General features: G+C 43.4%; 1 protein-coding gene and 1 pseudogene across 2 annotated transcripts; one reads left to right on the top strand and one right to left on the bottom strand.

The window, feature by feature from the left end:
• Nucleotides 1-19,448: 19,448 nt before the first annotated feature.
• POU2AF1 (POU class 2 homeobox associating factor 1) lies at nt 19,449-43,734 on the bottom strand (the record flags this gene model as incomplete). Its single annotated transcript, XM_079788819.1, is given in 7 exon segments — nt 19,449-19,763; nt 22,514-22,779; nt 22,862-22,904; nt 23,417-23,547; nt 43,563-43,683; nt 43,685-43,707; nt 43,710-43,734. Coding segments are annotated over 7 exon segments (924 nt in total).
• A 9,600-nt stretch (nt 43,735-53,334) lies between these two features.
• Nucleotides 53,335-54,274, top strand: LOC307110188 (protein Mis18-beta-like; annotated as a pseudogene). The gene is made up of 2 exons: nt 53,335-53,798; nt 54,164-54,274. The product of its transcript is annotated as a protein Mis18-beta-like (transcript).
• Nucleotides 54,275-72,089: the final 17,815 nt, after the last annotated feature.

Genomic DNA, 72,089 nt, shown 5'->3' with positions numbered 1-72,089 from the left:
CTTTGTTACTTTCCTGGCATTGCCTTGATGACCTAGACTCCGGCACATTTCCACACAGGATGTTGAAGAAGTTAGGGTTTAAAAGTTAGGCCATATCAAGGTGAAGACATCCAGAGAATTTGTTGTGAATTTGTAATTTCACAGGCACACTGTGAAGGGAAGGAGGCGGCTCCGGAATGACGCTGACAGCTGGTCCATATATAATGGAGCACGTGATGCTGGTGTTTCCTGTGCATGTATTTACATGTATGTGACTACATAGGAAAATATCTAAGATTATATTAATGGAACTCAGAATAATTACCCATTGAGTGGGGAAGAGCGACTGGGAATAGGGATGCTCATCGGAGGGAATTCAAGCTGTATCTGAGCAGATTTAATTTTTCAAAGAATCATGCATTCATGTGCTGCTTGTCCAATTTTAAATTTACAATAAAGTTGTTTTAATTGTTTACATTAGAGAAATGGTAGCCATGGTAGTGAAGGGTGGGTGTAGTGTAAACTCAAAACTTGGCTTTCATCCTGGCTTGACCAATCAATAGCTATGTAGCTTTGTAACCTCAAATAAGTTACTTAACTTCTCGGTGTGTCTTTAGCCCCACCTATAAAATGAACTTGCTAAAAACACTCAGCTCAGAAAGTATAGTGGGTAATTAAATTAGGTAATGGATAAAGCTCTTAACCCTGCACCTACAGCATAAATAGTGATCAATAATGGTTGGCAACTTTTATTGTTCCTAAAAACCTCTGAGGAACTGGGATTTATGCCCTGGAACTGGCAGAGATCTTGTGGGGATCCTAAATATCCATCACACTCCAAGCTTTCTATTAGGAAAATACCGAGGGCTTGTGCCCTGCCATCCCTCCATCCCTACACACACACACACACACACACACACACACACACCACAGGAGAAGAAATGAAAGGGCAAGTGATATCCAAGAGGAGAGCTGGGTGGAGAAAAGGATGAAAAGACCAGTCTGTTGAGCTCAGAGAAGCAGGGCCTGGACCCAGGACTCAGCCTCAGAGCCTCTAATGTCCTACTCCCAACCTGGCAGAACCCTCAGCCCTGAGAGCAGGAGTTCACCCCCAGAGAAATCAAATCCCTGGAAAGAGTCATTTGGAAATAGAAAGAAGCAAATATGAGAACCTTAAGAGACCATCCTCCCTATAAGGCCCCTACTCCGTGCTGGCTGAGCGGAGAAAGTGCGCAGAGCAGATTCATCCACTTCCTTCTATCGCTGGGGCAATAAGGGGGCCCTCGGAAGGTCCAGTTAACACAGGGAGAAAAGCTGGATCCAGGCTCTGCCCCTCCCATCCCAGCCCAGACACAGAACCCCAGCTTGGCTCTTGGACCTGTGCGGGTCTCAGGGGCGCTATAGCATGGAGCATTCATCTGAATTCCTGACTTTCGGGAAAAGAACTCTGTAATCTTGCTCTTAAAACGTGGGAGGGATGAATACTTTCCTTGGCGCTGAGCCAGAGTCTGCAAAATGGCTCCTGAGCACTGCCTTTACAGAGGCAGATCCCGCGTCTCCAGATTAAATATTGACAGGAGCTCTCCCTGCCTTATCTTGATTCCACGGAAACCCCTTCCCTGGGGAGCTGCGCAGGGCAGAATTTCCCTCCCACACCATACACCTCAGAGTTCCCTCAGGAGCCATCACTGCAAAGAAACTGCTCTAAGGTACACAGTAAGTTTTCCGAATCCCATCCCGAAAATGAGATTCTCCATCAGCCACCTGGGCCTGGGGGGCAAAGAGCAGGAATATTACCTGTTGGACTTAATAAATCACTCATTATCTTTCTACATTGCAGATGCAGGGGAGTGGGACTTGGAAGGAGTGAAGGGCTGGGAACTGCTCCCTATATCTGAGGCTGCTCACCAAATCCAGGTCCTTCTAACCCAGGGGTCAGTGGGGCCTGCTGGCCTAAGTCTAAGAGTGCCAGGCCTAAAGGAAAGGACAAGCCTGAAGTGAAGTTTTGAAGGGAAGGAGGTTATCCTCAGTGCCGACTTGCCCAATTGGCATCACACTGGGCCTCCAGACTGTCTCTGCCATCCAGGACCCAGGCCTCTTGCTGTGTCTTCACTGGGAGCAGCCCAGGTCCCTGCTCAAGACCCCTGTCCTAACCCTTACCTTCTGCTAAAAGGGGCGGGATTAGAATGCAATTATCTCCCTGGAGATGGAGGAGGTTGATCCCCAACCTAGGTCTCCTTGTGGACAGAGGTCATGAGGGTCTTCCCCTTGAGGATGGGTGAGAGGGGCCTGCTCTGCAGGTGTGAGCTAGAGGTTTCTTCTCCCTTACCCTCCGGAAGAGAAGTCTGATCAGAAGACAATTGCACATGACTGGGTTTTCTATTTGCACAGTGTCTTAGACTTTTCTGGTAGGATCTCTGATCCATTGTCATCATCCCTTGTTCCCTTCTATTCCTCAAAAGTCAGCAAATTATCTAAGGAGATGGGGATTCCCATGCAGGTGGGACCCCTGGTGAACCCCTGGTGGAGTTCCAGAGCTCAGTGAGAGGAGCCACGTGTTCTTCTGTTGAGGGGAGAACGTTTTGGCACAGGCTTCAGAGAGGAGTCTCTGAGAAAACAGGCTTCTTTCTCTTCGTCATCCCAGCCACAATCACTCAAGATGCCCGGCCTCAGGCTAAGTGCTTTACATACATTATCTCATCTAATCTTTATGGCAATCCTTTGAAGGCCTATTTTACAGATGGAGAAACTAGAGCAGACTAGAGCAGAGGGGCACCAAGCCAGTTGCCCATAGTCACTTGGCTCCTGAGTGATAGAATCAGAATTTGAAACCAGATCTGTCTGACCCATAGGTCATGCTCTCAGAGTCACTGACTGAGTCAGACTCCTGAGGTTACTGTAAGGTGAAATAAGTTAATACTGTGAAGTACTTGGAGCAGTGCCTAGCACATAAAAAGCAATATATGAGTGTCTATTGAATAATAAAAAGCCTTGCCCTGGCTGGTGTTGTTCAATAGTTAGAGCATTGGCCTGTGCACCCATGTGTTCAATTCCCTGTCAAGGGCACATACCTCAGTCTTGGGTTCACTCTCTGCCCACTTTGGCGTGCATGCTGGAGGCAACCAGAAAATGTGTCTCCTCGCATGGATGTTTCTCTCATTCTCTCTCTCTCTCTCTCTCTCTCTCTCTCTCTCTCTCTCTCTCTCTCTCTCTCTCTCCCTTCCTTCCCTCCCTAGTAGTCTTTCTGAAAAAGCAATGGAAAAAATATCCTCAGATGATGATTAACAAAACAACAACAACAATAATAATAAGCCTGTGGAACCACAGGAGAAGATGACCTTGAACATCTGTGTGGCCACGATGAAGCCTACAAATGAAGGAGTGGAGTGGGGCTAGTCTGAAGAGCCCCTCAGCTCCTTTCAAACTCCTGACCTTACTCCTAACCCCTGTGGTCAGAAGGTGGTAAAAGTCACCTCTAGCATAATTCTAACCCCAGACATAAGAAGTTCTGTCTGTACTTTTGCTGTTCTTAGGGTCAAAGAGGGGAAGGTTGACCTTCTGCAAGGGCTCCCAGAAATAGGCCAATAAGCTCATTAGCCTAAGAGGTATTACAGCTGAAGTTCGTTGTTTTAGGGGTTGCAGGTCACTGCATCCTTCAGGAAATAAGTGTGTATTATGCAAATCACTCATGCCAGTATTCTCCAGAAATTACCAAGCTACAGGGGATTGTCTAACTGCTTGACTTTCCATCCAGCTATAGAGCAAAATCAGACATTGCTAACCAATGCAAAGAGGTTGCCAGGCCCTAGCCTGTTTGGCTCAGTGGATAGAGCATTGACCTGCCGACTAAAGGGTCCCAGGTTCAATTCCGGCCAAGGGAACATGCCTGGAACATGCCCTGGGTTGCAGGCTTGATCTTCCCCAGTAGGGGGCGTGCAGGAGGCAGACAATCAATGATTCTCATCATTGATGTTTCTATCTATCTCCCTTCCTCTCTGGAAAAAAAAAAAAAAAAAAAAAGAGGTTTCCAGGACATGACAACCTGATAAATAGAGGGTAAGACTGCTTGGGACTCATCGGTGTGTTTGTCCTTACAGTGGGTTTGTGGGTTTGAAGCCCAAGGCCTGTCTATCCATCCTCTTAACAGGGAATAAATGCCTTTCAGAGGATCCTTGAGGCTCACTGAAGGTGAGAGGATTCCTTCCATGGGCCTTGGGAGCTCATTTACTCTGACTGACCAGATTGTGGGTGTTTCTCAGAGAAAGCGATATTTGAATTGGGTATTGGAGGTGAGTCCACAAGGAAGGAAGGGCAGGTCAAGGACACAGAGGCAGAAAGGTGAGATCCACAGACAAGGTGGCAAATAAAGGCTAATTTTTTCCCCAAAAAATCACTGTAACAAAAGTAAGACTATTTAATAAAATCATAAATTTATGTCCACAAGTTATAAAATTCACCACTTGAACAACAAAGAAGAAAGAAGTTCCCTAGACAGATTCCATTCTGATGGGCATTGGAGGTTTAAAACCAGAAGGTGAGGTCTGCACAAATACAAACTTGCAATTGATATTTGCATAGTTGAGCTCCTGGGTCCAGCTGGAGCAGCCATGCCAAGGAGGACCAACAGCTTTGCCACCTGGAGCTTAGACTACCAGGTGAGAAGCAAAGGTCATTTTCTCCAGGTAAGTAGCAGCTTGAGACATCAGCTTTTCTTATGGCTTCTGTAAGAAGGAGTCATGGAATCTTAGGGCAGGCAGCCAACCAGAGATCATCTTATCATTCCCTCTGCCTCTAGGCCAAACTGTACTACATTCAACCTAATGAAGATAAATAGCTGGCTGATGCTCATCTAATGTGTGTTTTTGTCGCTGATGTTCACATACCAGGCCCTCCTTTGACATTCAGAGCTCTTGATGATTTTATTCACATTCTGGTGAATGTCTTACCACCTTTATAATGAAAAGCTTTTTCTATAAAGTCAACCTAGAGCCCTGGAGTAGAATTGTGAGCATTCACGTCTTTAGATGATAGAAACTCAACCACTTTCTCCACATGCACTTCCTATGTTTGCCCTCATTTATCATTTAACATGTCAAACAGAATTTCTCAAATTCTCCTTTCACTTAATCTGTGAAGAAAGCATATCATAATAGTCGAAAGCCAGGCATTGAAGTAAGACAGAAACCAGGCTCTGGAACTCACAAACTACTGTGTTCTTGGTAAAGTCATTTAATTCCTGTGGATTCAGTTTTATCTCTGTAAAATGGAGATAACAGCATCGTTTTTTTTTTTCTGTAAGATTGCTATGAAGATCAAAGGAGAGCATAAAAGCTAAATCTCTTCATAATTATGCACTAAAAATATAAAATATTTAGGTATTATTTCTACTCACAAAGGAATACCAATACATTGAGCAAACAGTAAGCATAATGAGCCTAAAGCTACATTAACATCAAATAAACTAGACTTCAAAACAAACATTATGACTAGAGATAAAGAGGTTCATTGCATAATGATAAAAGGATCTATTGATAAAAAGAAGGCATAACAACTATAAATGTGTATTTACCTAATAACAGAGATTCAACATACACGTGTCAAGAGTCTTGGAGTGGGGTGGGGCAGAAGAGGAGCAGTGGAGAGGGACAATGGGGGAAAAGGAGGGGACATCTGTAATACTCCCAACAATAAAGATTTTTTTTAAAAAAAGACATATTGTGGTAGTCATAATAATGAACAGAAATTCAACAGAATTAAATGAAGAAATAAACTCACAATCGTAATTAGAGATTTTAAGACTCTTTACTGGTACTTAATAGAATAACGAGGCAAAAAAACATTAGTAAATACATAGAAGATCTAAACCACACTATCAACCTTCGTAAGTGAATTAACATTTGTAGCATTCCTCATCTAACAAGTAAAGAATTTGCTTTTTTAAAGAGAACATATTATGCTCACCAAGAAATATCAAATGTTGGTTCATAAAACATGTCTTAACATATTTAAAAAGATTGTCATCTTGTTAGAGTATTTTCTCTCAAAATTAAATTAACTATATCGATATAGATATATATGGTAGAAAAGGTATTAAAGAAAAATCAATGATCTTAGGATAGATTTTTAAAATATAAATCAAATATAATCCTCAACCCGGTGTGATTTTGCTCTTCAGGGGACATTTGACAACGCCTAGAGGCATTTTTGATGTCACGACTGGGTGAGGGAGAACAACTAGCATCCGGTGGGTAGAGACCAAGGTTGGTCCTAAACATTCTCTGTAGTGCATAGGACAGCCTCCCAAAACAAAGAATCATCCAGTCAGAAATGTCAATAGTGAGGGTTCAGAACCCTAATAAAATATGTCACCAAAAACATTCCCATAGGACCAGATAATTCCACCAGTAGATTAAATCAAACATTTCAGGGAAAAAATTAACACCATCTTATACAAACTGTTGGAGAAAATGGAGAAAAAACACTTCACAGATCATTTTTGTGAGGCTAGCATAACCTGATAACAAACCTAACAAAGACATTACATAAAAAGAAAATTATAGACCAATAGCCCCCATGAATATAGACAAAACATTACCCAAAGGAATTACATTGTATCCAAGTGAGATTTATTCTAGGAATACAAGGGTGATTTAACTTTCAAATAAAACCTGCCAATGTAATTCACTATATTGACAGAATGAAGGGAAAAACTGCATGATTATCTTAATGTCCAATATCATTAGTCACCAAAGAAATGCAAATTCAAACCAAATTGAGATAAACCAAATGTTGGCAAGGATGTAGACTAATACGAACTCTCATATGTTATTGGTAGGAATGTAAAATGGCATAACCACTTTGGAAAAAGGTCTGGCAGTTTTCTCATGAAACTAAACATGCACCTACTATGTGATCCAGTAATTTCATCCTATCTCAGAAAAGAGAAACATGCAAATTGACTGCATCTCCGCCATGCCCACCAGCCAATCAGGAGCGAGTATGCAAATTAGCCCAACCAAGATGGTGGTTAATTTGCATATCCAGGTGCAGAGCGAAGACTGAAGACAGCATAGAAGGAAGCCAAGTGCTGCAGAAGGGAGCAAAGCTGCAGAGAAGCAAGGGGGTGGCAGAGAAGGGAGGAAAGCAAGCGGGGCAACAAAGACAGCCACAGGAAGCCCTATTTTTGCAGGAATCTTCCTGCAATGGGCCTCTAGTTATTATATATTTACTCAAAAAAATAAAAACATATGTACACACACACACACACATATATAAAGTAAACCAACTTATACAATAATTTTTTAGCAACTGTATTTATAATAGCCCAAAACTGGAAACAGCCTGGTATCAATCAATAAGAAAGAAAATGGATAAGCAAATTGTGGTATATTTATGCAATAAACACTACTCAGCAATAAAAAACAATAAACTACTTATATGTGCAATAACATGGATGAATACAAAACATTATGAAAGAAGAGCTACACAAGAGAGTGCATACTGTATGATTCCACTCATGTTAACTCTACAACAGGTATAACACTATGTAAAAAAGAAAAATTGGTGGTTGCCTCTAAAGACGTGGAGGTAGAAATTGACTGATAAGGGGTGTGAGGGAATTTGGGGTTTGATGCTAATGTTTTGTATCTTGATAGAGATTTAGGTTACACAGGTGGATTCGTTGAATTTATATGTTACACCATATGTAAATTGATCCTCACAATAAAAACAAGAACCCTAATCTAATATCAGTTTAATATATACATCCTAAAGTATTTAGGAGTAAGTGTGCTGATGTCTGCAACTCTGAAATACATCTAAACATGAGAGAGATTAACGAAGAAATAGAGGATAGATAGATAAATTGGACAGATTTTTGATAAAAACAAATAAATGTTTACTAGAGAATCTCGGTGAGTAGATGAGTGTTCACTGTATAATTTCTTAAATTTTTGTGCATGTTTGAAATTTTTCATAATAAAAAAATGGGTAGAAAAAGAAGTAATACTGGTGTGAAATACCAAAACTCTCCCTGCTAACCTCACAGCATCACCCTGAGGAATGGAGCTGAAGAATTGAGAGATAGGCTCCACCTCTCCCCATGGCACAGCACAGGTATCATAGGACAGGCTTCTGATAGACACACATCATTGCCCTGAATTTTCCCAGCAGAAAAACATACAGGGTTTTCAGTAAGTCTGAGTGTACATTCTAAGTTTAATAACTGTGGTTACTGGCATGATAAAGTTTATGACAACCACGTTATTTCAGTACATAAAAGTTACTCTTATATCAGACCTAGAGCTGGTAAAAAATGGTTGCTGCAAACAGGAAGAAAAATTATTTTCCAGCCAGGAGATTCTATTTCAATATCAGCTATAAGACTAATCTGTGTTTAAATTTTGTTTATAAAATATTTGTAGCATACCTGTGAGCTGTTTTTAAATTTTAAAAACTTAAGATACAAGAAGACCTTCTAACTGTCTACTTAAGAGGAACTAACATTTATGGAAGACATGATATGTCCAACATCACAGTGGGCACTTTCATTATATTACCACATATATTTTCTCTATTCAAACCTAGTTTTGTCTGCACCAAACTGCTCTTCTTTCCACTACGCTTCATTGCCTTGGGTGAGGTACCAAGGATTTTAACACATGGAAGAACCTGTTGCTTAATATATAGAGCAAGAGCAGAACAGTTTTTGGACATCTTTAACAATCCAATTTAGAGTCACTGCCAGCCACGACTGAAGTAATCTATATATATAAAACCATAATATGCAAATAGACCAACAGCGAACAACCAAACAGCCGAACAACCGGTCGCTATGATGTACGCTGACCACCAGGGGGTATGCGCGGAACATGGCAGACGTCAGCAGCAGGTGGCAGAGCGTGGAACATGGCGGGCATCGGTCATGGCGGGATGGTGGAGCAGGTGAGCGGGGGTGCTGTTATCAGAGCGAGTCTCTGGTGGTTACTGAAAATTCTTTGCTCCCATGAGCCATGGTCCCACCCAGCACTTGCACCTGCTGCCGGTGCCAGCCCCGCTCGCACCCACTTCTGGCACCTGGCACCAGCCCCTCTTGCTCGACGCCATCAGCAGGTGCAAGCAGCGGCTGCCGGCCCCAATCGCCTCTCAGGGCTTCTCCACTTCCCCCTGCTCCTGAGGGGTGATCAGGGCCAGCAGCCGACACTTGCATCTGCTGCTGGTGACGGCCCCACTGGCACCCGCTGCCAACGCCAGAGCCGCCACTCGCACCTACTGCTGGCACCAGCTTCTCCCCCTGCTCCTTGAGGAGCAATTGGGGCTGGCAACCACCGCTCGCACCTGCTGATGGTGCTGGCCCCAATCGCTTTGTGCCATCAGCGGGTGTGAGCAGGGCCAGCGCCAGCAGCACATGGGAGCGACGGCAGCAGGAGTGGGGCTGCCAGCACACAGGGGACTGTGGCAAGAGGGGCGGAGGTGCAGAGGATGGGCCTGGACCTTCCCCTCTTCCCACTGCAACCCCGCAGCTCACAGTTCCTTCCAAGGTGCACACATTTGTGCATTGGGCCCCTAGTCCTATATAATAAAAGGCTAATATGCAAGTCGACCAAACGGTACAATGACCAGTCACTATGATGCACACTGACCACCAGGGGGCAGACGATCAACACAGGAGCTGACCCCTGGTGGTCAGTGTGCTCCCACAGGGGGAGTGCTGCTCAGCCAGAAGCCGGGCTCACAGCTGGTGAGCACAGCGGCAGTGGCGGGAGCCTCTCTTACCTCTGCAGCAGCACTAAGGATGTCTGACTGCCAGCTTAGGTCCGCTCTCCATGGGGAGCGGGCCTAAGCTGTCAGTTGGACATCCCCCAAAGGCTCCCAGACTGTGAGTGCACAAATTTCATGCACCGGGCATCTAGTGGGATATAACGGGAAAGGCCTTGTCAAGGGCCCAGGACTCCCCAAATCACAAGTCTGGACACTGGGATAAGGACTCAACTGGACACATATAAGTGAGATTTCCACCCATTGTGGACTCTGAGCATGGCTGTACATAGGTCATTCTCAGAGCCCTGCTAGACTTCCATTCCACTGGACAGGTGCCACCACTGCAGTGCCTGGCTGAGGACTGATGCCTGCTTCTCCACAGGGGGATGCCAGACTTCGAGAAGGATGTTCACTCTGCTCTCCTGTGTGTTTCCTGTGTGTGACTCTATTTGTTTATCGGGGTGGTCTCCCCTAATAAACCCTGCATTGTGGAAACTCACACACCTGTGTGAGTGATTCCTTTCAGAGGTGCTCCCTTGCTGAAGATGCTCCATTGCAAACACACATGCAATCAGGACTTTGGACATGGAACACAGCAGCAAGTCACAGCACTCTGAACTCGTCCAGAGCTTGGCAGTGAGCTGGAAGGTCTGCTCAAAAGTCCATTCAGCATTGAGGATCCCCTGTCTGCCTCCTTGTCTTCAAGAACATAGAGCAGCCCAGCAAGCATGGCTCAGTGATTGAGCATCAACCTACGAACCAGGAGGACATGGTTCGATTTCTGGTCAGGGTACATGCCCAGATGGCGTGCTCAATCCCCAGTAGGGGGCGTGCAGAGGCAGCAGATCAATGATTCTCTCTAGTCATTGATGTTTCTCTCTCTTTCTCTCTGAAATCAATAAAAATATATTTAAGAAAAAAAAATGTTTTTAAGAACATAGAACAGAATCACTATTCCCTGGAGGTGAACAGGGCCAAGTGCTGCAACTCTGAACAATCTTTATCCTGACTTACTTCCCTAGGCAGAAAGAAGGCATGCCTCTAGAAGTCCAGGTTGGCCATGGCATTTAGGCACTTTTTTGTGCCTCTTTTCCCCTTGGACTCTATGGGCTATGCAGAGGGATTATGCTATTTCCTTTTTGTAAGATGACTTGGAGATTTCTGTTTAGCGGGGAGAAGGGGGAGGGACATGGCCATGTGAATCTAAGTCGTTTGAAAAAAAGAAGACAATCCCTTTCAGAATAGAGAAAAATGCCTATTTCGAATTAACTCTGTAAAAACTTCATATTGATTACATTTTTTCCTTCCCTTAAAAGGCATTTTGATGCCCTAACAGGTTTGGCTCAGTGGATAGAGCATTGGCCTGCGGACTCAAGGGTTTCAGGTTCGATTCAGGTCAAGGGCATGTACCTTGGTTGCAGGCACATCCCCAGTAGGGGGTGTGCAGGAGGCAGCTGATTGATGTTTCTCGCTCATTGATGTTTCTAACTCTCTATCCCTCTCCCTTCCTCTCTGTAAAAAATCAATTAAAAATATATTAAAAAATAAAAAAATAATAAAAAGTAAAAGACATTTTGAAACAAAAGTACAGATTTGGAGACTCTAATGATTAATTTACCAGAACTAAATCTTGTGTTGAAATTGACCAAAGTGTTTAATGCATTTTATTTTAACCTATTATATATTCCGGTTAGTGTTAAATATTTTAGGGTACAAAGAAGCAAGGCAACAAATTCTTGATTTGGAAAGAGTCCCATCACCAGGGCTGGCATAGTAGCTGCTCACTCTGATACTGTGATTAATAATAGGAAAAACATATATTTGGTCATCCTCCCATTACTGGCAAGGAGCTCCTAGAACCCTTGGAATTTCCCAAGAAAAGATAGGTTAGAGTGGAAAGATATCTTTTGTTATGCTAATGAGGTGACTCTGGAAAGCCCCAGGTAACCAGGTGACAGGGGCTGGTTGCCAGGGCAATCAGCCAAATGATTAGAGGATTGGAACTTTCAGTCCCAACTTTCACCCCACCCCCAACCTTGGGGGAAGGGGAGGGGCTGGAGGTTGAATCTATCACCAACAGAAATGATTTAATTAATCACACAGAGGTAATGGAGCCTTCATAAAAACCCAAAAAGGGTTCTACCATAGCTTCTGTCCATGATCTTTTCAGCTGGCCCAACCTGCTCCATGTTTGAATACATCAATTCATTACTAAAGTTTAGATGTTCTTAGGTGAGACAAGGGTTAGGGGCTCCAACATCCTGCTGTTTCCTTTATATTTTATTCTTGCATTTGCTTGTGAGTACACACGCATTAAAAGTCTCATGCTGCCAGATAAATATTTAAAATACCTTTAACTGCTATCTCTCAAATGAGTGCATCTACTCTAGAGGCTGCCTCTGTCTGCTGAGATTACTGGGCTTCCACTTTCCAATGAAGAGATTATGCAATACTACAACTCTGCCTGGTTTGGTGGGAAAACAACCATAATTAAATAGAACAGCATCAGTTCTCTGTGCCACACCCAAGTGGTATCTAAGATCTCTTTTTCAGCATTCAGACCCCACAACGATCCAATACCGCTGGAGGGAGAGGGGAAATGAGCAGCGGTTTTCAGCTTCGGCTGCACTTTGGAATCACTCGGAGAGCTTTACACGCTCCTGATGCCTGGTTGCCACTTCCAGCAATTCTGTTTTCATTGGTCTGAGGCATGATCTGGACACAGGATTCTTAAAGCTCCCCAAGTGATTTTAATGTGCAGTCCAGGTTCAGAACTGTTCTTACAGTTCCCACCGAATTGAATCAGGTATGAGAAGACAGCACCTTTACCTGATGAAAGAAGTTTGAATACTGTAGGCTATCACTTATATCTGGAACCTTAAAAAAACCAAGCCCATAGAAACAGAGACCAGGGTGGTGGTTACCAGTGGCAGGAGTTTGGGGGGAAAAGGAAGATGTTGGTCAAAGTGCTCAAACTTCCAGTTATGAGACGAATGAGTTCTGGGGAATCTAACGCACAGCATGGTGATTATAGTTAATAACACTTGAAAGTTGCTAAAAGAGTAGCCCACCACAGAGAAAATAAATGCTATTTATTTGATGTGGTGGAGGTGTTAGCTAGCTATGGCAGTAATCATTTTGCCATATATAAATGTATCAAATCAACACATTGTACCCCTTACGTTTATACAATAATATGTCAATTATATCTCAGTAAATCTAAATGTGTATACACACACACACACACACACACACACACACACACACACACACACACTAGAGGCCCAGTGCATGAAATCCGTGCACTTTGGGGGAGGGGAATCCCTCAGCCTGAATTGCGAGAGGGTGCAGGCCAGGATGCAGGAGGGTGGCCAGCTGGGGAGGGACCATGGGAGGGCTCCATGGTGGGTCCAGCCTGCCTCGCACAGTCGCAAACAGCCAGACCCCAGCAGCAAGCTAACCTACTGGTCAGAGTGTCTGCCCCCTGGTGGTCACATCAGTGCACATCATAGCAAGCAGTTGAGTGGCTTTAGCATAATTAGCATATTATACTTTGATTGGTTGAATGGCTGACTGAATGACTGGACACAACATATTAGGCTTTTATTATATAGGATATGATAAAAACTGTATTTTCTTCCTCTTAAGATGTTCCCAGATTAGTTGACATTATCATATTAATATAGGTGTTGCTTTCCAACCAGGCTAGAGAAAGAAAACCATTTGTGAGAACTTGATTTAGCTCTAAGGAAGCAAGTAAGGATTGCATATCCCATGCTGCTACTACTCGTTGTCTTAAATGAAAAATGCCAAGATCACACCTTGGCAGAGCCTAGACCTGGTGCTGCCTTAGAATCCATTGTACAGGGTCCTTCAGACCAGAGCCAACTTCCTGTCTGAGGTCCCAGAGGAGCTTTTAGTAATTTTCCTGGCAATCAAGTTTCTCTAACACAAGCTCAAAACAGGGTGTATGTATTCTAGGGATCACAGGACATGATCCATTGAGGTGCAAAAAGAAACTCCTTTACAAGGGGAAAAAAAAAAGGTCTGCTTGTATTTAATGTGGACTGAGGTGACCAAATGTCCCAGTTGGCCCCTGAATGAAGGATCGCCTGGAACGTAGAACTTTTAATGCCAAATCCAGGAAAGTCCAGGGCAATCAGAACTAATTGGTCACTCTAATGTGGACTAATTTGGTCATGTACGACCCACAGCTTCAAGAGTGTCCGCAGGGACAAGTGAAAAGTTATTCACAGACAGAGGGGTGATGTTGGTGATGCCCTCTCTCAGTTCATGGACTTCCAACATACTGAGGTTTAGAGAGGATTATCAGTGTGATTCACTTTATGAGCACGATACCTTTAAGTGATACAACTTTTATAATGGCAAGAGATTCTTTTGCACCACAAAGAGAATCACTGACTTTTTTATGGTAAAGACCCCAAAGAACTATCAAACTTAAATATAAATTATATATTTGATTAAAATGCAAATATAACATACTAAATCATACTGATCTCTTTTGGTTGATAGGTTGATTATCCAAAATATGTAACCTCCAGATATTTTTAAAATAATAAACATAATTTGCATTTAATCTGGTTCATCAAGGTAATGATAACATTTAAATGATGCTTTTAGAAACCCATGGAAGAAACATTTAGAAAGTGGAAGTTTAGTGGATGTTTGGGAACATTTCCGTCATTATTTTTGCTGAAAACAGCAAAAATGTCATCTATAAAAACTCAAATTTTCACACTGTGTTTTTAAAAAGTAGTAGCAGACATTTTTAGCTTGTTTAAAAATTTTCTATATAAAAACTTAAGTGGCTTTAACTCAATGTGTTAAAAATATAAAAAGGCAACACATTCAATCAGTTGCAAGAATAGTTGACATCAGCTAAGATGGAAATATACTAGCCAAGTTTTAAAATACAACCTTTGAATAATTGATGGATGGAATTTTAAAATGATTTTTATAGTATTTAGCACAACCAATGATACACTATTTTTATTTGGATCTAAATGGCTTTGTGTTACATCTTTTTCAGTTATGACAACCATTCAAAGTACTAATATCAATTGAACTTAGACCCAGATCTTCAAATTGGAATATCACAAAGATTTTTTAAAGCAATTATATATATATGATAACATTCTTCCTTCTAAATATTATTTATAGTTAATAAGTCAAAGAATTTTTCTACCATTAATAAATGAAATAGTTAAATATTATCTATTTTTAAATTTATATTATTATGACTGTTTTATAATGGATATTATATTAATAGAATAGTTCAGAGATACAATTTATAAGTAAATTAATATATATATACTATAAGAATGGGCACATATCAAAAATAAGGTCACTAAGATAGAAAATTATTTCAAAGTAGCAATCTGTAATAATTCATGATGCCTACCTAGCCCCAGAGTTGGTGCTCAATAGTATATGTTCAATGAATGAATAAACCTCTTTTCAAGGTTCATAGATGTTGTCACATATTGCAGAATTTCCTGTTTTAAGGTTGAATAATTTTTCATTATATGTGTATACCACATTTTTCTTTATGCATTGAGGACATTATTCTGTGAAATAAGCTATTCACAGAAGGACAAAAAGTACATGATTCTAATTATGTGATGTATCTAAAATAGTCAAACTCAGAGAAGCAAAGAATAGAATTGTCATTTTTAGGTGCTGAAATTAAGGGGTGACGGGCAACAGGTATAAAATTTCAGTTATGCAAGATGAGTAAGTTCTTGTGATCTGACAGACAACGTTGTGCCTATACATAACAATACTATATTGTACACTTAAAATGTATTACTAAAATAAATCTCTTAAGTGTTCTTATCAACATTAAAAAAAGTAATTAAAAAAATGGAAAGCCCTTCTACAGAAACCACAGCTATAAATGGAAGAACTGATGAGTAGATTAAGAGCATCCGTTATGAAAAATTTCTACCCAAGCAAAAACTCAGAAAAAAAATCTGAGAAGCATCATGTATCTATAAGTCTAGCAAAGGAGACATCACTGTAATCAATTGCAGTCATCCACATGAGCATTTCCTAAAAATAATGTAATAGAGAACCTCCCAAATTAATTCAATTCAATGAGGAATTATTGAGTGCCTCATATTTGACTCACAAATGAAGTACGTTAATATGAAGTAAGTTATCTATGATTTATGATTTCTAAAAATTTATGTTTAGCTTTAGTGCATATCTTCAAACTTCCACATGGAGATGGGTGCAGACTCATGTTCAGAGAATCTGAGCCACTTGATGTGATTTCATTCTTCAGTAGGTGTCAGTTCTTCATCACACCACATGCTCATCTCCTTCCTGCTCCTCTAGGCCATGCTGGAACTAGACAGACTCAGGGATCAGCACTTGTAAAGCACCAATCTACACCCTCTTCACCTTGCTGATCAAGTGGTTCACACTTCTTTCACATTTTTAAAAGATCTTCCCCTGTAGTTGAGCCCCAATAAAGGTAGGGAGGCCACAGCCAAGTGGCTCAGTTGGTTGGAGCATCATCCCATACACCAAAAGTTTGAGGGTTCGATTTCTAGGTAGGGCACATACCTAGGTCAGGGCACATATGAGAGGCAATTGATTGATGTTTCTCTCTTTTCCTCTTTCTCTCTCAAATCAATAAATATATTCTCAATGAGGACTTTTTAAAAAATAGCTAAGGGGAAAAAATATCTCAAATCCCTTTTCTTCCATGCATTTTTTCTGGATCATGAACAACATGGAGAATAATAATAATAAAAAAAAAAAACAATAAAAAAATCTGAAAAAAGAGATATGGAAAAATTAGGTGGATTATTAAAAATAATAATTATTACTCAGTAAAGATTAACAATGAAGGCAGTGAGCTAAGAAGCTCTTAGTGAACTCAGAAAATCACCAGGAAAAGGAAACCCCCTCCCTCCAAACCGTTATTCAGTCCTCGGATTGGGGTTAGAGGGGACCGGCTGGCTTAAATTTCCATTCCATTGTGATGTCTGGCTCTATGAGCTGGCTCCCTTCAGGCATAGCATTCTGCATCATGTCACATGCCTTTGGGTTCTGACTGATGGACTTTAAGAGCCTGCTGTGGAAATGCCACTGGCTGAACGTATTCCTGGACACCCAGGGTCATGAGAAGTTACTCATGTAATGTGACCGACAGGAAGAGCAAGAGGGTTAAAGATTTCCTTCCTCTCCTCAGATCCCTGCTCTCCTGGAGACCCACCTACAGGCCTCCAGTATTCTGCTTGGGAGAACTTTGCAGCAGATCAAGTTGCAAAATCAACAAGACCAGTGAGGATACTTGCTAGGAAAGCTGAGTTCTTATAAACAGGAAGATGAGTGTCCATCAGACCCTCTGTGGGGCTCCTTCCTATAATGACACCACCAGACAGGGGCTGCACGCTAAAGGGGGATTCATTTGATAAGAAATAAAACACTTCAGCACAGAAAAGTCTGAGCAAGTCTTTATTGCAAATGTTTCCATTTTAGCAGAAAACAACCAGGAAGAAACCTGGATGGGCTACTGCAATCAAAAGGTTTTACCTCATGATAACAAGAAAAAGGACACCATTTAAATACGGGAAATACTTTATTTCTTTGCCAGTTTTTGCCAATTTATACTCCCTTATGGAGTTTGCTTCTGCACCCCCTCAAATTCTCAAACAGTGAGCTAAAAAATCTTGCATAATGTTTTTTTATAAGAAACCAAGGCACTTAATTATCGCCAGGCCCTACATCACTAGCGACAAAGATGGAATTTTGTCATCTAAAATGCTACCTTAAGCTTCTACATCTAAAAATTAGGTCTGAATAAAAATAACTCAAGATATTTGTATTGGGATTTTAGTCAATACTGAAAAATGTGGGTCATAATAAACCCAAAGCAGAAAAAAAAATTTTTTTTAAAGGCAACTTTCTCCAGTTTTCATTTTAAATGAGGGTGTCAAACTGTCATTTCCCAGAAAAGTCCATTATTTCTACATGGATTCCACCAACTGATGTGTCTGCCTAACAGTGACAATGATGTCATTAGCGGACAGATGTGCCAGTTCCCCAAGCACACAGCCCCTGTCGGGAGCTGAGCACTCCCAGTGACAACTGTTCCTAGGCCCCAGCGAATCTGATGTTTCTCCAGCCAAAACAAAACAAAACAAAACAAAACAACGAAAATGAAATCTAACGGTCCTCTGGCTGAGGCTCCAGAGGCTCCCAGGAAGCATGGTGCTCCGGGAAGAGGACTTGGCTCCACATGTTGGTGGCTTCTGGAGGCTTTTAGGACACTACAGAAGCACATGTGACAGCACTAAACCAGGACGCAGTCGCCACTGAGCTTCAGCGGGTCTGGGCCCCACACAGCACCACAGAGGGTCTGATGGGAAGAAGCAGCCAGACACACCCCTCTTCCTGTTTATAAGAGCTCAGCTTTCCTTGCAAGTTTCCTCAAAGAGAGTAGCAAAAGCACTTAAGACAAGTTTTCTTAAGTTTATTCTTTTTTTAAAATATATATTTTATTGATTTTTTACAGAAAGGAAGGGAGAGGGATAGAGAGTTAGAAACATCGATGAAAGAGAAACATCAATCAGCTGCCTCCTGCACATCCCCTACTGGGGGATGTGCCCCCAACCAAGGTACATGCCCTTGACCGGAATCGAACCTGGGACCCTTCAGTCCACAGGCCTACGCTCTATCCACTGAGCCAAGCCGGTTAGGGCATCTTCAGTTTATTCTTAATAACCAACTAATCTGGAGTGAAACCATTCCTCAACTCTCCTATTATCCCATAAAACCCAATCATTCTCTCCTCTCACATCCACCTCCCACCCCACATATACACACCCCATATACACACACCATGTACCCATCCCTCCTCTGTCCCTCTGACCACGCCCCAACCCACTCTGGCATTCCTTTTTTTTTTTTTTAATATGTTTTTATTGATTTGAGAGAGCGAGAAAGGGAGAGAGAGAAAAAGACAACATCCATCAGCTGCCTCCAGTACCCACCCTGACCAAGACTGAACTCGAAACCGGGGCATGTGCCCTGACCAGTCATCAAAGTGGGAACCCCTTGTTGCACAGGACAATGTTCAACCAACAGGGCCACACCGCCCAGGGCTGGTGTTGCTTTGTCTCCCCCACCCCCTGGGCCCTAGGCCTTGAGACCTTGCTGGGCAGACTGTAAATCTGGCCAGCGCTGAGAATGGCAATACAAAGGAGCAACTGTGGGAACTGAGGGCTCAAGAACTGTGGCACTGGGTCTGGCCTCGAAGGTGCTGGCAGGGCCATTTTCCACAGGGCATCCCATACATTTCAAAATGACAGAAGGCAGCTCTAGAAGCAGTGAGCACCCCAAGAAAGGTGGTCTCCAGGAAAGAAACATGGCAGAAATGAAAACACCCAGACCACAGATCTGCAACACTTGCCATCAAATATTCCCTCTAAAATCCTTATCATTCCTTCCCCAAAAGGAACAGAAATGGGGGAAGGGGATGAGAAAGGGAGAAGAAGAGAGGAATGAAGGAAGGGAAGGAAACAAAGAAGGAGAGAAGGAGGGAGAGAGAAAGGATGCCAGTTTGCAATTCTACTCTGGGGTAAAAAGTGTAGTTACAAAATGGCTACTCCATACAGATAGAAATCTGAGGTTCAGTCCCAGTTTCAGGGAGCAGGATTCTCAGGTGGGAGCCAGCCCTAGAAGCCTTCCACGGAGAGCGTGTGGTTGAGCGCGTAGGCATCGCTATCCTCTTCCTCCAACAGCAGCTTGTCGATGGTCAGGGAACTGATGGGTCTCCTGGGGTCTTCCATGTCCTGAAGGACTGGCTCAGGGATGGAGATGGGGAGCTGGACAAACTGGGGCCCGGGCAGAGCTGGGGCCGGAGGCTGGTACTGCAGGGTGGAGGTGGGCAGCGTGGACAGGGGCTGAGGCCACGGGAAGTAGGTGAGCGGTGCCTGGTGCTCTGGGCCCTCCAGCTGGGGCCCCACTGTGGGTGTGGTGGCACTTCTCGTCTGCATGGGGGAGACACAGGACTGAGGGTTAGCAGCCCTGGAGGATTCACTGCCACCCTTGTCCTCTAGGGGATCTGTTTCCCTTCAACTAGGTTCTTTCCTGCTGTCTCACTCCAGGGGGCTCCACCTGCACCGACTCTGACCAGAGAGGCTCACACACTCTGCATCCCTTACTCTGTGACTCACCAGCTCTAAGTCCTTGCTCATGCTGCTTCCCATCGGAAGTCTATTTCATTGAATATAAAAATATAAAATGCATCCCGACTTCAGAAATACTAAAATCAATGAAAATACTGTATGCTAAACAATAAGCCTGCCGCATAGCATAGTAGCTGTATCACAAAGGCGGCACAGTGCTACCCACAAATGGAGACAGTCCTGGCTCCACACAGCAGCAGCAGCACTCTGAGGGCCCCTTGGGCTAACAGAACACGGCTCACTCACCTCTCATGACCTCATTACCTCTCATGACCCCATCCTGTGTCAGCTGGGCCTCTATGGCCATTGCAGAGACCTCTAAACATCAAGGCCACACACCCAGGTACTCTGCAAACAATGCCTCTCACCTGCACAGGACCACCTTACAAACGCAGGTCAAGCCTCCTAGAGCAGTGGTCGGCAAACTGCGGCTCTCGAGCCACATGTGGCTCTTTGGCCCCTTGAGTTTTTAGCAAAGGCCAGCTTAGGAGTACCCTAATTAAGTTAATAACAATGTACCTACCTATATAGTTTAAGTTTAAAAAATTTGGCTCTCAAAAGAAATTTCAATCGTTGTACTGTTGATATTTGGCTCTATTGACTAATGAGTTTGCCAACCACTGTCCTAGAGAGACAGAGCCTTTATTTTTTCTATCTCCCATCACTGAGGAAGCAGATGGAAGTCTCTGCATGGAATGATGTGGGACAGGCCAAAGTCTCCCTCTACCACTCTTGCCTTTCCTGTCATATTTCTCTCCAGTTGCCACCATGTTTTGAGACTAAACTATTATAATTACTTAGGAAGAGCTTATTTCAATGACCTACAGACCTTGTTACAACAAAGATTCCAGTACAGGGGGTCAGGGGTGGAGCCTGGATTCTGCAGGTCTAATCAGATCCCAGGTGATGCCCATGTGGCTGGTCCAGGGACCAAGATTAAGTAGCAAAGCTTAAGGACTTTTCCCTATGGAATGATGGAGCTGGAAAGGGTCTCAGAGACCTTCTGACTTCCCAACAAGGGCTTATTATTTTCAGTATTGCAAAAATCCATTGGAAACCCTTCATTTTTGAGATATAAACCTGTGCAGGTCGACTACAACTACAGGTTTTTTTTGCTCAGGGATAGAATTACAGCAACCCAGTACCATAACAGGTCTTATCTCCTGCTGATCAGGAGTGCCCACTGGGTAGCTCTAACCAGCTTTGATGAGTCAATTTACAGAGTGGCAAAACAAATAAATTATTTCTTAATAAATATAGCTTGTTTGATACACAGAAACTTTCAAAGCAGGAGGTGGGGATGATGAAAGGATAAATAATGAAAAGAATCCTTGGTCATGAAATGGTTGGGAACCATTAAATCTGCCACCCCCACTCCCACCCCCAGCACTCTGATATGCAAATGAGTTAGTTGCCTGGGAGAGGTGTTGAATTAACTCCTTTCTATCCACCACCATCCAGGCCCCACAACTAGTTTGTGGGTAGTCAGATGAGCATGGGGTAGGAGGGTTCTTGCAGGCCATACCTGGGTGAGTCTTGAAGGGCAAGGGCATCAGGATAACACTTAACCCTTGAGGGAAATGCAGGGGTCTTAGAGAACCAAAGCAAGCTTCATCATCAAGGGTGGGCTCTACAACTACTCATGAGGCCCCCGGTCCACCTCCTGTTTTCTTGGGACTAAAGCTGGACACAGTTGTAACCAGAGGCCTTTTCTCCTCTGAACACTTGGGAGAGAAAAGTGTTCACATAAAAACTATTTCCATTCCTTCTTCCATTCCTGGGAACAGGCCATTCCTTTCCTATTGGGCACTTGAAGGCAGCCCTTGGTTAATGTTGGTTGACTTTGAGGCAATTATAAAAACTAGTATTAATCGAGTGCTCTCTGTATGCCAGGAACTATGCTAAGCCCAGGAACTAAGCTGAGACCTCTACAGGCATCATCCCATTGATCCTGACATCAACTCTCTTGTTAGTATTCCCATTTTACAGATGAGGACACCGAGGCTCAGAGAAATTAAATCACTTAGCCCAGGGTCAGGGATTTGAACCCAAGCCACCTGACACTAGAGGCATAATTCAAAAAATTACCCTACAGGTGGGCCAGATTCCATCAAAAGTACAGTTTTCTGAAAACGTGTATCACCTATTGCTCAGCCTAGAAATCTCTGGTAAATCCCATTGTTAAGTGAATGATCACCCACTAACTTATCTGACTAGAAAGAAAAGTCTGGCTGTGGCAGGAGACCCCATCAAGATCTCACGTGGTAACCTATTCACTGCTTACAGGGCAGCAGGGATGCTTCGGGACAGGGAAGCAGACATCCCAACCCTGAGGAGCACTGGGCATGGCAAGGGAGGCCATAGCTTTCTTGGGGAGGATATTTTAGGTCAATGGGAATGTGAGCAGGCCTCCCAGGAGGACGAGGTGAGTTTAGATGACCTAATCATCCTGGGAATCAGTAACAAGAAAGATCAAGAATCAGGAAGCCAGGCATGTTCTAAAAGAGTGCCCTAGACATGGGTTGGTTCAGCCCCACCTTTGAGTGACATACCGTGACATTAGTGATGAGTGGCTGGGAGGCGTAGGTCAGCACGGAGGAGGGCCCCACAACAGTGTAGCTGGGGCACACCGGCTGCACATACATGTCAGCTGAGTAAGGGCAGCTGACAGCTTCATGGGACACATACTCAGTGTAGGGTGTCCACGGGGCCAGGGGCTGGAGGGTGGCAGGGGCAGGCTGAGAGAGCCAGCCGGCACACAGGGCCCCTTCCTCCGTCATGGTGGAGGCAGCAACCTCCATGTCAAGGCAGGAAGGACCTGTGGGAAGAAGGAAATTATAGAGCTGCAGGGCCGCCAGATGAGGGGCCTGGAGGAGGCCAGGGCTGTGGGGAGCGCTTACCCACTGTGGTGTACGTGGCCAGGGGCTGATGGGGCAGCACCACCTGGGGGGGAAGAAGACCAGGGTCAGTGTTCAGCCATCTCCAACTCGCCCCCTGCAGGAAATGTGCCCCGAGGGCCCCAGGGCAGGAGCGTATAGGGGAGAATCAGCCTTGTTAGAACAAAACACATGCCCCCATCCCAATGATCACCATCAACACTTTTGAGGGACTCCTGTTTCCATTTAGCAACAAGGCTGTGCCCTTGGGGAACTGGTACTGTCCTCTTCCCAGGGGTGGGGGGATCAACGGGCACCAGGATGTGGGAGCCGTTCACTCACTCAGGCGTTAGCTTTGTTCAGTGGGCCAGCCAGGCAGCCCGCATCCCTTGTCTCATTTCATGAACCCACCAACCTTTTCTACCCTAAGCCCATTCTCCAGCAGCCACAGCCATGGCTAGGGTTGCCTTCGTGCCCCAGTGAGCATCCCATGGCACAAGGAAGCACACTCCTGCCCCACCTCTCCTATCCCCCTCTCCCCCCCCCCCCCACGCACACTGGCCACAGTGGACCCCTCACCGCGGTAGGAGTCACCGCCGCCCCGCTGCTGGCATGGCCACGTTTCCTCCTCAGCAGTTCCTTCACTGGCTCCTTCACACGGACGCCCTGGTACGGCCGGGCCGGGGCCGGGGCTTGTTCTGGCGCTGTGGCTGTGGAAACAGTGTCCCTGGGGCTCATCTCCCTTCTCAGTCAAGTCCCACCTCAAAGTGTCGCTCTCCTCAAGGCTCTGCCTGCTCACCTAAGTGGCCTCTGAGCACAGAGGGCCACATGAGACTTCCTAGAATATTTCTCCCGTATTGTCACTCCTCCTGCCCCAGCCCTCCGTGGCTCCCCTCCACCCAGACGATGAACACCGAGCCCCTTAGTCTAGATTGAAAGTGCCCCAGAGGGTGATCCCCATGGGTGATCCAGTTCTCCAACCCTGTGCACGCTGCCTGTGACATGAACCCTGACTCCGGCCAGGTCTACCTAGACTTCTCCACATGTTCTTTGCCTGTCTCACCGCTTCATCTTTGCTTGAGATGTCACATGGTCGGGATTCCCTCTCACTTTTCTCAACCCCTTGATTCTTCCAAACCAAGACTGGTGCACCCTTCCTGGCTGACCCGTGCAGCCCACAGAATTTGTTTCATCCTACTGTCTCTCAAGCCCGTCCAGACCTGGTTAGTATTCATCACAGGGGGCAGCAGAGGACAACAGTTAGAGCAGGGACTCTGAGTCAGAGGACACAGGCCTCTAAACCTTCCTCTGTGACATTCGAGCTGTGTGATCCTGGGCAAGTTACTATACCTCTCTGTGCCTCTGACCCTACAATTTCTTATTAAAGGAATGTTATAAGGAATCACTGACATAGTAAATGGGAAGCATAGTATATGCTTAGTATAAAATCAGATACAGAGTAAGCATTCAATACATTTTTAGTCTGCCATGTAATAATTAGTTATCTTTTTCGGTGTCAATTTCTAATGCCCCTAACTAGATTCTAAACTTCTCAAGGTCAGATATTGTACCTTATTTCTCTAAACCTTCCCAAGGGGCATATTCATAATGTGCTTAGTAAGTTACTAGTATTTGCTGATTAATTGATTGGGTGGTAATTTAAAATGTGCTGTCTGTCAATCATCTTCCCTTCCCCTCTCCTGGGCTTCTGGAATGGGCTGGAGCAAAGGGTTCCCACTTTCTCCATGGCTCCCCCCGGGATACATGACAAATACCCAATGGGGACCCACGTGCCCTGGGTCTCTAGGCTTGCTGCAGAGAGAAGTCCCCTCTGCCGGAAAACTAAAGCATGGAGCTGAACAGGGCTCTTTCTGTCCTGGCTGAGCAAGTCCGAAGCAGCCATCACTGGGCAGTGACCATCTGCGTGCCCAGACAGTCTACAGCCCAGGGTGACAGGCAGCACTGGCCCTCAGGACTCATTATCATCCACCGATAAGGGCCCCAGGGACTGGACTCTGAATCAAAAGCCCGGAAGCCTGGGTATCTGTTCAACCCGGATCCGCAGCGCTGCCCGGGCTGAACTTTGCTCGGTAAATACCCAGCTGATAAGCTCCCATGCCCGACTCAGCACCAGCCCTCCATCTGTGCTCCAGGCACACACATGGCCTGGCCTTGGGGCTCAGCAGGTGGAGAAGGCAACAGGAAGTGGTGGGAAGGGGTGTCTAAGAGCCCCAGGAACACATGACGTGGAGTCAGAGAACCCCAAACTCAGATGCATTTCGTCGGGGCTTTTGACCTGGCCAAGTCACAATACAAAGTACAGGTCCCCAAGCCCTGCACCTGGAAAGTCTGGTTCTGGGGATTTAATGTTGGCCTAGGAATCCTAGGACTTATAACAATCCCTCAGGTGATTCAGAAACTGTACCGAGGTGAGAACCACTGATAATTCATTCCTGACCTAAGATAAGAAACTTCCTCCAACATCCTGATAGGAAATTAATTACCCTCTTTTTAATTTGCCCTGTCATAACAAGGGGTCTCTACTGGTATTCATTCATTCTTCCAGATATCCCTAGGCACTAGGAATACAGCATTGAAGAAGATAGGTGTGGCCCCTGCACACAAGCATCTCGCAGTCCAGTGGGAGAGACAAGCATAAATGAACCATTCACAACTGTGAATTCAGCCGGAAACGGGAGTGCATAGCAGAGGGAGCCCGCCTGTGACCTGTGCCCCAGGACCACCTGTGTGTGCGCTATCACCTTTGTTCTAAGTAGCAGTGAACATGGGCCTGAGAACCAAAAATGCCTGTATTCAGATGACTTATTTAACATCCCTGGGCTTATTTAACATCAATTTTCTCATCAGTGAAATGGAGATTGTAACTCCTCTTTCACACAATAGTTGTGAAGATTTAACTAAAATAATACATGGGAAACTCCCCAAACCATATCCAGCGTATAGTAGATGTTAAAAACATGCTATTTCGCCTGGCTGGTGTGGCTCAGCTGTGGTTCTGGCCTGGTAATTGATTGGGTGATAATTCAAAATTATCACTCAGGAACCAAGAGATCACTGGTTCAGGGCACATGGCTGGCCTCGATCCCCAGTGGGGGGCGTGCAGGATGTAACCAATCAATGAGTCTCTTTCATCATTGATGTTTCTATCTCTCTCTCCCTCTCCCTTCCTCTCTGAAATTAATAAAAATATATTTAAAAAAAACAAAAAAATATGATAACAAAACACTTTTCCATGCATTGCCTTCCAATGAAACTCACAATTTATAATCCATTAGTAGTGTCCTTATCTATAAAAAGAAGATTATGACAACGGTATGTACTTTGTTGGGTAATTTGAGAATTTACATGTAAATACTTAGAATAGAGCTTGCGCTGAGCAAGCACCAAATCAATGTGAGCTCATACAGGGTGGGACAAAAGTAGGCTTACAGTTGTGAGTGTGCAAAACACAGAGCTTATCCCTGTATTACTATTTATTAATTATTACATTATTTTCCATATGAGCAACTGTAAGCCTACTTTTGCCCCACCCTGTATATTCATGAGTAGTAGTAATAGTAGCAGCCCTTCCCAGCATCTGTAGACAGATACCAGGTCCCCTGTACAGTTCCTTCAGCTAGCTGTTTCTTACATCCCTCCAAACCTTCTTTCTACTTACATTACTCCTGCACAAGTTCCACTTTCCACTTCCCCTTATGGCGGGCGATGCCCAGTGCTGACCACAGACCCCAGGTGTGGCCTGACAGCTCAGAGAAGAGCACACCTGTCCTCCCACACTCTGCTTACTCATTCTCACGGCCACCCTCGCCACCTCAGCTTTGTTCATCACTCAGCCTAAACTTGTCTCTAACTGGGGTTCCAGCTATTCTTAAGTGCAAAGTGCAGCCTCAGGCATTCTGCCCTCAGAAGAAACTTGGGGCACAGGGTTATTTGGGGGTCTGAGCACTGCGGTCACACTCTAGTTGGGGATAAGAAAGACTTGAAACCGCAGGCACACATCTCAGACCAGATCAAAGAAAGGTATATAGCTAACCCTCCACCCAGCCTGATTTGCACGTACATTTCTGGGGGGTGGGGGGAGAAGAACCGAGACCCTGAGAGCATGCCCGGATCCCACTATCTCCCAGGAATGGCCACTTCTAACCCTTGGCTGCAAAGTGGCCAGCTGGGCATTTCGAGGACCTTGTCAAGCAAAGGCTTCCTGCCTCCTGTTGTTTTTGAATCAGTGAACAAAGAGGGCTTGGGGGAGGTGCTCTGAGCAGAGGGCATCACCCTCTGATGTCTGGAGTTCCTGGAACCCACAGTGTCAACAGGTGTGCCCTGGCACCACCACCATATGGAGAGCAGTAACTATTGCAGTCACAGAACTCCCGCGGCTCCCAGGGATCTCCTGACGGCCCACCCATGAGTCCACCACCAGCTGCCAAAGATTCCCGTAACTGACTGCAGGCGAGGAGGCCGCGTGATGGTGCTTCTGAGAGTATCTTTGCAAAGTGGCCGTGAAATAGCAGAATCTGAAGCCTCAAGACAATTCCCACAGGAGCCCAGCAGCCAAGTGCATTTGCAAGGTGAAAACTTGCAGTTGGTGCATTTCACACTGACCTCTGCAAAACAACAATAAACATTCCTAATTCCACCATAAACACTGTAATCCCTACTGCCACCAGCATGAGAAATGAGCCCACGAATACAAATGTGGAAGAGAGGAAGCAGTTTGTCTGAAATCATGATTGCCTTGCCTTGGGGCCTCTGGATCTTTGCGTGGAACTAGCTTTAACAAAACCAAACCAGAATATTTAAAAGAAAAATCTAAGATTATTAAAATAATTTCTTAAAATAATAATAATAATAAATAAGAGAAGAGCCAAAGAAAATAAAACAGGAGATTGAAATGATGTGACACAGAAGATGAAAATCCAATTTCCCGAAGTAGAGTTGGCCAGAAATTTTAATAGCCCCCCAGATCAAACTGCAGCTCCAGGTCATACACCCTCAAAGCTTTCTCACCATGTGTCCTGTGCTCTGAAGGCCCTTCAGGTCTCCCGTGGGCATCCACGTCTCCATCACTGGGGAAAATCTTTTCACCTAAGCACAAGCCTCTGGGCCTCTTTGGGAATCTCCTTTTTCAGGAGAACTTCAGCCATCCTGCCTTTCCACCACTGGAAGTCAGTCACCAGTGGAGTTTGGGGGCCGGGGTGAGGTGGGGGGACACACAAAACTCATTTACAGAAAAACCTATGACTTTGCCCCAATAAGGGCTTCCCTTTTCCAAAAAGAGCAATGAAAAAATCTCAAGGTATAAAAAGTCAGCAGAGACATTTCAGTTCCCCCTGCCACACACCCGGACATGCCCCACATCACAAAAATAAGAGTCGTGCAGCTGCTGTTCCGCTGGGGAGCAGAGACCATGACAACTTCAAGCCGACGGGTCTCCTCAGACGGCGCTCTGGCTGCATGTAGGCACTGTGCTTGCTCTGCACCAGGCGTAGGGGACAAGTGGATTCTACTGATTTAAATAAACAGGGACCTCCAGTGCCTGGATGAAGGCATAGTCAATACCACTGAGGAAATATGCAAAATTGTCAGCACTTGTTTATTTAGTGACCCCATGCAAACTGCATCTATGCCAAAGTGAGGAAACTGCTGGGCTAAGCAGGTAGGTCCCTCCTAATGGCCCCGAGCAGAGCCCATACATACCCTGTAACTGGTCCCTGTAACTTCTCCTCTGGGAGGCTTTCAAAGAGCCCTCTTCAGACAGGTGTTCCCTAGAACAGCCTTCGAGATGCTCTTGAAAGAAGTCTCTCCTCCCTCCCAGCCACTGTGCTGTTACAGATTTCCCAAGAGCCATCCCAGCCCGCACCAGTTGGGACTGCTGCTCTAAGGGCTGGGTGGGATTCAGAATGAGCCCACATGTTCCTCACCAGGGGGCTGGGAAGAGGAACCTATCCCACCCATCTTGACACTCTAGCTCTCTGAAACCACTTTCCATTCCCAACTGATGGTTGAACCTCAAGGCTGCAGCCACACAAGGGCATTTGGAAAGACAAAACCCTCCTCCTCCTCCTCACAGAAAGACATGTGATACACTATTAATCACTCCAAGCAACCACAGTAAATATTTTTTCTCTTTTGCTGCTGAATCTTCAGTATTGTTTTTATAAAAAGACCCATTAAGAAGAAATACAAATAATTTTCCCTTTACTTGTAGCAAGCCAAACTCAAATAATTGAGCAATAGGAATCCAAGCCTAGTGCCAACAAACTTGCCCTAGCTTCTAACTGAAAGCAGAGTCAGAAACGTTGCTGACACTTTTCACCTTAATGTAAAGAAACCTGTTTGTGTTCTAGGCCTCAGACAGCTGAGGACTCCTGGGAAAGCTTAGCTCAGGTTGGCTAAAGGATTATTCAGTTCCTTGATTGAAACACTAATGGGAGTGTTCTTCTTCTAGTGAAGGTCTGAGTGTCAAAGTTTTCAAATTTGTTCTTTCCATTCATGGACAATGGCTGATTTTTTTCCAAACAGGAAGAAAGAACTTGGGCTTTGGCCAGAATTAGGCTTGACACGCTACTAAAAAGGTTTTCCCACCCAATTTACACTAGATTGTAGTTTACTTTTTTTTTTTTTTTTAATGTAGGCCAACAAAGAGAGCTCATATGCATGTCAATGTGGGCTTTCTATTCACTATGTTTGAACTGAGAGGCCCCTGCTGCCAGGAAATAGCAACACTCTATATTCTAGCAATCTGGATAACACCCAGGCAGAGTGGGGAAAGGTGGTTTTAAGGAAGGTGCTCCAAACACATGAGAAAGTGGAACCGCAACTGAAGTTTGATGTTGCTTGTAAGACCAAGGCCAAAGAGGAGTAAGTCATGATGTCTTCATGTTTCTTTGTTCTGATTGGAGAAAGGAAGGGTGCTTGCCCTCCCTGTGTCCCCATTGTAAGAGGCATATTCCCATCGACCCCCACAGAGCTCACGCTACAACATAGGCGGGTCACTGGGAAAGACTAAGGAGGGCCACAGACACTTAGGATTTCCCCAGAGCTTTAAGCAGGCCCAAAGGACCTACAGGGAACACTCGGATAAGAGGAGCCAGAGGAAGCTCCTCAAGTACGTTCGCAGTGACTACAGAGGATTTTTCAGTCTCAGAACCACAGGGCCACAGACCAAAAGGATCTCTGAGTCAAGTGATCCCTATAGAAAGGAAGCCACAGCCAGCCGGAACTGTTCACCCAGGATTGCACTCCTCTCAAATTGCTAAGCTTACAGAGAGAGCCCATTTACCCCCAGCCCACTCTCATCCACCAAGCTCCTGCCTTAGGTGTCCCCACTCTGCAGCCTCAGGATTACAAGAATTGTCCCAAATGTTCTAAATGTCCCACCCCATGCATGACCTTGGACAGGGTCAGCCAAAAGGCCTGTAGTGCGAGTCTTCAGACTCTTTCCTCACAGGCACTGCTGCTGACGCACCCTTGCTCCAGGAGCTCTCGGCGCCTTTCATACCATGCACCCATCCTCCTTCCAAAGCTCCTGCAGACCCAGAAGACGGGGAAGACTTTGCCCTCTGCTCTCTACTCCCAGAGACAGTGTCAGTGTAACGTCTCTTCTCTGTGGAGACTCGAGTATGTTGAGTGAATGCATGCCAAGGGGCCATGTATTTCCTGGTCATGACCTTAATTCCCAGGAACTCAGAACTAACCACACTCACCTTTGTGATGTTATGTGCCCCCAAAAGCCCTTGAGACAAACGATTTCATGTGAGGCCTCACCACAGCTTCTGAAATAGGCCGGGGAGGTGTCCCTCTTAACTTCCGTTTTACTGGTGAGGAAAGTGATGCTCAGAGATGTTGAGTGACTTCCCCAAGGATTTAAATAAATAACAGTGTCATCAACTAAACCCAGGACCTGTGATTCCAAACACAAACTCAGTCCATTTCTGCTTCACTGCCTGCTTCCTCCCTACCCAGGCAAGTCATGTTTATTTCTCTGGGTAATACTGGAGGTCAGTCATCAAATGGTCCCCTGTCCAATTCTAACCCTCCTCCCTCCAGTTGGAGTGTGGGCTTGGACCACCCAGATTCAGTCTTCCTTGATGGCCAAGAAATGGTGTTTCCCAGGCTAAAGAGAAGAGAATAGTCCACGAGAAGCTTACTGGCAGTCTGCTCACATGAGCAGTGACGAGAACTGAGAGACCCAAACAATTTCCCGCAAAGTTTTATTTTTGGTATTTTCGACTGAAATGACAGTGGATAGGTCCACCTGAGAAACCAGCTGCATCTGCCGCCTTTTACAGAAACTGGTGTCACCAGAGCAGAAAAGGCTCGCATCTCAGATGCATCCTGTCCCAGGACGGGGGCAAGTCCAGGAGACCCCGGGCAGAGCATTCATTGAACAAGTACTTGCTGAGCGGAGTAAACTATGTCCTTGCTATCATGGAGCTTACTGTCTAGTCTAGTGAGTGTATAGACTTAGTCAAATAATTGCAAACCTAGAATTACGAACTATGACAGAGCTGCATCTGCTTCAGAGTTGAAGTGTTCCGGCTGCACGAAGAGGAAAGAAGCATGATTGTTCTGGCACCAACGCAGAGAGACTGCTCTGGGGCCAGGCTCAGCCCACATCAAGATATACAACATAGCCTCAGATGTTCAGGGTTCTTCCCCAGCCAGGGATCCTGGATGAACCCAAAGATGTTTCCACCAACTGACCTATCCTCTCCTGATTAGCCCACTGGGGAAGACCAGTTCTAGGAACTCAGATTTGAAGATGGAAATCAGCTGGCTTCAGAGGTTCTATACTGAGTCTCAAATATCCTGAAATTCAAATTTTCAGGGGCTTCTGATTCACACTACCACTACCATCAATGAATCAGAGCCCACCTCCATCTAAGGGTGTATGTATTTCAGTTGGGAGGGAAAAAGCATCTAATGCAACCCTAAAATTTTTGACATTGAGAAGTGATAAAATATAGTTTGGGACTCAAGCAGACATAGTTTGGAATGGCTACTACATAGCTTATCACTGTGTAACTCTTGGAAAATCGCTTAACCCAGTGGTCGGCAAACGGCGGCTCGTGAGCCACATGCGGCTCTTTGGCCCCTTGAGTGTGGCTCTTCCACAAAATGCCACATGCAGGTGCGCATGTACAGTGCGTTTGAAATTTCATGGCCCATGTGCAGAAGTCGGTTTTCGGCTCTCAAAAGAAATTTCAATCGTTGTACTGTTGATATTTGGCTCTGTTGACTAATGAATTTGCCAACGACTGACTTAACCGGCATGTGCCTCAGTTTCCCCATTTTCAAAATAAGGCAATATCCACCTCATGGGATTATCATGAAGAATATATAAAATCAACACAGTTAAAGACCCAGTACATAATAGGTGCTCAACAAGTGGCTGATTCTCCTTTGATCTCAGCCAATAGTCCATGGTCCATCATTCACCAAAGAAGCACGCCTGGTACAGCGGCTCTAACTTGCCCCTCTCCTGCTATACCCTGATACTGAATGTCTCTATCCTCAATACATTCGTGCCCTCTGCTGCCAGCAAGGCCTGCCACAACCTGCCTTTATTATTCTCCTAGAAGTCATCCCTCAGATACCTGGGCCTGATGTCCCCAAGCATCAGGACAGCCCTGTTTAGGATGCAGGGGGTGGCCAGTGATGCTACAGAGAAACTGGTCAAATACCCCACTTGCAAACAGAAAAAAGCCTGGATGGGAGACATCAAACTCCTGACATTGGCCTCTTGTAAAGTTACCATAAGCTAAGCAGAAGGACTTCTTTCTTCAGAAGCCACCAGAGGATTACATTTGTGGCAGATTTGAGCTTTTAAAGGATGACCCCAAGGTGAAGCATATTAGAGGTTTTTAAGTAGCAAAGTAAGGTGCATGCCCTTGTCCTGACATCAGGTGTGGCCCCTCAAGGAACCTGTATGTGTCTCCAAATGGATAGGGACATAACCTTCTTCAAAGGCCTCTTCAGTGGTCAGAGAGGGGACTTTTGTCATCCGTTAGGGCAAGGCATACTTCTGGCTGACATATTAGCTTTATCAACAGCAGCAGGGATCAAAAAAAGGGAAGAAAGGACTCCCACTGAGAGCGTGGGTTCACCCATATCAGGGGTGAACCAACCCAAGGTGCCCACCCAAATTTTATAGCCAGGCAGCACCTGAGTGAGGAGGTGGAACAGAGGGGACTGATACTTCTTTCCTTGTTAGATCAAGACCTGTATCACGAATCTAGCATTGCCTGTCTTATATAGAACAAGAAAAACTGATGGTTAGGCAGCTGGAGGAGAGGAAATTCAACTGCTTGTCCCTTGATTTTAAACAACACCTAGTTTGGAATTTTCAGGACTAAAAGGATTCATTTTTTAATCCTCACCTGAGGATGTGGGGTGTGTGTGTGTGTGTGTGTTGTTGTTTTTTTAATTATTAATTTTTAGAGAGAGGGGAAGGGAGAAAGAGAGAAATATTGATCAGCTGCCTCCCATATGCATCCCAACCAGAGATCACACCTATAACCTAGGTATGTGCTCTGACCTGGAATTAAAACCGAAAGATGTTTGGTACTTGGGACAATGATCCAACCAACTGAGCCACCCTACCAGGGCAAGACCAAAGGGATTCTTACAAAAGAAGTAAATTTGTCCTGAGACCCTCAGATATGGACCATTTCCTTGGAGGAAGGACTCTTCAAACTCAACATCAGCTGTGCGTTTTGGGTCCAACCCCAGCTCATGGTAGCTTGGGGTACAGGCTATGTAAGTGAAAGTAGCTCTGATTATTGATTCATGATGTGAGCTATAACTGCCAGTCAAGATGAGCTTTTTTTGCTAGGTCTCTGGTTTACTAACCAATGTCCCCATGATTTGGGGGGATTCCCTTGTGAGGGACATTGGAGAAGTTGTTAGAATACAAAGCCTGGGCCCTCGCCGGTTTGGCTCAGTGGATAGAGCGTCAGCCTGTGGACTGAAGGGTCCTGGGTTCTATTCTGGTCAAGGGCACATGCCCTTGTAGGGGGCATGCAGGAGGTAGCCAATCAATGATTCTCTCTCATCATTGATGTTTCTTTCTCTCTCTCCCTCTCCCTTCCTCTCTGAAATCAATAAAAATAGATTTTTAAAAAATAAGTAAAAAAGAATATAAAGCCTGGGAAAGAAGTCACTAGGTCAATCTTTGAGGAATGTATTCCCCTCCTAATTCACAAGATACCCACAGAGACTGAAAACATGATCTTTGTAGCTTCAGTGCTTCATGGAGATCGATTTAACATGTTCCACAGTGACTCACTTTTCTCTAGGAATGAGGTCCTTACCCTGGAAGTAACCAAGGACCTGTGACCAGCCGTTAGGGATCTTGCTGAAGGAGTGGAGGTTTGGTTGAGGTCAGAGCTGTCAACCTGTGTAACTTAAAGAACCCTGAATACAGCAAAGGTGCCTGTAGTTGCCAATAAAGAGAAGGAAGCAGAGGTGTGAATGAGCAATCTGAGTTCTGATGTCCCCACAAAGCTTCTCCATTTTTATTTTTGTATTGGAGCTCTGCAGTAGATTTTGTTTAAATAAAGCAATTTATGGCAAAAATGTTGTAGATGACAACCTAGATATTCTTCCCATACTTTATGTCCTAAGATGCCTCCTTACTCCCAGTATCTATGCAAAGAGTCTAATTATCATTTATTCTTTTTTTTTCTTTCAACATATTTTTATTGATCTCAGAGAGAGGAAAGAAGAGGAGAGAGAGACAAAAACATCAATGATGAGAGAGAATCATTGACCAGTTTCCTCCCACACACCCCACCACTAGGGACCAAGCTCAGGACCTGGGCATGTGCCCTAACTGGGAACTGAACCTTGACCTCCTGGTTCATATGTTGATGCTCAACCACCGGCCAGGCTGATTATCATTTATTCTTGAGGTTTCATATCCAATGCTACATGCTCTGTGGCACCTTCCTTAATTCCATCTTCACTTCCCTCCTGCTGAAGGTAATTTATTTTATTAGTTGAATTCTCTACTTAGAAATAATTATATGATTGGATAGATGCATGCATGCATGCATAGGGTGGTAAAGAGATGGCTGATTTTCCTTGTACACCTTTCTTTCCTGCACTAAAACTTGCTCCTATTTTTTACCCTTTGCCTCCCTTTTTTCCTTTCTTTTCCATCTCCCCAGCATTTTTCAGTTCTGGAAAGTTATGACAATCTTTGGACTCTTTCTCTCTTCTAATTAAATCTATGATTCTTTCCAGAGGACTGAAAAGTAATTCAGCTTCATCTAAGTGTGGTCAAATCCTTTTTGGTCCCAACACCTGGTCTGAGAATGATTCTGGTTTATAATGCTTTGGCTACGTGCTCTTCCCAGAAAGCGATACTAATGAAACCATTACTAAGAAAAGAGGCAGCACGTTGCTGTTTCATTTTTCGGTATCATTTGTGCTATTTTTTGCATACTCAAGTGTCAGCCTCCTTGCAGCAAGATTATAAACACCTCAATTCAATCTCCTAAAATAAAAACAAATACAAGCTTGCCAGTCAGTACCAGCCTTCACCACCACACCGTACAGGGTTGCTAGGAAATTGTGGCTCAAGTTCCAAGTCTGGTCACAGAATGGCCCACTTAACCATTTGCCCTGGTCACTAACCTCACCCTGAATTACTTGGAAAGGCGTGTCCTGCTATTTCACAAGAAGTGCAGAACTCAAGAGGACACAAAACTATAATCTATAACATACATGTAACTTTTAGAACTCTTTCTCCTGCGTAAGTTCAGGCAAACTTACAACAAGAAGTAATTTAGGTCTGTGGAGTGCCTCTTAATATTTCTATTCTGTTATCACCTTTGCTTACTTAATAAGCCTAATAAGCCATGGGTAATTGCTTATTTTTGCATTATTGTCCTCAGAGGTAAAAGTGAGAAGGAATGGGAAAATAAAAATAGTAATTAGTATCTATTAAGTATTGACTAGAAAACATATTGGCATTATTAACTAAATTTGAACATAACATATAACCTGTCAGTATCTACCAGAAATGTGTTAGTATGTATAATAAGAATACACATATACTATACTATTTATAGAATTAGTAATCACAATAGCTAAAAACCAATAACCACACAAATAGCCATCCACTCTAAATAATAAGTCAATGAAACACTAACAACAATAAAAATGTTAAACTATAACTACATGTAAAAATACTCAATAGATACTAATTAGGCTTACTTAATAAGCCTAATAAGCCATAGGTAATTGCTTATTTTTGCATTATTGTCCTCAGAGGTAAAAGTGAGAAGGAATGGGAAAATAAAAATAGTAATTAATATCTATTGAGTATTGACTTAATGCCAACCACTGTAGTGCTCACATATCACACCCTGTGAAGAACCATATTCCCACCAGATATGTAAGGAAATGGCCACAGAGCAGGCAAATGGACTTTCAGTATCATACATCAGTGAGGCATAAATCTAGAGTTCAAACTCAGGTCTGCCTGCCCCAGAGGCTATCTGTAAACCACTGAAGGCAAAGAAAGAACAAAGATATCACTCTCTAATTCAAAATTAAACCCTACTCCCTATGCCTTGTTTTACTCACACACACACACACACACACACACACACACACACACACGGATACCCTGACTCTTCTGAAGTCTGATCAGTTCAGAAAAAAGGAGATGCGCCAAGGAGAAGGAAGCGTTGGCTCCCAGCACAGGCTGCCACACAGGTCTCTCCATTAGTGCTGCCCAAAAAAACAGGCGAGCTGGGTTATTTTGGGAAGATTCTAGGTTCTCTCTCTCTCTCTCTCTCTCTCTCTCTCTCTCTTTTTTTTTTTTTTTTTTTTTTTTTTTGCCCTGCATTGCAGCTAAACTATCTGCAAAGAGCCCCACCAAGTTGAAACCAGTTTGGCTCAGTGGCTAGAGCGTCAGCCTGCAGACTGAGAGGTCCCAGGTTCGATTCCAGTCAAGGGCATGTATCTTGGTTGCAGGCACATCCCCAGTAGGAGGTGTGCAGGAGGCAGCTGATTGATGTTTCTAACTCTCTATCTCTCTCCCTTCCTCTCAAAATAAAAAAATCAATAAAATATTTTTTTTAAAAAAAGAGCCCCACCGAGGAGGTGTAGCAGCAGGGCAAAGACCTTATTTCCTTCAAAAGGTGAGCTGAAACACAGGCATCTAAAATAAGTTTTCAATATATTGAAGGGCATTTACATCTATTTCCATTTTTCTTTATTCTAAAGTTGCATCAAATATCCTTTTCAATTTTTTCCATATCAATATAAACATATACACAGAAAAGTACATTAAAATGTATATGGAGTTCAATAAGTTATTATTAACTAGATAAATAGTTCAAGGAACAGAATATTGAGAATCCCAGACATTTCCTTCATAGCCCCTCCCAAACATTCCTCTCTCGCCTCTCCAAAACTTACAAGAATTATGGTGTCTAACATTGTACATTCGTTTTTTATTTTTAACTTTACATAAAGAGAATAACCCAGTAAATAATTGCTTTTTTTGCATTATTTGGCTATAACTGTGGGATCCATTTATTTTTTACATGTAGTTATAGTTTAACATTTTTATTGTTGTTAGTGTTTCATTGACTTATTATTTAGAGTGGATGGTTATTTGTGTGGTTATTGGTTTTTAGCTATTGTGATTAATAATTCTATAAATAGTATAGTATATGTGTATTCTTATTATACATACTAATGCATTTCTGGTAGATACTGACAGATTATATGCTATGTTCAAATTTAGTTAATAATGCCAATATATTTTCTAAAATGTTTGGAGGAATGTTTGATCCACATTCTTACTAAACTTAAATGATCAAAATTTTTATTTTTAAGCATTTTGGTGAATATGAAGAAGAAACTCATTTATTATTTTACTTCCTATTTTACTGGAATTAATAGAGTTTTATATAATTATTGTCCATTTTATGAAGTACCTTTTCATATTTCTTGCAATTTTTATTAGATCATCTTACTAATTTGTAATTGACTGTAACTTAAATTTTTCATTGATTTTTCAGTGTTCTTTACATATCTTGATAGGTACCCTTCTTTGTTTACTAGTATGTTTAATGAAAACATCTTCCCTTCTCCCCCAAAAAATAGGTTTTTAAGATATGAACAGACATCTGCCAGGTGGTGCAATTTTTTTATTTTTGTTTGCCATTGGTTCTTTGTCTAACATGGAAGGCCTGTGCTTTTACCTAAGCCCTGCGTGTGAGACAAGAAGCAGAACAAGGAGACAAGGATATGGGACAACTTAGTAAGACAATATTCGGGGTCTGATTCACATGGTTTGCGTGTTGGGGGAGGGGCAATGATAGAGAGGTATGCTTTTCTTGCCTTTCCCTTTTCTTCTTCTTACTTCTCCAAAACACAGATGTGATGGCTGGAGCTATAGTGACAACTGTGAAGCAATCTTGAGGACAAGAGCCCCATGCGAAGGAAAACAGACCAGGAAGACAGAAGTAGCCTGGGACTCTGTGGGCACTGTAGAGACTCCATTCAGTCCTGCCCAGCCCACTACAACTTCTTTTATGTGAGAGAATGTACACCACTGTCTTATTTAAATCCATATTGCTTCAAATCCCTTCACTAGCAGCCAAATCTAATCCAGAGTGATCCAACAGAACATTTGGTACTCTGCAAGCATCAAATAAGTCCTCAGTGGCCCATAGCTGATATTTACCCCTATGAAAAGGATTGCACATTTTCTGCTCACAGCAGTACAATGTGCAAAAGTGTATTAGAAGCCATCAATTTCAACCTCTAGGTCAGTCGTTTTCACATTGACCACCCATTAGAATCACCTGGGAGGCATCTGAAAATCGAATGCCTGGAGCAATTTAAAGAGAAACACCGGTTGGGGCCTAGGCATCAGTATTTCTTAAATCTCCCAGAGCATTCCAATGTGTAGCCAAGGTTGAAAAGGACTGCTCCAAGCAGATGCAAGAATCCCTTTAGTAAAACTAGGAACTTGTGTTTGAAAGCATATATTGATTTTTTAGAAGCACTCATGAAAGCTCATCAATTAGCGCTGGAAAAGGAGTTCAATCAAGTTTAACCTCTTTGCCCCGAGCAGGGAAATTCGAGGCCATTTTACAGCAGGAACACTGGAGACCCAGAGCACCGAGGTGGCCTGCCTATGCCCCACACTTACTACCCATGGACTCAAAGTAGGATCACATGTTCTGCCTGCCAGAACAATGCTTCATCCACAGCTTCATACAACCAGGACCACAGGGTTCAGAGAAGGCCTCTCCATCCCAGGCAGGCCCACTCTTATCAAGCAGTTGTTCCATAAAAATGCAAAAACTGGAACGTTGCTAAATATATCATAAAGGTGAAAATTATGTCAATGATCAGAATCAATTGGCCAACTTTGATTTGGTTGGCTCAAAGTGAGAAATTGATGAACATCTTTATTTTGTGGGAAAATAAACTTTAGAAATAAGAGGAAAAAATAAAATCTAAACCTTGACTTTGAAAAGTTTAAAAGCAAAAATATACAGGACTTTTAATGAAGTGAATTAAATATCCAGACATTTAGCTAATAATTGTAGACAACCTTGGTTCTTTTTTGATCCTCACAACAGAACAGATTTGCAACTTTGAACTGGAAGAAAGCTTTCAAAATCTCTGACTCAGGGACTTTCTGGATGTAGAGAGAGACAAAGTTGGCATTTTTTTTTTTTTTTTTAGTAAATATAGAAAAAAGGAAGTAAAGTTCCCACCTTGAAAATAATCTGCTCTTTTACCAATTAATCTGTGTGCTTAGTACATATGTGTCACTTATTGAATCCCTGTGTGTCCCTACTTGCCCTTATCAAGAAAACTACTGAATCAATCAATAAACTTGATAAGAAATAAAGGTGCTTATTAGGCTTATTAAGTAAGCAAAGGTGATAACAGAATAGAAATATTAAGAGGCACTCCACAGACCTAAATTACTTCTTGTTGTAAGTTTGCCTGAACTTACACAGGAGAAAGAGTTCTAAAAGTTACATGTATGTTATAGATTTTTCTTAACTTTGACTGCATTTTTAACTGCCTCAAAAGAGTTGGCCATTTAGTGGAACCCTGGAGTAAATCCGGAGGTCTATGCTAATGAGAATTTTGAGATCTTAATTTATCTGTCTGCTGAACCTCTGCCCTGTTCAATTTGTCTAAAAGCAAAGGCACATCTATACCATAAAATTTGATATAACTATTCCCCGTTCCTAAGGTGCCTCCTTGAGCACCACAGCAAAGAAATGTCAAAGCCAAGTCTATGGGACATCAAGACAGCCAGCCAACTCAAAAAAAAAAAAAAAAAATCAGTCAGGCCTGCCTTTCATCATCACATGGGTCTTTCCCTACACGAGTAGCAACAGTAAAAAAAACAAACAAAAAAAATCAGTTGTTCAATTCGTTCATTTTATAACAGGTGGTATTGAGTTCATTATGCACAATTTCATTGCTTTTAAAGAGGAAGTCAACCACATCTAATTTAGGGATTGTGTAAATCATTTAATCAATTGACTGCAAGCTTTGTCTCCATTGGTGTTGACTTTGTGCAAGCCCAGGATATTGAGTGACCTACGGAAGTGAATACCAAAAGAACCACCCAAATTAGTTTAGACCTGAGGCCAGCAAACTTGATCTGTAGAGGTCCAGGTAGTAAATATTTTAGGCTTTGCAGGCCATATGGTCTCTCTGGCAACTACTCAACTCTCCTGTCGTAGCAAAAGCAGCCCATACAACATGTAAGCGAATAGACGCGGGTGTGCTCCTGTAAAAATGTGTTTACAAAAACAGGTGTGTTGGGACAGATTTGGCACGCAGGCCCTTGCGTGCAGACCCCTGATTTAGACAGAGCCTGGGAAAACTGTTTGTAAGATCCTATCACTCAAGAATATTTTGGTTGTGCCCTTTTAACCATTCTAATCAAACTGTGGGAAAGGACAGACATGGAGGAACCTGCAGCAACCCTGATCACTTGAGATGGGCCCACGGAGGTGTCGCAGGAGGGAAGGGCTCTCTCATCACTATCATTACTTATCAGGAGACTTGACGACATTCATTTAGCTCTGACAAAATCCTTGTAAGGCGGTGATCTGAGCCCCCATTTTCTAGGCGTTTAAGAATATAAGGTGAAATAATTCAGTTGAAGAGCCAATTTTCAACCCCAGACTCATCTCACTCCATCGCTCCTGCCGTTTCCGCTGCACTGTTAGTAAATGGCCTGAACAAGGGCTTCTTGTTGGGGTGGATGTTAGTGCTTCACCTCCACACGGGACCTGCAGGACCACGTGCAGAAGCCAGGGGGAGAACTTGCAGGTTGAGTGACTACTTTATCCAATTGATCAGTCAAGCAAAGCTCAAGTCCATGAATGGGGCTTGAAGATTTCCATTTCTATGTGCCAGCAGTTCTGAGCTGATCTGAACTAAAGCCCATGTTACCATTTAGTCCACAAAGGAGGGTCATGGGCCAGGTAGGGAGGAGGCAACAATTACAAAGTGAATGTTTTCTTAACCCTTTCCAGAACCTCATAGCACAGTCATTTCAGCTCATGCCTCCAGGGTGTTTTCTGAAAAAAGAAAGTGCCTTTTCAGCACTCTTGGTGTCTGATTTCAAACCCTGCCCTTCCACCAGGTGATTCTAAGTGAGCTGACACATGCTGCCCTATTTTTACTGGTTTTCCCACAGGGTTTAGTCACCTCGGTGCCCTCCGTGCCCTAGACAAGGGCCTTACTTGGATCCAGGGTAAGAGCCTGGCTCCGGTGCCTGGGGCCTTTCCTAAGTCCCTTTAAGGTGCCAAAGGGCAATGAAAGAGAATCTTCATTATGTGCATCTGTCATGGAGAAAGTTTGCCCAGTTATTCCATGGACGAGCTTACAGTGCGGTCTCCCTAAGGATGGGGTTTTGTGGCCCCTGATTTGACCTCCAGTGTCTGAGCAGAAAACATGCCTCTAGGATCCCATCTCATAAAACTTCTAGTCTCTTAGGAGGTATGAAAGAAGAAGAAATGTAGTGTGTAACCAAGAGGGGAGCATATGAATGCAAGAAGCAGCCCCCATCCCAGACACTGAAGCAAAACCAGGGCAATCAACATCATTTCCACAGCATCTCAGCTTACTAAGGGGGACTCTGCAGAATGGCTAGTACCTGTGCCCCATTTTACATGGATAAACCTAAAGATTAAAAGTAAAAGGAGAGTGCCCTGCTCTGAGTAGATAGGAATCAAAGCAGAAGTCCCTCCAGGGGCTCCCGTATAACCCACTGACTCAGCTCTGAGTGTAAGGGCATAGGGACCCACAGCAGCTCCCAGTAAAGGCAGTGATGCCCACCCCCCTCGGCCACAGGCACACCCATGGGGCTGGCTGCCATTGTCCCTGAAGGCCAGGGTCTTGCTCTATCCTCCTCTGGTAGCAGTTACATACCACCCATACTAGAATACCCCCAACTCTCTTGGAAGGATTCCATAACTCTCAAACCCAAATTAGAATTCATTTCTTTTTATTTAAAAAAAAAATGCAACTTGCCAATATCAAACAATGATGAGACTTCATGATCTGAGAGATTTTGAAGCCACTCCTCCATATTACACATTAACCAGCGAAATTCCAGGGAGTTTACACAAGAAATAAAGGAACAATGAATTGGTGATAAAGTGATTGTAAGTTATGTTTTATGTTTTAATCAATGAAGGTATATTTTCAGAACTTTAAGGGCTCCAATAGAATATCTTTTGTAAAATAAATACACTCCCTAATTTATCTTTTTCTGTAAATCTGAATTTTCTTATATTAAGTTTGCTTGAGGTAGGGCATACCTGAATTCATGAAAAGGCATTTTAAAATGACCAATAGAGCCATTTTTAAGTAATACTTTTTTTCTGGAGGAAGTCCAGATCCGAGCCCCAATAAGATTCAACTCTTATGAGGCCACTGAGTTGACTTGGTTATTTCAAAAAAGAAATGTTGTAGATAATCTCTGTATGATTTCAATTATTAGTAACACGAGTCTCTCTTCAGTCCCACATAATGGAAAATAAAGTTCACAGTTGTTCCATCCGAGTCCAGGGATAAACATAAAGGTAACAGATAAACCTGCTGTCCTTTTGCACCCGCCTCGCCACAGAATGGGAAGAATGACAAGAGGCAGGACGGTGCAGTGATAAAGCCACGCGTGACAAAGCCCACCTCCCACTGTCCCCCTGCGACCACAGACACAAAGCACGCCTGCCTGGCAGAGGCTAAGCGACTCAGAGAGAAGCAGGCCCACGGAACTGAACCACGGGCTCCAGAGCAGCTGCTTATAAAATAAAGTCATGTACAGACCTCCCTGGCTTTCCCCTCCCAGCCCCAAACCAATATCACATTTGACTTTTGTTTTGTGAATCATAAACCGCCTTTTCTTCCCCACAGTGATTCATGCCCAGCAGCCGAGGGACCACGAACCTTCCCACCTTGGAACAGTAGTTCGTTCCCCTCCAACCTGGAAAATCAGCATCACCCTGCCAGGGTGCTTTCTCCACGGGCTCTGGCTCGCCCACCTCCTTCCTCCCTGCTCTCCTGGCTGGGACCCCAGACCCTGCTTCCCCCTCACCCCCACTCCTCCCAGTTTCAGGCTAGCTGGTGAGCCCCCCGCCCCTACCCACGCTGACGGGGCTCTGACAGCCGCAGACAAAGCACTTACATTTCTGCCAGAGCATGGCCTGTGACAGGATGTTGCCTTTTTTCTTTGAAGCAGACAGTTTGGCTTCTTTAATGTGAGACCTGGGTGTGCTTTCTTCCAGTGTAGCCACTGCCTGCTCAGGGCCGCTTCCTCAGCTTTTTAAAGGCCAGGTTCCCGCTGCGCACAGCGTCATCACATCCTCCCCCCCGCAGGCCCCGCGCGTCCTCAGGAGGCTGCCTGTCACCCACCCGCACCCTCAGAGCCCGCCAGCTGCACACCGCTGGCCGGAGCCCGCCAGCTGGACCTGAACAACCCCGGGCGCACTAGGCCGGGGCCCTTGCCACGTGGCCAGTGTGGTGAGTGGGAAAGGGTGAATGAGGGTGACCTGTGTGCATTGTGTGCCCAGTCCTCTGTGCCCCCACACAAGCGAGGAGCCCCAAAAGTCCGCATGGAAAACTCTGGGTTTGCTGTGGTGCCCCTCCAGGCTTCTACACCGCCAGGATGTGAGCGGGAACTCAGTCCGCCATGGGCCCTGCTCACGGGAAATGCTATTCCCATGGGGTCACTGGTTCTCACTTGCTGGAGGAAACACCTGTAGTCTCTTCAAGCCTCACTAAACAACCTCCTCATTCTTTTAATATTGCTTTTCTGTTGATTCCATTTTAAAACACAGCAGCCCCTCTCCTTGCCCCCCAGCCACCACCAAAATGGCATCTTTTACTCATGGTTAAGTAGGGGGACGCTGGCTCAGATGGTCCACGGGCCCACGGAAGAGGCCAACTCACTCAGCGGGGAGAAGAGAGGACACCGTGGCCCCCCCCGCCCCCCCAGATGGGCTGGCTCCACAGTGGGAATCTGCAGGCGCACTGTGAACACGGCCTCTCTCCCAGGGCCCACCCACCTGTCAGCATGAAGCTCCCGGAGGAAGGTGATGGGGTTCATCATCAGGTAGTGTTTAGGGTGTTAGGCTATGGGCTCCTTCCCAGTTTGGAAGCCTTCAGCCATGTGTATGTGAAGTCCACATGCTTGGGCCCCAGTGACCCACAGCTTGGGATCTAGACCAGCTAGGGCCGACCTTGCTGCTGTGTCCCACGGCTGCCTCAGAGCCATCTTACACAGCCTAGATTGGCTCATGCCATTCCTCAGTTTAAAAAGCTTCCCCCTATTCCCTCCAGTCCAGAGCTGGAGGCACACAAGGCCTTTCACAATCTAGCCCTTTCCATCTTTCCAGCCCCATCACTCACCACCATCCCTCCCAACCACCACCCCCTCCACTGGTCCCCAGTGACTTCTAAACTCCACTCTGCACATCCATGCAATTCCCTGCCTTTGACCTTGTCATCCTCTCTTGCCAGGTTCCTCTTCCCCAGTTCCTTCTTTTTCAATATCTAGCTCAAGTAGTACCTTTTTTGGTGAAAAATGTTCTGACGCACCAAACCTCCTAGTGGAGAAAATATTAGGCTCTTTTCTCAGCTTTTGGAGTACCTTGTTCATTGTATGACAGCAACTTGTTGCATGACTGTAGGTTCCTCAAGGAGGTTTCCCTGTCTCCTGGTCCCTCACATGGTAGCATACCTGTCCCTCAATAAAAGCTCAGTTGATGAAGTAACAGATTTAACAAATTACTGTCTGCTAGTGGGTTGGTTTGAGGGCAGGTCTTGAGAAATGTTATCCACATAAAGGACTCACTGAAAACTGAGAAGTCTACCTGTGTTTTGAGCCCTCACCCCAAAGCCTCTGGACTTCGGGACAGGGAGGGCCCCATGCGGCCAGTGGCCTGGCGGGGAGCAGTGTCACAAGGCCTTGAGCCACACTGAGAAGTGTGCACTGGAAACACACACCCATCAGGCCTGGCTCAGTCATAGGAGATGCTGGTTCCCATCGAGGCTCTGCCACTCACCGGCTGTGCACCCTTGGCCATGTCAGGTAACTCTTCCGAGCCTCCGTCTCCTTGTTTATGAAATGAAGAAGCTGTTCTCAGGATGTTTCATTAGGTTCTTAGGGGGATATGTGACCTCACGGGTCCCCTCACATTGTTCTGTATTTTGGGCGTTTGTCTTATTCTCTCCAAGTTCACAAAATTAAGAACTTTTAAAAATTCATCTTTGCTTCTCTTTACAAGCCTAGCTAGCATAATGATTTCCATGAAATAATAATAATAACTACATATTATGCCCCAAACTCCATGTTAAGCCTTAACTACATTATCTAATCACCACAGCTCTGAGGAAACTTCTATCCATATTGTTCAGAGAAACAAGCATATGTTTAGGAAATTTGATTTACTCAGTGCCGCACGGCTGTTAGGTGTAGGCTAGATGTCAGAACCCAGTTCATATAACTAGAGACAGAGCTTTAAATACTAATCAATATTCATTAAATTGAGATCAGTGAAAGCCAAATGTCAGCCATGTTTATTAGTAGTAACATAGGATCACTGATCTTAAAACCTGGAGCAGATCAATAGATAATTATATCCCCGGGGATAAATCCTTGTCCTCTGGAAAGAGGGGAGGAAGAAGACAAACCCAAAGGTGCTCTGACAAGTCAAATCTTGTACAGTGGCAGAGAAAAAAATCTCAATTGGCAAGTCCAGCATCAAGGCCAGCAATAAACCCTGCCCCTTCTGACAACCTTGAAGCTCAGAAAGCAGATTCCAGCTCAGTGCTTCCAACAAAGACCTTAGACATCAATGACCACACATGGGCAGATACTTGGGAACCAAGACTTGATCTAAATGGCAAACATTTGCTGAAAAGACATTTCCTGTGACTCAGATCAAAAGTCAAACTACAGCCCTGGGCAGTGTGGCTCAGTTAGTTGAGCATGGTCCCATGCATCAAAAGGTCACCAGTTCAATTCCAGGTCAGGGCACATGCTCGGGTTGGACAGGGGTACATGCCGGAGGCAACCAATTGATGTTTCTCTCCCACATCAATGTTTCTCTCCCTCCCCCTCCTTTTCTCGAAAAATCAATATAAACATATACACTGTCTCTAAAATCAATATAAACATATACACTGAGTGGCCAGATTATTATGATCTCTGAACGCATAATAATCTGGCCACTCAATGTACACATATTAGAGGCCCGGTGCATGAATTCGTGCATGGATGGGGTCCGGCCAGCCTGGCCAGGGGGAGGGGACATGGGCGGTTGGCTGGCATGCCTGCTGTTTGAATTCCTGGTCAAGGGGACATTTGCATATTAGCCTTTTATTATATAAGATATACACTGAGTGGCCAGATTATTATGCATTCAGATATCATAATAATCTGGCCACTCAGTATATATTTTTAAAAAGTCAAACTACATGGCATAGTTCAAAAGAGGACAAGCTGTCCATGTTTATGCAATATCTCAAGAAGTAGAGAAATAAAAGAAAATCTGGATAATGCCATTCAGATGTGCTCACTTTTCAAAAAATTGGTATACCAAAATTAAAACTCCTAAAATAATTCAGTGAAGAGCACTGATCCATATTGCAAAAAGAACTCTTACCTTGCAAAAAGGATTCACCACAGACTTCATTTCTTCCTTCACTCAACAAATATTTACCAAGTGCTCATTATGTGCTATCATCTATATCAGGCCTTAATTTTCTCTTTTCTTTTGGGCTTTTATTGTCCTCTTTATCCACAGCACTTTATCACCATTGGTCCATAAAAGGTCCCTCTCTTATTTATTCATTTTCCTTCTTTTTTTAAAAAAAATAGATTTTATTGATTTTTTACGGACAGGGAGAGGGAAAGAGAGTTAGAAAAGAGAGAAAAACACCGATCAGCTGCCTCCTGCACAACCCTTACTGGGGATGTGCCTGTAACAAAGGTACATGCCCTTGACCTGAATCAAACCTGGGACCCCTCAGTCCACAGGCCAATGCTCTATCCACTGAGCCAAACCAGTTAGGGCTATTCATTCTTCTTTTGTTTATTCATCATTCATTCATTCATTCATTCACTTTTCTGTATACCTTCCATGCATATTCTTTTTTTTAACACTAATTTGTGGGGGTTTTTTTGTTTGTTTTATATATTTATATTTTTTATTGATTTCAAAGAGGAAGGGAGAGGGAGAGAGAGATAGAAACATCAATAATGAGAGAGAATCATTCATCAGCTGCCTCCTGCACACCCCCTAATGGGGATTGAGCCTGCAACCCAGGCATGTGCCCATGACCAGAATCGAACCTAGGACCCTTCAGTCCATAGGCCGATGCTCCATCTACTGAGCCAAACGAGCTACGGCCATACATATTCTTTTTCCTGTTTCCATTCACCTCCAATAGTCACCTATCATTTCAATCAAAGTAATGATTTTCATCTGGATGATGTTAATTCTTTTATTTGTAAATAAAACATATTCGTAACCTGTACTTGTAAAATCTGTATTGTTTTGCACTCCTAGATTTTTAATTGATGTAGGTGCTATAGTGTTAGAGAGCTCATACTACTTCTTATCTCATCACTGTGTTGTAAGATCCATTCATATTGCTATGCATACTTTGCATCTGTCATTTCTAAACGCTTGAAAGTATTTAATGGAATGCAAGCATTGCCTTTTACTTAACCAGATTGTTTCCAACTCCCCCTCCACAAAGCAAAGCATCAATAAACATGCTGACATGTACCCTTGTACAGAGGCATGTGAAAATTTCCTTGGGGTTACATGCACAGAGATAGAATTCCTAGGTCAAAGAATATGCATAAATGTGGGCTGACTGAATACAACCCAATTGCTCTCCAGGATCCCTACAGCAGTTGATGAAGCTTCCCGTTTCACCACCAGACTTGGCATCAGCAGCTTTCTAATATTTGCCAACCTAATAGGTGTAGTGATAGTTCACTGTCATTTTATTTTACATTACAAACAGTAATAAATTTGAGCATCTCTTCATATGCTTGCTAACCTTCTGGATTTCCTCTTTTCTAAAATTTCTGTTCACTCCTTTGTCAATTTCTCTACTGAGTTTGCTGTATTTTTCTTATTGATGGGCAGTTTTTTGTATATTCTACAAGTGAAATTCTAGATATTATCAGTTTTACTCAATGCAAATTTCTTCTCCTAATCTGTAATCTGTAAGCTTCACTCATGGTGTCCTTTTTTAAAATATACTTACATTATCTATATGGGCCTGCCTTTTGAATTATATTTTATTTCATTGACTTCATTGTCTGTTCTTGTACTAACACTTTACAGGTTTAATTATTATTTATTACAGTGAATCTTAAAATTTTAGAGTTAGTTCATCAAGTTCCTAAAAAAAATCCAACTGGAATTTTGATTTGTTTTTATTTAATTAACTGATTGCTTTAAGGAAGGTTGGTATCATTATAAGAGTAATTTGGCCCATCTAAGCATGGGCTAGCTCTCCATCTACTGAGATCATATTCTATGTTCTTTAGTAGTAGAGTTTTAAAATTTTCTCCATGAAAGTATAGTGTATTCTTTTTTTTTAAATAGTGTATTCTTAGATAAGTTAATTCTTACTTTCTTACTTAATTACTTACTAACTTTTGACATTGTGAATAGCCCCTCACTTTTTATTATATTTTCAAGTTGGTTATTATTGGTGTAAAAAAATTCTAATATTTGTGTGTTTATCTTATTTTTGGCAAACTTGTTGACCTCTCTTATTAGTTTTAATAGTTTGTCCGTTGGTTATGATGATCTTTGTAGGTTGAGAAAGACTATCGGAAAACACAGATATTTACATTACGATTCATAACAGTAGCAAAATTACAGTTATGAAGTAGCAACGAAAATAATTTTATGGTGGGGGTCACCACAACATGAGGAACTGTATTAAAGGGTCGCAGCATTAAAAAGGTTGAGAACCACTGCTCTAGGTAGATGATCATCTCTTCTGAAAACAATGCCAGTTTTATCTTTTCCCTTCCAATCCTACATCTCTAATTCTTTAATTTCCTTACAGTTTTGTCCAGTCCTATGATAAGTAGTGGTAGTGGTTATTTTTGTCTTATCCTTGTCTTGAAGTTACAATGAAGATAAATACCTAACATTTTTTAAAAATATGAAATATGTAAAATTAAAACTGCTCATGAACAGTCAAACAGTAGAGATAAAGAAAAACTAACACCTGTACCCATTATAATGCAACTTAAAAACAAATAATACAAAGAGGAAATTCTAGAAGCTTACTTAGGTATATTAACAGCTGAGGAAAAGAACTGTATTAATGGTATAGTTCTCGACAGAAAAACTAGATGCAAACAGACAATTAAGAAATACTTTTTAAGTATTGAAAAGAATATTGAACCTATAAATTTAATATAGCCAAACTGTGATTTAAATATTATAACATAACAAAAGTATTCGCAAGCATACAAGGTCTCACATTACAATTGCTCTTGAGGGAAGCACTCAAATAAAAAAAGGCAACCCAGGAGAATGTTACAAAAAACATGGGAGCAAAAGGTGGTCAAATATCTGGATAAAGTTTATTATAGGAATTCTCTTAAAGCTGAAAAAGGGAAAAATGCATCCACAAGAACCCAGAACAAAATGTATAGAAAATATCCACATTGATTGCAAGTTCGGGGAACACCATTCACATTTTATTTTTATTTTTTATTTTATTATTTCATTTTATTTGTGCAGGAGTGAAATGTGTGGGTCTAAAGGAGATCAAAGGGAAATTAAGATGTAGCAACATTTTTGTTTTTTAAAGTGGAAAAATGGCTGTTGGTCCATTTAAGAAATTAATAGGGAAAAGTAACGGTAAGTATGAGGTAAGGGACAACTGCCACTTTGGTTCTTACTATAAGAACAGAAATAGAATGTTTAATTTTTAAGACAGCTGAAAAAAAGCTGGGTCTTTCTATCAAAACAGGAAAGGAGTATTAAAGTTTATATAGTGAATGGAAAATAGAAATAAGATAACAGGATAAGTTTGCATAGTACAGCAACTATAATAAATATAAAAAAAATTAAGCTCACCAATTAAAGCATACAGATTCCTGGATTGAATTTAAATTTTTAAAAAGATCCAACAATATGTTGACTCTTAGATATAGTTAAAACAAAAACCAAATCTCAGGTAGTTTTCAAATAAAAGACGGATGTAATTCTTGATTTCAAAACTAAATAAGATCAATACAAGAGAAGAAAATTACAGGTCCATTTAATTTTTGAAAATTTTAATTTATCAAAAATCCTAAAGAAAATAATTAGTTTGCTGAATTCAATGGTATATTATGAAATAATGTCTGATGATACAAAAATAAATAATAATGACAATACATTACAATAAAGTGGGATTTATCCTAGGAATGAAAGGATGATTTATTCTTAGAAATTTTATCAATTCACCACAGTAAACTGTAAGATAAAAATTATGAATTTACCTCAATCAATGTCTAAACACTTGATAAAGCCTAACATCTATTTGTAATTTAAAAAACAACAACAACCTCTTAGAAAATTAGGACTAGAAGAAAATTTCTTAGCTTGGTAAGGTTTATATATCTACAGTGATGTATATAATGAAAAAATTATAGATAAAATCCTTTTGAGAACAAGTTGATCTTTTACATTTATGTGATTAATTTCTAAACATTTTTCACACAATAATTTTCTGAAACATGTATTTAACACAAAAAATAGAACACATAGATTATATCATGTAATTGTGCAAAGTTCTGTTCTAGGCTTTAGGGATATAGCAATAAACTAAACAGAAAATTGTTAGCATCACATAGCCAAATATTTGGTGTTGGGTAGACAAAAAATCCATATGTCTTTTCAATACATGATTTATCATAAATGCAGATATGGACAGACTCGAGCATAGAAAAATTGATGGCCTACAGGTTCAACAACCCCTAGACTGTAAAGATTGTCTCTGGCTCAGAAATTCAGAACAATTTGTGAAGTCAAGTATCTAGAGAAAGATTTCTTGATCATAGAGGTGGAGTAGGAGAGAGGGAAGGAATTTAAACAAAGGGCGGGGGGGGGGGGGGCGCGAGTGGGTCCTGTGTGCATATATACATTTTCCTTGGCAGACAGTCCACAGAGTTCATGAGAATTCCAAGGTTAAGAACCACTGTTTATTTTAGAGAAATATTATGATATCAAATGTTTACATACATTTTTTTAAATGTTTACAGTTAGAACAGTAATGGGCCCCCTGTGATGTGGGTAGAGTATCAAACTCCATTGCTGCCTGCAGGCAATGTCCCAAGTTTCCTTCACACACTAAGTATGATAGTCACTACTAAGTCAGGTAAGTCCATTTGTCATCTCTCCTGCCAATGACTATCACTTCATTCTTCCATAGAATTTGCCTCTGGACAAGGCAGCAGGGCATAGTGAAGAAGTTACTTAATTTAAGTCAGGAACCTGGTTTGAAATCTGGCTGCACTGCTAGTACCGTGGTCTTGGGTAAATTGTTTAAATTCTCCTAGTTTTAGTTTCCTTCTTTTCCAAATAATAGTAATAACAATAATAATAATAATAGTTGTTATTGTTGCAATGCTGAAGTGTAATAGCCTAGTGTAGAGTCCTCTACACACACTAATTTTCATTGTTTTGTTCCAATCAAGAGACTACATAACTAAACTCCCTTTCTTGTTTTTGTTCTCAAAATTCATGCACAAAGGTCCTTATCCCTTCAAGCTTTGCCAATTTGTACTTTTCCAAAAGAAAAGCAGGTCCCCCTCCTCCCGTCCAAGAAATCGTAGGATCCTGAGCACACCTCATTCAATGCCAGCTCCCACCCACCATCTGCGAACATGACTGGCAGCTGCATGGCAGGTCCTAATTTAGGAATAGACATTATGGTTGGGATTTCCAGCTTTATTGTGCCTTACATAGAGGTTATGACTAGGAGCAATTAAAAAGGAAGTCACATTTATTCTGATGAGATAGAGATTGCACAGACCAAAGCCAGAGTGGCCTGGATGGGCGCCAGTGCTCAGAAGCTTTATTGTATGTAGCAGCTCTGTGCAGGCGAGAGGGGGCCCAGCTCTCTTCACGGCTGTCTTTGAATGCCGTCTGATGCTAGACAGGTGAAGTCTAGTCATACTGACAACTCTCTTTAACACAGGCAGCTGGGAAGTGTCCATGTCCCCATTTTGCCAATGAGAACACCAAGGGCCAGGTGTATTTAATAATGATCAATAGCCTAAGACTGCCATATATAATCCTGGAAGATAGTTTTAAAAAAATAACTTAGTGGTTACTACGTTGATGCCCTTGTTACCTTGGAGCTTTGGAAAACAGCCTTTGCCAAAGAAAATATCTCTAGGCTATTTTACCCACCTGTGGTCCTTCCAAGGCAAAGAGGGTTTTTTGTATGATTTTTTTTTGGGGGGGGGCGGTTGTTTGTTTGTTTGTTTATTTGTTTGTTTTGCTTTACCATTATTTGACTCCACACTCTGAATAACAGTCTTAACTTGATAGTTTCACCTTCGTACTGCCAATACCTTCCCCCACAGTCTGCACAGCTGATGGCCACCTTTGAGAAATATATTCCATGATGTTTTGCTCTCTGCTGGGAATTAATTTAGATGTTAGGGCACGAAGCCACAATCCCTGTGCTCAAGGAATTATCATTGGTGTGGAAAATACAATTTTTTAAAAATAATGGAAAGTCCCACAGGAATTCCTAGAGTAGTTGCCAGCCAAGTTACAGGGGATAATTATTATAAAGGGATATTCCTGAGCCCTACCCTCAAAACACCCGACTCAGGCCTGGTGCATGTTCCAAACCCAGGCAGCGCCAAGACACCATCGCTCGGTAAGCAAAGTGGCGGGAGGGTGACTTCTGTGATGGCACCTGACGAACCTTCTTTCAAAACTTCCACGGAGTGGGACACGCAGTGTGAAGGGGTCCTGGCCGCCCAGCCCCGCAGGGCAGGGACCAAGGAGCTGCCATCAGGCCTGCGGCTGCCCTCCCGGCTGCCGCCCAAGGTGCGTCTTTTCCAGTGCGCGCAGCGCCAGGCCTGGATCCCTGACTCGGGGCACCTCGTTATCTTCTGGAGGGTTACAAATAACCTGGTTTCGGAAGCTCCCTTCCTGGTTGACACCAAAGGTTTATTCTAAGGCAGCACTTATGGCTTTTATTCTGTAGTTCCTGTGGGATTCCCTTGGTTTCCATCTGTATTCTATCCGGGCTGCCCTGGCTGCCTTGAGAGGTCACTTCTGCCTTTCCAGCAACAAAACGGTGTGTTCTCTCTTAAAAACAAAATCCATTGTGAATGCATCTGAGATGGACAGTCACATCCTGCGCAGTGGTTCTCAACCTTTCTAATGCCGCCACCCTTTAATACAGTTCCTCGTGTTGTGGTGACCCCCAACCATAAAATTATTTTTGTTGCTACTTCATAACTGTAATTTTGCTACTGTTATGAATCGTAATGTAAATATCTGTGTTTTCTGATGGTCTTAGGCTCTACAGCAACGACCCACAGGTTGAGAACCGCTGCTGTAGAGCCTAAGACCATCGGAAAACACAGATATTTACATTACGATTCATTAACAGTAGCAAAATTACAGTTATGAAGTAGCAACGAAAATAATTTTATGGTTGGGGGTCACCACAACACGAGGAACTGTATTAAAGGGTCGCGGCATTAGAAAGGTTGAGAACCACTGCTAGCGGAAAAGGTTGCAGAGCAGAAAGAGAAGATAATACTAAGGCACACTCACAGGTTCACTGATGAAGATGCCGAAGGAAGTGACTCCTGACCAGTCCAAACCAGAAAACTGACCCAGAACCAGAGCTTGAGTATCAGGGTCAGGCTTACTGCCATCTGCAAAGACAGGTGCTGGAGAACGATCAACTTCAAGGATGGACAGGAAGTGTGCTTTATTAAGTTTACATCTAGGCTGATTTTCCAAATGATTTGTGAATCTCTTTATAGATTTCTGTCCAGGTTTCATAGCTATTTGCCTTCAGAAATTATTTTAGCTTTCTTATCAGTTTTGTAGTAATTTCTGAAAACATCTTTAACTGCGTATTTAGGGATTAAGAGGCAATGTGCCATGAATGCTCTGATTTAAAGATGCATGTGAAAATAAAGTTGTACTTAGTGTTGACTACTGAGTCCTACATGGAACAGTTATATGAATGGTTGTAACCACAATTTAACATTTCATTTAAGGGATAAAGTTTGTATATTCTGCATCTTCTCAAGGCTATAGTCAGCTCAGTGTTTTTTTAAAGTGTGTAAATAACTTTCTGTGTTTGTTTTTTTTAAAACTGAATCAGTAGATCTGGAGTAACCCATGACTTGGTAGGTTGGTCGGTTGGTTGGTTATTTTAGTAAAAAAAAAAAATTTAAAAAGAAAACGCTTGACTGGGTGGTTGGAACCTGTACACCAAAAGGTACAGGTTCGATTCCAGGTCAGGGCACATTCCTAGGTTGTGGATTCAATCTCTGGTTGTGGCATGTATGAAAGGCAACTGATCGATCTCTCTCTTTCTCTCTCTGTCTCAACCCCTTCCTTTCTCTAAAAATCAATAAACATATCATTGGATGAGGATTTTTTTTAAAAAAAGAAAAAGATCCAGGTGGCATAATTTTGAGACTTAGGAAGCACTAATGTAGGCAATCAAGAACAAGTCATCCCTTTTTTTCTCAATGTCTCTTTTCCCATCTATCCTCTTTCAACTCTTATTCACTGGAATGCCCCTAGAAAGCCCTGATTAAGAAGAAAAATAATCTCCAGTGTAAGTGTAGCATGGTAGATCCTTTGTCTAACTAAGCACATAACCATTATTTCCCACGCACAGGAGGGAGCTTGGCACCATGAATGCTCTGCACCCAGAGGCAATCACTTTCCTATAGTCTCTCCCCCGCCCCAGGCAAGCCCCTAGCTAAGGAATAGTGATCAGGTGACTCTGTGACCTGGAACCCAATCTGCACGCCCATGACTCAAAGCACTGAGCTGCCCTCCTTCTCTGTATAGCATTCAAAGACCCCCAAGTGATGAGAGACACCAAAACAGTAGACATCAGGGAGGCAGTTGGCCCCTATTCCACTTGGGCTACAGGCTCAAAGGAGTAAAGTGAAGGAAGTTTGTCCGGTGATTGAGGTGATGCATGTCAATCATCTGTCCTGAAAATGCAACAAAAAACCCCCTCCTTTCCCTCTTCCCGAATCACCAAGCCCTCTGGTGACAGGGTTTTCACCAGTGTGGGTCATGGTTTTCCAAACCTATGGAAATAAGAAATTCATTAAAGTCAAAGTCCATTTCCTTGTGAATCAAAAATTTAGTGTACTGCAAAAAGGAGAAGGCTCCAGCATGTCAAGACAAGTCTATTTGCATACGTGCCATGGTCCTGGGCCACTTTCAGTCACGGGTGGAGCTGTTTGGCAGGCAGCTGTACTGCTTTTTTTGAACTGCCACTTCTCTAATTTGAAGGGGGAGCAACTTGAATGAATGAGTAAGGAGATGTAGAAGATGAAAAGGAGATAGAAATATAAGTGGAAAAAGAAGAAAAGGAAAAGAAATGGAGGAAGGCAATTCAGAATTTTAGACATTTTGAAGGTTCAAAGGAAAAACAAAGATCTGCCTCCAAAGACAAAGCAGTTAATTCAATCGAGCAGTAACTCTATGTGAGGCATGTGTGACCATGGTAACAACAGACAGAGACCAGTGAGCCAAGCCTGGCCTCAGAGAGTCCAGAGACAAAGTCAGATACTGACAGTCAATCAGTACCTGAGTATCCATGATCCCCTGGTCCAGGCAATGACTCAGCCACCAAAGTATACAATGCCCTGCACATAGCAAAGACTCTGAAAGTGGTAGCCATTATTGCTGTTACCATCATTGTTATTAATAATGAATATGAAAGCTTTTGACCTGGGCCCAGTGTCACCACTGTTCTCTCCAGGAGAAAATACAAACCAAAAACAAGGTCAGAGATATAACAGGCACGCAATAAGTATAAATTGATTGACATGAGTACTTGTTTCTAAAAAAATGCATTAGTTAGCATGGTCCACAAATAGACACAGTCAAACTATTAAAAAAAGTGGGGGCGCAGGGTGGGGGATGGAGATCAAACAACTTCAGGAGCTTCACATGTACAGTTTGAAAAGCCAGTGATAGCCAAGATTTCTGGCCAATGACTATTTGCCAAGAACTCTTCTAAATACTTTGTACATATTATTCCCTTGTATCCTCATAACAATGCTTTGAAGTAGTAGTCTCATTTTACAGATGAGCAAACAGACAGAATGAGTTAAGACACTTGTCTAAAACACACAGAATCCCCGAAGAGCCAGGGATCCAACCTGGGCAATCTGATTGCACAGCTCTTTTCTTTCTTTTTTCCACTTTTAATTGAGATATAATTGACATATTTTATTATGTTCATGTGGGCAACACAATGATTTGATATATATATTGAAATGATCACTACAATAAGTATAGTTAACATCCATCATCACAAATAGTTACATGTTTTCTTGTGATAAGAACAGCTCATCATTACATGACACTATCTCCTCCCCACAAAAGAGTTAAGTCTCACACAATCAATCATTCATCCATCCATTCCCGAATTCATCTCTCCACCCATCCATCCATCCATTCATCCATCCACCCACCCATTCATTCATCTATCCATCCATTTGCTCATTAATTCATTCATTCATCTAACCATTCATTCAGCAAATATTTGTTGACTATTATCCCACTATCTGTATCTGGCACTGAAAATACAGCAGTGAAAAAGGAAAGTCAGGTCCCTGACTCCAAAGAGCTCACATTTTAGTTAGAGTGGGGGGAGGAGGAATGGATATCACAAATACCATTCACCAGAAGAAGGAAAGCAGTGGATCAAAAAATACCTCTCCAAATCAACATCTTGAGGCCTCAAGCCTTATATTTCCACAGGGCACATTCAGAAAATCATTTCTATGGTGATTATAGTTAATAATATTATATTATATACTTGGAAGTTGTAAAGAGAGTGGATCTTAAATGTTTTCACTACAAAAAAGAAATAACAATTAAGAAATGGTAATTATGTGATGTGATGGAGGTCATAGCTAAAGCTATGATGGTAATCATTTTGCAATATATAAATATCAAGTCAACACTTTGTACACCTTAGACTTATATGATGTTATCTGTTCATTATATCTCAATAAAGCTGGAGGAAATGCAAATACTAAGAAAAAGAGGGAGAGAGGGAGGAGAGAGCGAGAGCGAGAAGAAAGAAAGAAAGAAAGAAAGAAAGAAAGAAAGAAAGAAAGAAAGAAAGAAAGAAAGAAAGAAAGGAAGGAAGGAAGGAAGGAAGGAAGGAAGGAAGGAAGGAAGGAAGAAAGAAAGAAAGAAAGAAAGAAAGAAAGAAAGAAAGAAAGAAAGAAAGAAAGAAAGAAAGAGAGGAAGAAAGAGAGAAAGGAAGAAATCTCTAAAGTCCCAGCTAAGAGACACAAAAATCATCAATGAATTAAAGCTCGATAGTATACATTTAGCAAATTCAACAAATATCAGCTGAGCATCAGCCACTGTCCTCATAATGACAAAGTGAAAACTGAGCACAGGAAGGCCCAGGCTCACTCAGATAGTAAGAAGTGGGGACCACGGCTCTGCCACAGATGCTTAAGACATTTTTTACCAGGGGATGCTGAGCCCAGAAGCTAAGAGTCTAAATGGGACCCTGAACATCCTCACCTTCCCTCTTTTTTCCAAGGGATTCCAGTCCCATATACACAGCCTAGGATTCAACTCCGACCACCTATCTCTCTGAAGTGAGGCAACTGTTTTGCACCAGTGAGGTGGCCTTCACAGTCAGATACACAGACTCCAGAGCTAAGTGCCAAATAATTGCTGAGCAGTCCCAGACCCATCTCAACTTGATTATGGAATGTCCAATGTGCAGATGATGCCAAGCCATGGAATGCAGAAGCCTTGGCAAATGGCCTATTCTGGTGCAGGAAGTGTGAGTTCCTTAGGGAAGCACCTCAGGTTTCTCTTATGTCCAGAAAATTGTATATAATGCCAATTGCAATGTATGTGTTCCATAAAGTCTCATGGATCAATTAATCATTGGCCCCTTTTTATTTCAGAATGAGACAACCATGTTAGACATCAGTGACTGCACCTGAAGTCAGGCGCAAGTTCCCCAGACCATCCCGGTTGACCGCAGGCACTAAGCCCCAGGACGTTAGTCAAGATGCTGATTGATGAGTATAATGGTTCTAGTTACCACAACAGACTCAAACTCATACTCTTATTGCCCTGCCCAGTTTGGCTCAGTGGATAGAGTTGGCCTGCGAACTGAAGGGTCCCGGGTTCAATTCTGGTCAAGGTGCCTTGGTTGCGGGCTCAATCCCCAGTGGGGTTTTTGCAGGAGGCAACTGATTGATGTTTCTCTCTCATCAATGTTTCTAACTTTCTATCCCTCTCCCTTCCTCTCTGTAAAAATCAATATACTTAACACACACACACACACACACACACACACACACACACACACACACAAAACTCATATTGTTACTAACACTTCCATTTTCTGTTGCTCCAAACTTTTTGTAGGTTTTTGAAATACAGGCATGAAATTTAACCAGGTTTTCCCAGGGAAATATCACGTGAGCCCCAAAGAAGAGCAGAGCCTTGCCAATTTTTGCACCAGAATCTTACCCTTTTCTTCTTTCAGCCACTTGTTCTGTAGAACCCAGGACCTCTGGTGGCCCAGAGTCCATCCTTCTAACCAACCTACAGGCCTGTACGCAGAGCTGTGTCTGAGGCCTCTGTCATTTCCAAGGATCGGAGGCAGGCTGGGCCCTCATTGTGCTCCCTTTGGAAAGCATAGACAGTAGGGAGTCATTGGAAGTTTTTAACTGAGGAGTAACAAGGTCAGAGTCGTGCTCCCTTTAAATGTGGCTTTGGCGATGGTGTGGAGGTATATTGGAGACAGTAGGAATGGGAGGTGGAGAGAGAGAGTCTTTCTAACAATTGCCCCAGTAAGAATTAACTAGGGTTGAACTTCGAGTGATGATCACAGATGCTCCCAAGCCACCTGGCTGTCATTGTGTTCCAATCAGGAGGCATAGTGTCTTCTCCTTCTCAGAATCTGCCATATGATAGGCACTCAAGAAATGCTTGTTGGATTAAGAAAATTTGAATGAACCTGAAGTGAGCCCTTCATTTTTGAGATAGGAAACCAGGATCAGAGAGATGAAATTACCTGCACACAGTCATCTAGATAGGCAAGAGCAGAGATGGGCCTAGAACCTAGCTTCCTGACTGGCTGTTCCAGCGGTCTGCAAGCTTTACAATGCATCTGAATCAGGACGACCAGAGTTTCTGACTTGATAAGTCAGGGATAGGGCTGGAGATTTTGCATGTCTAACAAATTCTCAGGTGATGCAGATACCGCTGGTCTGGGGATCACATCTGAGAACCCCTGCCTTATCCAGTTCTCCCTCTAACACACCTAGCCTTCACTTTCAGGAAGCAGAACCTGGCCTGTTTCTTTCATCCCCTCATTGATTGGGTCTAAAATTTGGGAAGAATAAGTGCCCCAGCCTAATCCAGCCTGTGGAGTATTGTATAGCTGGATGACTGAGAGCCCAGACTTGCAGCCAATGCCTGGGTTTGGTCCTGCCTCCACCAACTTTGGACAAGTTACTTATCTAATCTGGGTTCGGTGCATATATTACAAAATATTGTAAGAATTAGATTTGTTAATATGTGTAAAACACCTAAACAGTGCCTGGAAAATAGTAAGCATTTAAAAGGAATAGCTTTTACTCTTGCAATATCATGGATGAGCTTGTACCTGACCTCAGGGAAGTCCTGTGGTACTGCCTGGGTCAGAGAGGTATGAGACCAGGTAACCAAGTGATGATAGATTACATGATATAGCCATAGACGAATACAAAGGTTGCTAGAAGCACAGAGAGATCAATGTGGGCTGGTGCTATATAGAGCTTGTCGGGATTCCTACACGTTCATGTTAATGTGGCACTCTCCTGTTATTTCTCAGGAACCAGTTCATAAGTGACAGTGAGTCACATAATCTACTCTAGGCAGCTGTATGCTCCCATCTGTCAGAGGCTGAAGTACCAGCTTGGACTGAGTAGATTGACCAAAGCAAATGACAGACATCAAACTTTTGAACACCTGCTCCTGTCCAGCCCTCCCAATGCCCTCAGACTGCCTCAGCAGCTGACTGGATTTCAGTTCCCATGGATGACCGAGAAACAGGTGCTGAAACCAAGACGTACCTGAGTGTGGGTCCCTGAGATGCTGGCCACCTAGAGAACTATATATTTGGAGATCTACTTTAACCCTAAATCTTGGATGCGCCATGGACTCACTAGCAAAGTTTCCTCACTAGTCACTCCCATCTTTGGGGGATGGCTGGGCAGCGTTGCAGAACGAAGCCATGAGGATGGCTTCCAACTCATAAAAGTAAGATCAGAGTGTCTGAGGTCTAGTGTGGAAAGAACACTTGAGGAAGGAAGGATGACTGACCAAGCGATAGGACACATTCCCCAAGTTCCACCGCACACTGCAACTTTGTCCTCCCAGGGAGCTCAGCCACCCCTTAAAAAGCTTCCTCCAAGCTTGAACTCAAACACTGCCCTTAGCAACACTCAGCACAGATGACACAGGCAAAAAGCAATTAAGAATTTGACCTCTGGAATTAGAGCTAGGTACAAATCCTGGCTCTACCATTTAAAACTATGATACCTTGAGCTGGTCACTTAACACTCTGTGTCCCGATTTCTACATCTGTTAAATAATTCCTCACCAGGCTGTTGTCAGGATCAAATCAAATACTGCATGAAAAGGAGCCCCACAATGCCAGTGGTAGTAGATGCCTAATAAACAGCGACCATTATATTACTAAACACAGCCAGAGACTACACTAGGAATGAGCCCGAGAACACCAGGCGTGGTGAGGAAGTCCAGCCAGCAAAGCCCAGCTTGCTACAACCAACTCTTTCCGATGGTTCATAGATCCTGCTGTTTCCATTCATGGTGTTCAAATTAATGCCAGATGTGCAGCCCATCTCTACTGCCTCCTCATTTCTACTGTTCAACTTCCATCCTGACTCCCTCCTCCAACCCTTGCACCCCAGCCCCATGTCTGGTCTGAGAGGCAGGCTCCACCCCAAGGACTGATACTAGGAATGGTGTTGTTTTGTCATACTATTCCCACTCACCCAAATACAGTTATACCTGCATTGGCCCAACAGTCTTAACACAGTGGGAGAGCCCCAGCACGCTTATAAAAATCATTCATGTCACATAAATGTCAATTACAGCCTATGAGGTATCCTGTCCCCAGGGGACACTTCCTTCTTGGAAGCTGTTCCATTAGATCTTAATCCACCCAGCTCAGGAGTGTCTCAGATAGTGAGGCCAAGAGGCAGCTAAGGGAGAAGACTGAGCAACCTGAACACAATGGAGAATCCTTCCAGAAGCTGGGGGATGGGGTGTGTGTGTGTGTGGGGGGGGGGGGTTAGTGAAGGAGTGCAATTCTCAAGCAAACCAGGGAATAAGGAAGGAATTAGCCTAGCCAGGTGGTTTGGGATAGTCTTCCCAGCAACCGTTTCTGCCATCTTCCAGTTGCCCAGGGGCTCCACAGCAGGTGTGGTCAGGATATGTGCCAGGGGAGGCTGGCTTGGGATTCCCTGTGGCTTCCTGCCTGGACAAACACGCCCCCCAGCCCTAGTGGACTGTCACCTCCGCTGGGCCCCTCAGGCAGCACTCACACTAGCCCATTGTTCTTCCTCCCTGGCAGCTCTGGAGCCCAGCTCCCCATCCTGGCCCCCAGCGACCCCTGCAGAGCCTCAGCAGCTTTGTACATGCTGAGCAGGTCCTGGGCTCACTGCTCATTGCTGCCACTCCAGTGGGTACCACATTGGGGTACTCAACAAGTCCCTTCCCTCTTGTGGGGACATTCCTTGAAGCAGGGACCAACACAGCATGTTGTGAAAAGGTCTTTCTATTGACAAGGATTTTCAACTCATTTCTGCCATCAGAATCCTTTTTTTAAATGAATTATTTGGCATATCCTCCAAAATATAAAACAGAAGAGGACCCATAGTTTCTCTTTGGGTCTCTGGCCCTTAGTCCAGGCAGCCCCACAAGCATCTTCAGGGTTAGAAATGCTCAGTCCGTGACATCCCCCTCCAATTCATCTTGCAGACTAATGTCTTCTCTCAGGCTGGCCCAAACATGCTGCTGCCATTGCAGGTCCAGTTTCAGTCACTCTGCCCTTCAGTCTCCTTCCCACCTGCTGCCCAGGGTGGTGGCAGGTAGCCATCAAGTGAAAACTTGTACCTGGGACTTGAGGGCAATTCGGAGCCAACTCTACCCTTCAAAACAGTTAAACTCTTGCATTAGAAGATTGTCTCAGTGTCAAGGGGCAAAGAGTTGGGGCTCCTGGTGGGTGTGAATTTAGAATCGCCCCCTTCCGTTATATGTAACTTCCCAAAACCGCCTTGGCACTAGCTAATGTTCTAAAAACCAGAGCATGCTGAACTCTGGGGTGACCAGTCAGAGTTACAGAAAACCCACTGCGCTCCCCTGAGGCAGTGCCAGGGCCCCTCTGCCCTCCCAGGCATCTTCTGAATCAATGCCACAAGCTGTCCAGCCAAGTCCACCACGTGCCCCTATTCTGATGTCGTGAGCAGGTGCAGCAGAAAAGTGACCACTTGTTAAGATGGGAACATTTACTGACGCCTTATTTTTTGCAAAAAGCTACTTACTGTGCTTTTATTATGTTTGAGGTTCAGTCGACTTTTTCTTAAAACCAAGACAAATTGAAACCACAAATCTGGATCCCACACAAGGCCTACTGCTTACACCACCGCCACCCACACTGGCCTCCCCATGTCTGCTCCCAGGATCCTTCAAAGCCTTGCCCAAGACCAACATCGTCCATGAAGCTACTTCTACAACTCCTTTTAGAGTGCTGATGATTGCAGCCTCACTTTTTGATAATTAATCACATACTGCTTGAATTTTCAGGGAACATTTCAGTGTTTTTATTTATTTCCATACTCCATCGTTCATTTCTTGTGGACAAGGACCAAGCCTTCCTAGAATCCCCCCATGATGTCCAGCTCTGTGTTTTATTTTGTGATGTGCAAATGGCTGGTGTTCAATTAGCATTAGTTGATTTACTCATTCCATTGGCCACATACTGTCAAATACACATGCAGTTTTGAAGATCATTGCCACAGATCTATTTCAATCAAAGAAACAAAACTAGGGCTGAAAAGAACATGAGGAACACACATTTTAATCTCATAATTTCTTAGTTCATTTAATATTTTTTCTTAGCAAACGTTGATAAATTTAGTCTGTATAAACACACATATTCTGTCTCACAATACCAACTCTTCCCTGCTCCAATCCACTTTCCAAAATGCAGCCAAGAAATTTATTTTTAACGCAAATCTGTCATTTTCTTCCACTGCTTAAAGCCCTTTTAAGGCTTCCAATTACCCGTAAGCCCTAGTCCAAATTCTTCATCTGACTTCCTTGGCACTCAGGGACCTGGACTTGTTACCTCTCTAACTTCATCCTGTATTGCCTTTGCCTGGGCTCTCTGGGGTCCCACATATTCAGTTTGAACTTATTAAAATGTCTGTATGAGGATCTCTCTCTCTCTACTCAAGAGCTCACACAAACTCTCTCTCTCTCTCTGTCTACAATGTTCCTCTCACTGTTTTCTTCCCTCCCCTGCATCCCTTCACCTGACTGATTCCATTTCAACCTTCAGTTTCAAGATTAAACACCACTCATCTAGAAAAGATTTACCTGAGACCCAGAACTAAGATCATAGAAACTGTCAGGAGCTCACACAACATCCTTTCTGTGCCTCCTCTTCATTAGCAGCATTCTCACCTGCTTGTTTTCTTTCTGAGATCCTGAGGTTATGGACAATGTCCCTCTTGTTCACTGATGCATCCCCAGTAGCAAGTATAGTGCTAGTTGAATAAAACTGAAATATCTCCTCATTTCAGCCAATTTTCAGGACATATTCTCCACATAGGATGCTTCAGGGATGAAGACACTATCCTTCAAGTGAGTGCTTTGGGACTATTGTTTTGAGATAAAATTTACAATTAAAGAGCACAATAGCATATACAGATGTTGTGTTATAAAGATACTAGAGGCCCGATGCACAAAATTCATGCAAGAGTAGGCTTTCCTTCCCCCGAATGCTGCCATCGGCTTCCCTCTGGCACCTGGAACCCGGGCTTCCCTTGCAGCCCCAGTTTCATCCAGAAGGTCATCTGGAAGGACATCCAGTCTAATTAGCATATAACGCTTTTATTGTTATAGACTAGAGGCCCCGTGCATGAAATTCGTGCACGGGGGGGTGGGGGGGGATGGTGTCCCTCAGCCCAGCCTGCACCCTTTCCAATCTGGGACCCCTCGGGGGATGTCTGACTGCCCATTTAGGCCTGATCCTACCAGGATCGGGTCTAAACGGGCAGTCAGACATCCCTTTCATAATCCAGGACTGCTGGCTCCCAACCACTCGCCTGCCTACCTTCCTGATTGCCCCTAACCGCTTCTGCCTGCCAGCCTGATCACGCCCTAACCATTCCCCTGCCAGCCTGATTGATGTCTAACTGCTCCCCTGCCAGCCTGTTTGCCCCCAACTTCCCTCCTCTGCCAGCCTGGTCACCCCTTAACTGCCCTCCCCTACAGGCTTGAATGCCCCCAACTGCCCTCCCTTGCAGGCCTGGTCCCTCCCAACTGCCCTCCCCTGTTGGCCATCTTGTGGTGGCCATCTTGTATCCACATGGGGGCAGGATCTTTGACCACATGGGGACAGCCATCTTGTGTATTGGAGTGATGATCAATCTGCATATTACTCTTTTATTTGATAGGATAGAGGCCTGGTGCATGGGTGGGGGCCAGCTGGTTTGCCCTGAAGGGTGTCCTGGATCAGAGTTCCCTTGGGACATGGGGCAGCCTGGGCGAGGGGCCTGTGGTGGTTTGCAGGCTGGCCACGCCCCCCGCCGACCCAAGTGGAGGCCCTGGTATCTGGAATTTATTTATCTTCTACAATTGAAACTTTGTAGCCTGGAAAGGAGCCAAGCCTTCTGCTTGCTCAGTGGCGCCAGCCATTTCTGTTGGGATTTATTTATCTTCTATAATTGAAACTTTATAGCCTGAAGTGAAGGCCTGGGCCAGCCAGGGCTGCAGAAGCTTGGCTTCCTCCATTTCCAGGGGCAACCCTAGGCTCCTGCTCTCTCCAGCTCCATGGCCGCAGCCATTTCTGTTGGGATTTATGTATCTTCTATAATTGAAACTTTGTAGCCTTAAGCGGAGGTCTGGGTCAGCCAGGGTGTGCAGAAAGCTTGGCTTCCTCCATTGCCGGGGAAACCCAAGCCTCTCTCCTGTTCTTTCTGTGGCTGCAGCCATCTTGGTTGGATTAATTTGCATACCCGCTCCTGATTGGCTTGTGGGCGTGGCTTGTGGGTATAGCAGAGTGATGGTTAATTTGCATATTACTCTTTTATTAGATAGGATGCACTAAAACTTATATGTTGTTGTTATTAACAAATGTTGCCAAAATAAATTTAATTTATAAAAATAAAGAAATACTTTGCAGAAGAGTTCTATGGCCTCTAATTTAGTCCAATTTAGCTTAACAAATCAAATTACTTCCCCTACAACACCCTTATTCTCTGCCTCTGCCTTGTCCATCAGCCTCACTGTGGTCTGTGGCTTGGGGTCAGAAGAGGAAGGAAGAGGGGAGTTATGGCCACCAGCATAAGCACCACCAATCAATACCACCAACCATATGTATGCTGTGGCCACCTTAAGTAAATCTGTCCTTCCTACTAGGACAAAAGGTTCTAACACTGCTGATGGTCTGTGCATCTGAGACAGCCTCAGTTGACCCACAAGTTAGCAGAGATGGCTTTATTATGCAGACTAGCCAGCCATTTAGGGAGTGAGGTTTCAGAGGGCTCCCCTGTCCTCCATCCACATTTATACACCTCCTGACCAAAATGTCCCAGTTACACCGTGCTCCTTTTGCTTAAAGCAGTGGTTCGCAAACTTTAGTGTGCAATAGAATCATCTGGAAAACTTAATAAAACAGATAGCTTGGACCCACCCTCAGAGATTCTGATTCAGGAGGTCTGATTCAGGCCCCCAAATTTGCATTCCTGAGTTCCCAGGCAATACTGATGCTGCTGGTCCAGGGACCACACACTGAGAACCTCTCACTTAAACTAGGAATGGTTTTCAGCCCTGCTTGTGCATGAGAATCACCTGTGGAGCTTTTCAACAGTACAGAGTTTGAGCGGGGCCTGGGCTTCCATATTTATCAGTGTACCACCAGTGGTGCTGATGCATGCCAAGGCTGAGAACCACGTGTAGGAGTTTAGGCCTGTTTAAAGCAATGGTCCTTCGAAAGGGCTAACACTTTAAAGTGGAATCAGTGATTTACATGCTAGTGTGAATGAGTTCCCCATCTTTTCTGAAAGATTTTAGTGTATGGGGGTGAGCATTGAAGACCCTAGACAGAGGGACATATATGGATGAGGCACCTCAGTGGGAGGGAAATTGAGGCACCCAAAAAATACTTTCACTCACTTTACCAAGAAGGGTATGAAAGCCTTTGCAGGAGGAGCCCTTGATGCTGCAAACTTGGACTCTCACTCCCTTTGTTTCTAAGTCCCACTGACAGTGGCCAATACCGTGAAAATGGGCAACATGAAAACACAGCTGGCCAGATATTCTGACTGAAGACCCGGGTTTACTTAGTCTCCCCCCAGGGGACAGCCGTGCCCTGACCTCTCATGTACCTCATTGTCCAGGGACATCCTAGAGAGCACTTCCATATGGATTTGGTCATTGGCACGCCCCTTGTGCATGGGACTTGAGTGGGACTTGAAGCTCCATTTCTTTTACTGAGAAAAATGACATATCTTTTTAACTGAGCATATTCAGTCACATGCTTATCTCACTGCTTTTTATTTTTATTTTTCTTAAATATATTTTATTGATTTTTTACAGAGAGGAAGGGAGAGGGATACAGAGTCAGAAACATCGATGAGAGAGAAACATCGATCAGGTGCCTCCTGCACACCCCCTACTGGGGATGTGCCCGCAACCCAGGTACATGCCCTTGACCAGAATCGAACCTGGGACCCTTCAGTCCGCAGGCTGATGCTCTATCCACTGAGCCAAACCTGTTAGGGCTATCTCACTGCTTTTTAACCCCATTGAAGTGATGGGTAGTGGTTGGGGTTGGGGGAGGGAGGACAATGTTTTTCTAGTTTCTTCTCCCAAATCCCAGCATTTGGTTCTCACAGCCTCTTGAGAAAGTAAGATTATTATTAGTGGGATGCTCTCTGTGTCCCCACCTGTTGCCAGTGGAAGTGGGCCTCTTGGGGTGTCCCAGGGAAAAGAATTTCCTGAGGCCCCCACGAGAGGATGAGGTATTGTGGAATATGTTATTGATAAGGTAACATTAAGGCAGTTCCCCTTCAGGTCCCATCTCCCTCCATCCCACCATGGGAAAAGTCCCATTTTGTCTTCATTGGGGCTAGGATTGAAGCCAGTGTCCAGGGTTTTTGCTCCATAGTAAGCACAGTTCAGTCCAGCATCAGAGTAGCTTGGCTTTCCTGGCTATAAGCCGGACTAACTGCAGTCCATTGTGTGTGGACTCCATGTGGCCATCGGCCAGGCGGCTTCCAGGGCCACATGGCTATGGAGGCACATGTGGAGTGCAGACCACTGAATAAGTGAGAAATAGGAGCACAAATAGCAAGAGGAACAAGAAAAATTTCTTTGTCTGGGGAATTTTACTCTTCCAAGATTCCATGTGCTTGCAGTGGCTCCACCCCCTAGCCAATCATCTTTGTTCCCAGGTTAGACTGACAGGCAAGCACCTTCCCTATGTCACCCCAACTTCACTGCGTGTGCATCCATTACCTCCTTTGTCTGACCCTTTCTCCCAGTGATCTGCAGGGAACGGACCATTGATTCCCTGTGGGAAGTGTGAAAATGCAGCTTCCTGGTGAAGCTGCCCAGATGACCATGCTTTTAATGCACGGCCTACCCTTCCTAATATTAATATTAATAACTAGCTCATTACAATGGTAACAAGTCTATTAGCTTAGTTCTTTCCTGGCTATAAGCTGGCCCAGTCTTGTAAGGGAATTATTCTTGTTGTTCCCGGAACAGCAGCCTCTAAGAATGAACTCCAAATTTCATGGAGTTCCCACTTTCAAACTGTAGCATCCTCAGCCTGAAGCAGAGCCTGGCTAACCTGGGAGTAAGGCTTCTAGCACTCAGGTGAGGAAGAAGCTGGAGAATACCAGGTCCTCTTGCTCCCAGTTGCAGATGAGAGCTGGATGGGAGTAGGGCATGAGAGTATTTGCAAAATGTCTTTTCCTTAATCCTGTGGTGTCCTAGGGATGGCCTGAATCAGGCCTTATTCCTGACCTACACTGTGGAAAGAGCTAGGGTGGGGTCGGAGAGAGATAGTACAGACTCCCTCCGTTGCTGAGGAGATCAGACAGAGGTATTTATAGGAAAGAACCCTGAGAAGCAGGAAACCTATGCTTCCTCTAGCTGGCTGAGCAAGCTCAGAAAACTAGTGCCTCCTCTCTGGGCCTCAGTTTCCTCATGTAAAAACTGAGGAGGCTAGACTAAACAATTCTTGTATCTTCCCTATGATTCCCCAGTTATGTGAACTGAATTGAGTTATCTACTTTACAATCATCACGATAAGCAGTTGTTACAGCTGTATTAAACATAAAAGGAATTTCATCTGTAGTACTGGATTTAATTTACAAGTAACAAGAACTTTAGATCCCTCTAAAGAAACCTCTCTCTCTCTCTCTCTCTCTCTCTCTCTCTCTCTCTCTCTCTCTCTCTTTCTGATAAGAGTTCATGTTAAATGACGAAGGATTGTCTAAACAAGGTGATATACAAACAGATTAAATTTATGAACTTTACTAACATCACTTAAAGGGAAAATAATATATCATTCCTAAAACCCTTAATCCTAATGGTAGAACATATAAGTGAGAAAAAAATTAAGAAGAAAGGAAACCTTCTTCCAGGAGGTAGAGTGGAATATTCCCTCCCCTTGAGTGTGAACTTAGTGACTAAATTCTATCATACAGAGCATATAAAGAGGAGGGGGGGATGACTATGGTAGAGAAACCTGGAAGACACTGTAACTAACAGGCCAAGGTCAACATGACCAGTGAGAAGTCATGTTAATGTCCTGCATCCCTGATATGACAGTGAGAAGGGCACTTCACCTTTGTGACATTCCTCCCCAAACATTACAAGCCCCGTGTAATAATGAGAAAAAGCCATCAAACCCAAATTCAGTTATACATTCTGCAAAATCCTTAATCAGTAATATTCCAAACTGTCAAAGTTATAAAAGCAAGAAAAGACTGAGAAACTGCCACAGATTAGAACAGAAACAAGAGATTAATGGAAAAACTCATGACATCCAATCAAGTCTATAACCTAGTTAATAATACTGTACCAATGTTAATTTCTTAGTTTTGTTAAATATATCATAGTTATACAAGATTTTAACAGAAGGGGAAGCTGGGTGAAGGTTATCCAGGAATTCTGTGTACTTTATTTTTGCAATATTTCTGTAAATCTAAAATTAGTTCAAAATAAAAAGCTAAAAAAAGTACAAAACTGCAAGTGGGGTGGACAAAGTCATCAATGCTGAAAATGTGCCAACTAGTACTGATATGGCATTGCTCTTTGGATGTAAGATATTCCTTTTCAAATGTAAGATTTAAAATTTGTATATCATTAAACCTGAATTAAATGTCAAAAAATGGCATCACTATCTTTTTCTTGAACTTATGCTATAATCTGTTTGAGAGATTTTCTGTCTTGTTCATAACTTTATCCCTATTGCCTAACTCAGGGTATTTGTTGAGTGAGTAAAAGAATGAATGAATGAATGATGCTATTCTGGGCTTTGTACACAGATAATTAGGTAAACTCAATCTTTGAATTTTACAATCTAATAAGATAGATAGATAGATATATATATATATATCTTATAAAAAACATTTATATTTTATTATGTATTATTTATAAATAAACCTGAGAAATCTAAGATTTACATATAAAATTCATGAACATGTATATAAAATATGCACACATTTAACTAGATAGAGCATAATAACAATATTGAACCAATCTGAGGAAAAGTGAATTTTGTCCGTTGGGATTTTTGCCTATTTTTGTTCACTGCCATATCCTCAGCCCCTAGAACAGGCTTGGCATTAGCTGACACTCAACAAATATTTGTTCAATGGATAAATGGATCAGGCTCATGTACAAGCCAAGGCGATGCCTCCCAGTTCCTTTCAGGTGAGTGTGTCGGAAGAGCGGGGTTGCTGCAGAGAAGCGCTCAGTCTCCCAGCCTTAAGGCAAGTTGGCATGCGCAGTGTTTGTGCTAAATGTTCCCCTGAGATGCCTTCGAGATCCTCCCACTCTGCCTTCCATGGCCTCTCAGAATCCACCCTGTGCACAAAGGTCTGACTGTGTTTTTATCCAAAGGCAAAAAAAGAAATACCACACCGGAAATGTCTCCACACACTCATTTCCACATGGCAATTTGTATTGACTTGGTGAAGAAATTCAACGGAACTGAACACCCCTTTGCAGAGTGGAACAGTACCTGGGAGCCCCCAAGCAAAAAATTTAGAATGAGTCCTTTTACCCTTCTGAATTACCAAATAAACACCTCTCCAGAGAAGCACTTCTCTTGCCGAGCCCCCACGTGATATTTCTGTCCATCTGCCTATGAGCTTTTAATTGAAGCATGGCTCTGAACACAGCATGGATAATTTATCTACTTCAGACACCCTCAAAGTATAGCTTGCAGTTACAAAGATGAAACACAATTGTGTACATAGAAATCTGTCTGGGAAGCCAAAGGCAATTAACTCTGTGCTTTTTATGCTTCAGAATCACAACCTCAAACATTTGTGTTGTTCTCTTCCAGGCACACCCATTATTATGGACTAAAATGGAAATGAAGTGCCACTATACTTAATGGGGGAAGGGGAAGTGATTTTAGTGGACTAAGGTCTCCTTTACCTGCCTTGTTACCTTGTTTATTCATGGGAAAATGGAGAGAACTTGGTGGAAGAATTTATCTCTGGGACAGATCCAACAGCTGCAGAGAAGGCGATATGAGAAACACACAACAGTCCACCCAGCCAAAACTAACTTTCTTTTTCTCCCACCACAGATATTAAAATTGCCAAGATTCATTTTTAGCAAGTCACTTCCTGGTCTCTGAAAACTTGGATAAAGATATTATCTGAGTAGGGATGACAAGGAGACCTGGTTGTCAAATTAGCCAGCCAGTCATTTAAAAAGATCCTAAGGGAATTGGATATGGGATGATGTATTGGTTAGATTTTTTTTAATTATTATTATTGATTTCAGAGAGGAAGGGAAAAGGAGAGGGAGAGATAGAAACATCAATGATGAGAATCATTGATTGACTGCCTTCTGCATGCCCCTCACTGGGGATTGAGCCAGCAACCCGGGCATGTGCCCTTGACTGA

This window comes from Cnephaeus nilssonii (genome assembly GCF_951640355.1).
Source record: "Cnephaeus nilssonii genome assembly, chromosome: 13".
NCBI classification, from domain to species: Eukaryota; Metazoa; Chordata; class Mammalia; order Chiroptera; family Vespertilionidae; genus Cnephaeus; species Cnephaeus nilssonii.
Note: the sequence above shows the minus strand (reverse complement) of the source record. Positions and strands in the feature narration are given on the sequence as shown.